This window comes from Lactuca serriola, chromosome 3 (genome assembly GCF_051521515.1).
Source record: "Lactuca serriola cultivar US96UC23 chromosome 3, Lser_US96UC23_V15, whole genome shotgun sequence".
Lineage (NCBI taxonomy): Eukaryota > Viridiplantae > Streptophyta > Magnoliopsida > Asterales > Asteraceae > Lactuca > Lactuca serriola.
This window is the reverse complement of record NC_136410.1, coordinates 251,795,073-251,867,161: the sequence shown is the minus strand read 5'-3', so window position 1 is coordinate 251,867,161 and position 72,089 is coordinate 251,795,073. Positions and strand designations below refer to the sequence as shown.

General features: G+C 35.9%; 3 protein-coding genes and 1 long non-coding RNA gene across 7 annotated transcripts; 2 read left to right on the top strand and 2 right to left on the bottom strand.

The window, feature by feature from the left end:
• Positions 1-19,618: 19,618 nt before the first annotated feature.
• LOC145096173 (uncharacterized) lies at positions 19,619-43,557 on the bottom strand. Its single transcript, XM_079033939.1, has 6 exons — positions 43,507-43,557; positions 43,290-43,396; positions 22,103-22,150; positions 21,593-21,760; positions 21,321-21,513; positions 19,619-20,347 (listed from the first exon to the last, which is right to left on the bottom strand). The coding sequence occupies exons 1-6, from the start codon at positions 43,555-43,557 to the stop codon at positions 19,619-19,621; spliced, it is 1,296 nt and encodes a 431-aa protein (XP_078890065.1).
• Positions 43,558-47,928: 4,371 nt separating this feature from the next.
• LOC145093875 (1-aminocyclopropane-1-carboxylate oxidase homolog 1-like) lies at positions 47,929-49,289 on the bottom strand. Its single transcript, XM_079032121.1, has 2 exons — positions 48,389-49,289; positions 47,929-48,307 (listed from the first exon to the last, which is right to left on the bottom strand). The coding sequence occupies exons 1-2, from the start codon at positions 49,268-49,270 to the stop codon at positions 48,056-48,058; spliced, it is 1,134 nt and encodes a 377-aa protein (XP_078888247.1). The 5' UTR covers positions 49,271-49,289; the 3' UTR covers positions 47,929-48,055.
• Positions 49,290-52,335: 3,046 nt separating this feature from the next.
• On the top strand, positions 52,336-58,168 carry LOC145093874 (uncharacterized). 4 transcript variants are annotated; one of them, XR_013703125.1, is made up of 5 exons: positions 52,336-53,293; positions 53,496-53,658; positions 54,579-54,724; positions 55,141-55,247; positions 56,581-58,168. It is a non-coding gene; the product is annotated as an uncharacterized LOC145093874 (long non-coding RNA). The 4 variants fall into 4 exon arrangements; XR_013703127.1 differs by having other exon boundaries at positions 52,336-53,658; positions 56,581-56,616; positions 56,761-58,168; XR_013703126.1 differs by having other exon boundaries at positions 52,336-53,658; positions 56,581-56,659; positions 56,761-58,168.
• Positions 58,169-60,593: 2,425 nt separating this feature from the next.
• On the top strand, positions 60,594-61,088 carry LOC145096172 (uncharacterized). Its single transcript, XM_079033938.1, has one exon. The coding sequence runs from the start codon at positions 60,594-60,596 to the stop codon at positions 61,086-61,088; it is 495 nt and encodes a 164-aa protein (XP_078890064.1).
• The last annotated feature ends 11,001 nt before the right edge of the window (positions 61,089-72,089 follow it).

Below are 72,089 nucleotides of genomic sequence, written 5' to 3'. Positions count from 1 at the left end.
TGTCAAAATAGTTCAAAAGAAATTTGCGCCTTAGCGTCTTGCCTTCAAAAATCTTGTGCTTACCTGTATTACTAATTACCTGAGAATACAAGTTGTTTTTGAAAGAGTATCAGCATTAAAGCTGGTGAGTTCATAAGCAATTTATGAATGAAAAATGAATGTTGTTCCTTAAAGTTTGTTACAAGTTTGTTTCCAGAAAATCCAATATTTTCTAAAAGGTTTATTGTAGTCTTAACTGAACCAAGACTTAGTATATGTAAGTAAATCATCATACTTATATGTGGTTTTATACTTAACTGAACCAAGACTTAGTCATAACACTTATGCTCCCACTACCTTTGACATGTATTCAGAAATTACTTGGACTTCTAGAAATCAATACTTATTGACTTTCTTACCAAAGTTCAAACTTCTAATACTAGATGCTTTGTTAAGACTTTATCTAGGCTTCTCAAAATCATACACCTTTCCTTAGATAGATCACATTTGTGTCTAAACAGTTTCAGAACTTACAAAAATAAGTCTCAAATGTTTAGAATTTTTCTTTATTCCTCACAATTCGAATTATGAAAAGGGATTTCGTAGTCATAATCGAATTTGAGAACGCAAATGTCACAATTGCTTTCTCCTTATTAATTAAAATCTACCTATTGAAAGCATTTCCGCACAATCATCTTCATGAATTGGATGAAACCTTATAACACTTAGATTTTATGGTGTATATGTTCATATCCATGTGAATTTGTCATAACCATAATCACAAGACAAGGTTAGTGTCAAATCTAAACTCATATGGACTGAACTTGTTCAATCTTAATTTCTTGCAACTTGGCAGCACAAGAGCCAACCATTGCTTCCAGGTTGGTATGAAAACAACTGAGAACTCATAGAACTCACTTGCATAACTGGAATGGGCACAAAAACCAGAATATGTCAACCCGATAGGTTACAAACCTCAACTCGTGTACTAGTCTTTGACAATAGGTTTATTCTTGATAAGTTGTTGAAACTTGTCAAGATCTTTAAGACTCCCACTGACCTCTTGACATATAAGATTCACTTTGTCAAGAAACATTCCCTGACAAACAACTATTCAAGAGTTAGTGTGGTTTCTTATTAATATAGACACTTCACACAATTGGTCTTAGTTGGTCTTTTTTCTATCCAAAACATCACAACTTACCAATTTCAAATGTACAAGAGTAAGAAACATTTTACTCTACATTTGATGACTGTTATAAACCATTCTTAAGATTATGTCACTCAAGTTACAATCTTAGAGTATGAATCTAAGGCTTGTCCTTGGAACGAAGTATGACTCATCTTCTTGCTTTAACCATTTCAACAATTCACGATTCCTCTACTTAGCTATACAAATGCACTAAGATATCCTTAGAGGATCAATTGTGATATTGAAAATGACCTTAGATCAATCGATTTATCAAAAAATTACTAATAATAAGAACAGAACAACAAAATATCACAAAGAGCTTTCACTAAGAATGATAATCTCACAAAGAGATTATTGCTCGCACAAAGCGGCTATTAGGGTTTTGTGAAAGATAAATCCTTCACAAACCCATACAAAAGATTACATAGAACTATTATAGACAATTCCTACAAATCAGGAATGTTCCAGCTAACTAATATATGATAACTATGGAAACAAGATAAATACTAAATCTATTACATATAAGACAATATATATACTGAACAACTTTTATGTTGATGCTGATGCTGACGCTGATGCTGATGCTGATGGATCAGTTTCAAACATCATCATATTATAAGGTTCGACCTTACAATCTCCCCCAATATGATGATGTTCAAAACAACAGCTATACGAGAACACCTCTGGACAAAAATTCTTCATACTCAGCTTCAGCTTCTATTTTCACAGGCCAGTAAGGACTATCCAACAGCTCCTGTCTTCTATTCAGCAGCTCCATAGCAATCAGTATGTGAAACTCTCCAGATAAATCTTGATGACTCATGCACATTTGTCTTAAGCCAACAAGATGTGCTGTTGCAGCTCTTGGAATTTCTGTGGTGCGCTGAAAGCACATTCTTCTGTTTTTATCGAGATAAAACATTCCATGTTCAGGAACAGAGATGAACTTATGTTGAACCGGCTCAACACCGATAGGAAGAGAGTTGTTTATTCCTTCAGCACCAAAATTTAGAACCAACACATCTTCACCGTCAACTTGAAATTTGGTCCTTCGGATTCTAGGAACTGATGAACTTTGGCCTTGCTGCTGACAGTGCTATATAGGAACAAGATCCAAACGCTGAACTTTCTTGATCAGTAGATGGAGAGCACAGGCCAGTTCTGAAGAGAGAGATGAAGTTTGCTTGGATGCTAATTCGAGTAATTCCATCCATTCAGAATATTCGTATCTGATCAGCTCATCCCTCTTGACAACTTCAGTGTATGGATGTTGAGGACCTTGATGAGTGATCAGCAATGTAAGAATTTTCTCATTACGAGGTTTAGAAGCTTTAGCTTTGATGAATTTATCACTACTCAATCGTCGTTTAAGGACATCTTGAAACCTCTTTCGATCAATCATGTCTAGAACATTTTCAGTCCTTGACTTGCTGTTACTGGGAGGAGGCTGGGAAGATTTGAATTTGGACTGATATTCTAAGAACTTCTGCATCTGAGCTTCAAAGGATCCTTTGACCTGAAGTTGATGTTGAATGACAAATTCATCAGCTTGAGCAATATTCTTTAGAATCTGATCTTGATTGGCTTCATCAAGAATTTGCTTAACTTGATCAGGAGACATGTTCCATTCAGTTGCCAAGTTGGATATGCTGACTATGGACTTAGGTTTCTTGCAAAGTAGAGAAGTATCAGTGTGTGAAGAAGCCAATTCAGTATCTGCTGCCTTGCACTTGCGAGATAGAGGTTGAGTATCCTCACTAGCTACATCTGAATCTTCTCCTTGGACTGGTATAATGGGATCAATGAATTTCATATCTAGTATTTGACATTCATCATCATGTTCATCATCATGCTCACTATCTTCAGCAAGCTTTTCAGTATCTGCTGGTCTATCAGGCTCCTCAGTATCAGACTCATGCATCGGCTGTGGTGACTCAGTCTGGAATAAAGTGTTGTCCGCAGATCCAAGCTCAACATATTCAATGTCTCCCTCTTTTGGATCATCATCAGTGTCTCCCTCTTTTGGATCATCATCAGTGTCTCCCCCTTTTTGAGCATCATCATTTTGTGGGCTGGGAAGGATTTGGATGAACTGAGTACTTGAAAGCTTTTGTGATTGATGCTGCTCCCCCTGAGAAGGGTACTCCTCCTGAGATGGTTGCTCCCCCTAAACAGATGGCTCCCCATGAGCAGATGGTTCCCCATGAACCGAGTGAAGTTTTTCAGTGATAGAGATGGTATGATGAGAAAGCTGAGGAGAGATTTGACCATCTCTTGGACTAGGATCATCTGGAATGTCAGCATTAGTGTCGTTTATATCATCAGCTCCTTCGTCAGTGTCAGCGTTCAATGATGGAACTGTATAAGGATGTGCAATCCACTCTCGCATTCGATCAGAAATGCCGATGTCATTGGCTAGAGGATCATCTTGGTACATTCGAACTGACATTCGTGGACATGGGATGGGGATTCCAGAGTGTGAGTAATAGGCCTCAGCGAAAAATTTGTCCAGAACAAGAGCAATCCAACGAGGAAATGGAACACGATCAGCTCTTACATTGGCACGAAGAAGTTGAACAAGCTGATCAAAGAAGAAGGCCCCATAATCAAGACGTTTGTTGAGAAGAAGAGAACATACCACTTGTTGCTCAAAAGCACTCAGTTGATCACCACAACGAGATTTGTGGCCCACGCACTTGCAAAGTGCTCCGGTGAAGAACTTCCATCCCGGAGTCATACACTGACGCAGAATAAGATTTGATCGAGTACCAGCTTTGGAGTGATCGTATCCCAATTGATCGAAAAGGCGTCGATAGCGTTCAATGGACGGGAGCTCAGAGAAAGGTTCAAAGATTGGCAACCTGAGAGCAGCACTGAGAAGATCAGCAGTGATGAATACTGAGTGACGGTCATGCCCAACGGTGCCGAAGATAGCGTTGTTGTCATTATTGACTGATGCAGAGTAGTAGAACTCGCATATTTGTTCTGGAAAGAACTCTGATGGAACCTCACTGATAGCGTATCGAAGTCTGCAAGAAACTAGAAAGTTAACAAATCTTCGAGTCCAAGACCTCGATGAACATCTGGTATATCAGGGTTGAAAACGACATTAGTGGCTTTGATGTATATGGGAAGAGGAGGAGAGTTTGGAGCAGGGATTACTCTTCGTGAAGTGGATGAGAAGGTAAATAGGGTTGCCGACATTGAAAAAGGTTTGGATTCTAGGGTTTTGAAAAGAAACGAAGGAAATTTGGATAATGGAAGGAAGGTTTGAAAGAGAAGGGAAAGAGGTTTAAATATGGGACAAAAAGGGTTTTAAAAGGTAATGATTATCTTCTTTAAAAATAAATGCGTATCGTAACAAACTGTCAAATTAGAAAAATAGTCGTTGGGTAAAAAGAGTCGTTGAACTGAAGATGAAACGACAATCAGTGTCTGCGGAAGCGCTGAGGTCAGTGTTACGAAAGTTTCATGCTGAAAGATGGTTTACCGTTAATTCAAGTTACAACTTGCTTGTTTAAGGTTAGCAAGGTGGTTGGTGCGTGTGATAGATACTAGTTTGATTTTCTAACCATCGGCACAGAGTGTTGTGTCTTTATCAGTGAGTGGTTCGTCTTATTGAATCATTAGACACTGAGTGAGAAGAAGGTGAAGAGAGGATTGTTGCGTGTGATAGACCTTGGTGTTTTGGTCTAACCATTGGCAAAGACTGTTAGACTCTCATCAGCGTGTGTTTTGTCACACTAAATCACAGAATCAGTGTAAGATTAGTAAGAAAGGATAGTTGCGTGTGATAGACCTTGGTGCTTTAGTCTAACCATCAAGAAAGATTGTTAGACTCTCATCAGCGTGTGTTTTGTCACACTGAATCACAGAATCAGTGTAAGATTGGTAAGAAAGGATAGTTGCGTGTGATAGACCTTGGTGCTTTAGTCTAACCATCGGCAAAGAGTTTCAAGTTGTTATCAGTGTATGGTTTAATACAGTGAATCATTCAACTTTAGTTTAGAAGATTTGTAGAAGAGAAATAGTTAAGAGATCATACAGTGTACTCAGCATGCTAAACATCATCAGCGCATAATCATTAGTACAAAAAACTATTAGTGTCTAAGACAATAACAAACATTAGTAAAACAATTTTTTTTAATCAAGAGTGATCATTCCAAGTTCGCCAATGATGTGAGCATTAGTTTGAGAATCCAGGGCCTTGGTGAAAATGTCAGCTAGTTGATCGGAAGTCTTTACATGCTGTAAAACAACCTTGCCCTTCTCAACATTGTCTCTGATGAAGTGATGTCTGATCTCTATATGCTTTGTCTTTGAGTGCTGAACCGGGTTCTATGTGATCTGAATGGCACTGGTGTTGTCACAGAATATAGGAGTTTTTGTGAATTTAATCCCATAGTCTAAAAGTTGATTTTGAATCCATAGGATTTGAGCACAACATCTCCCAGCTGCAACATAGTCAGCTTCTGCAGTGGAGATAGCTACTGATGTTTGTTTCTTGCTGGACCAGCTGATTAGTCGATTCCCAAGGAAGTGACATCCACCTGACGTGCTCTTCTTGTCTAAGCTGCAACCTACATAGTCAAAATCAGTGTATCCAAAGAGTTCAAACGTTGAGTCGTGAGGGTACCACAGTGCCAAGTTCTGAGTGGCCTTTAAGTGTCGAAAGATGTGTTTGACTGCAATGAGATGAGACTCCTTGGGATTAGCTTGGAATCTAGCACAGAGAATGGTTCCAAACATGATATCAGGACGACTTGCATTGAGGTAGAGAAGGGATCCAATCATTCCTCGATAAAGAGAGTGATTTACATCAGTGTCGGTTGGATCAGCATGTAGCTTATCAGTCTTGGACACCGGCGTAGAAGCCGGTTTGCAGTCGCTGAGAGAATACTTAACTAGCATGTTAGCAATGTATTTACTTTGACAAATTGAAATACCTGATTTTTGTTGCTGAACCTCAAGACCTAAGAAGAAAGTCATCTTCCCCATCATACTCATTTCGAACCTTTGACACATGATCTCAACGAATTCTTTGCTCAGTTGCTCATTTGGCGATCCAAAGATGATGTCATCGACATAGATTTGAACAAGAATCAGTTCTGAGCCTTTCTATTTGATGAAGAGAGTATTGTCAATTGCTCCTCTTTTGTAGCCATTTTCAAGAAGATATGATGTCAGTGTCTCATACCAGGCCCTAGGAGCTTACTTCAGTCCATATACAGCTTTATCTAGTCGGTACACATAGTCAGGGTGCTTTTTGTCTTCAAAGCCTGGGGGCTGTTTCAGAAATACCTCTTCTTGTAATTCACCATGAAGAAATGCCGTTTTGACATCCATTTGGTAGACAATGAAGTTCATGTATGAAGCGTATGCGAGAAACAGTCTGATTGCTTCAATGCGACAAAACTGGAGCAAAGGTCTCCCCATAGTCGATGGATTCAATTTGAGTGAACCCTTGAGCAACAAGCCTTGTTTTGTTGCGAGTAATGATGCCATCTTTATCAACCTTGTTGTGGTAGACCCAACGTGTTCCGGTGATGGTCTTTCCTGATGGTCTGGGAACAAGGGTCCAAACCTTGTGCCTTTCGAACTCGTTCAGCTCGTCTTGCATGGCTTTAATCCAGTCAGCGTCTTGAAGAGCTGTGTGTATCTTGTCAGGTAAAATCATTTAAATGAAATTAACATACATGCAAAAATTATTAGATACACGAGATCTGGTTCGGACACCATCATGAAGATTCCCAATAATTTGAACAACAGGGTGATCTCGATGTCCAGAAGCTAATTCCACTGAATTTGACGCTGAAGTGTTATTGTTGAAGGGAACATTAGTTGCAGGAGGGTCCTCATTCTCAAGAGTTTCATCAGTATCAGACAAATGAGTTTTTGAGCTAACTGTGGTATCTTGATTCAAGGAACTTGGAACTGGAACGATAGAATCAAGAATAGTAGCTTCTTCTTCAGCATGAGAAACTTCATCATATGGGCAAGAGAGAAGCTCTTGAAAAATAGAGGAAGAATGAGTTACTTTTTCATCAGTGTATGATTCCTCATCAAACTTCACATGAATGGATTCTTCAATGCACTGCTTGTTCACATGGAAAACACGAAAAGCTTTTGAAATAGATGAGTACTCAATAAAAATACCTTTGTCAGCCTTAGGCTCAAATTTTGATCTTGGATCAAGCTGATTAAGAATATAACAAATGCTTCCAAACACGTGAAAGAAGGATACGTCCGGCTTTCGACCTTTCAGCATCTCATATGGTGTCTTCTTGTGAATCCTGTGAATTAGAGATCAATTTTGAGTATAGCATGTTGTATTAACAACTTCAGCCCAAAACGACATAGGAAGACCAGCATGAATCATTAAGGTCCTTCCTGCCTCAATCAGTGTTCGATTTCTTCATTCAACAACTCCATTTTGTTGAGGAGTGCGAGGAGCTGAAAATTTTTGCCCAATGCCTTTATAATCACAAAATTCTTCAAGAGTTGAATTCCGGAACTCAGTGCCATGATCACTCCTTAGCTGCTTAACTTTGAGACCAGTCAGTGTCTCATTTTTACGAATCAACGAGATAATTTCCTGTGCAGCATGACTTTTCTTCTTCAAGAAAACCACCCATGTAAATCGAGTAAACTCATCCACAACCACTAGAGTATACTTGTTTCCTCCTTGGGAAAAACAGGAATAGGTCCAAACAAGTCCATGTGTAGTAAATGAAGAGGAACAGATATGCTAGAACATGACTTGGGTTTGAATGATGACTTGGTTTGTTTTCCTTGTTCACACGCTGAGCACATCTTGTCTTTGACAACGCTGAATTTTGGGAGACCTCTAACTAGATCTTGATTGGATATTTTGGATAGATTCTTAAAATTCAAATGAGAAAACCTTTTGTGCCAAATCCAGCTGAGATTGGTTTGAGACTTTGTAAAGAAACATTGCATCAGCGCCTTGTCACTTGAGAACATATCAAGAACATATATATCATCTTTTCTACATGCTGAAAGTACGATGTTCTTGTCAGAGTTGACAACTCTTCCTTCCTTCTTTGTAAAGTGAACTTCATAATCAGCATCACACAATTGGCTGATTGAGATAAGATTGTGTTTGAGACCCTTTACATATGAAACGTTTTGAAAAACCACGTTATTGCACTTGATATTTCCATATCCTTTAGTGAGCCCCTTTCCATTGTCTCCGTATGTTACTGCAGGACCAGTTTTCTTGACATAGTCTTCCAGGAGAGACTTGGATCCTGTCATATGTCTTGAGCAACCACTATCTAAGTACCAAAGATGCTCCTGACCCTGCAGTGCTGAGAAACTAGTTAGAACACACTGACCCATTGGAAGATGGGTCATTCACAAAGTTATTTGACAATATATTATAGCACTCTTTAGAAAGACAATTTAAAGAATTTGATTTAAGAGTCCATTTTTCATTTCTAACTTTGATGTTATCAGCTCTTAATGATGTTTTATCAAACTTGCAATCACTGATTTTGTGAGTCGAATCACCACACCTGTAGCAAATTCTAGTACCAAAGTTTTTCTTGGTGAACACCTTTTTAGATTTAACACATTTATATTTGAAAGATTCACCAAGTGAACTTTGAGTCCTTTTATTTAACATTGAATTACTAAAGAATTCAGTGTCAGAAGAACTACAATCAGTGATGGATGAGGAGCTGACATCAGTATCAGATTTAGACTTATGTACTGAAACACTGCAATCAGGATATTGTTCAAGTTGTTCATGAACAGCATGAAACACTCCGTTTGAGATAGGAAATGCGATAATATTTTCAGTGAGAGGAGTTGGTCTCACAAGATGTGTAGGATAAGAAGTAGGATCAATTCCAGTAATTTCAATATTACACTCAGTGACACCATTAGAGTCAGTAACACAGTGTTCATCAACGAGACTCTGATTAATAAAGGTGTTGCTGATAAATGTGTTTTTGAAACTATCTTTTAATTCATTTATGGAATAAAATTCAGATTCCTTTTCTTGAGATTTAAAAACCTTTTCTGCTTCAGCAAAATTTCCCCCAATGATTTTCTCACATGAGTGAGGTATTTGAGCAGAGATAACACAATTAGCATTTTTGTGAGATTTAGCCCAAAGTTTTAAAACAATTTGTTCTTTTTCAAGAGGTCATTAACTTTATCAATTTCAGCAGATAGAGAGGAATTTGATAAGCTAGTAACTCTTAGATTTTCCTGAGTAGTGTCAATAATGTTAATTTTTAAGGATAGTTCAGTTTTAAGAAGATCAATTTGATTTTGCATGTCTCTTATGGTTTGATTCTTCTTAGAATTAAGAACACCCAAATACTCAAACATTTGGATTTTTTCATTCATTGAATATGAAACAAAGTTTTGAACCTGGTACGTTGAAGGAGAATCAGTGTTGTGCTTCCTGGAGTTTTCCACTGCATCAGACATATCAGCATCAAATGAACTGTTGCTGACATTACATTCATCAGTGTCTTCTATCTTGACCATCAGACACTTAAATTCATCATCTGATGACTCCTCATCAGTCTTCCATTTTTCTTCTTCAGCGACAAGAACTTTATATTCCAAGTTCTCTGCTTTCAGTTTCTCAACTAGCTTGTTGTACTTCTGCTTCCAGTATTCATCCGAGCTTTGGGTTCTTTGTTTGCATTCTTTTGCAAAATGATCAGTGCTCCCACAGTTAAAGCACTGAGCTTTCCCTTTCCTATCAGTAACATGCTTTTTATCAGCGTCTGATCTTTTTGAAGATTTTCCACCCATCTTCTTCTGAAACTTTGAGAAATTTCGGCCTGATTTCTCAGAAGTCTTCACAATCAAAGCCGCACTGGCCACAACCTTTTCGAGATCATCAGTGTCACTTTTAGAAGAATCAGTGTCTGAATGGTTTTCAGTGTCTGACTCTGACACTTGCTTTTTGTTTGAGAATAAAGCTACTGATGACTCATGCTGAGAATCCTTCATCAGCTCCTTTCTCTGAAGCTTGGATTCCTCATAGTATCGTAGGTTTCCATAGAGACTTTGTAAGTCCATAGTATTGATCTTCTCACTATTTTTCAGCACATCAACATGGTTCTCCCAACCTGCACCCAGAGAATCCAAAAACTTCTGCACTAGAACAGTTCGATGCTTCAACTGATCTAGTCTTCGCAGATCATTAACAAGAGTATTAAACCTGTTAAAGGTTTGAGTCAGAGTTTCACCTTTCTTTGCAAAAAAATGTTCATACCTTCTCTTTAGGTCATTTATTTGAGTAGCCTTTACTTCTTCAGTGCCTTCAAAAGATACAGTCAGTGTATCCATCATCTCTTTTGTTGAGATGCAATTCTGAACCAGCCCAAAGATATTGTATGGCATAGCGTAGCTGATTGCAGCCCGAGCACGAACATCTAGGCCATTTTTTCTTTTCTCATCTGCCGTCCAGTTTTCTCTAGGTGTTTTCTTCATGGCACCATCAGGAACGTTGTTCTTCAGGGGCTGATACATTGGAACATATGGACCTTTTTCGATGATGTCCAACATGTCTTCATCTACCGACTCTAAAGCATATAGAGCCTTTATTTTCCACATAGCAAAATTTGTTTCATCAAACAGAGGAAAATTAGCAGAAGGATGATTTGATGAGTTTGAAGAAGAAGATGATGAAGCCATTTGTTTGATAAAAGAAACCTGCTCTGATACCAATTGAAAATGACCTTAGATCAATCGATTTATCAAACAATTACTAATAATAAGAACAGAACAACAAAATATCACAAAGAGCTTTCACTAAGAATGATAATCTCACAAAGAGATTATTGTTCGCACAAAGCGGCTATTAGGCTTTTGTGAAAGACAACTCCTTCACAAACCCGTACAAAAGATTATATAGAACTATTATAGACAATTCCTACAAATCAGGAATGTTCCAGCTAACTAATATATGATAACTATGGAAACAAGATAAATACTAAATCTATTACATATAAGACAATATATACTGAACAACTTTTATGCTGATGCTGATGCTGATGCTGATGGATCAGTTTCAAACATCATCATATTATAAGGTTCGACCTTACAGATATGGTTTTCCATAAACATTAAGATGATCATAAAATGCGATACTAAGGTACTCTCCCATCTTTTTCAGATTGGAGAAACTTTTATCTTTCTGACTAATTTTATTCTTCTCATTCGTTCTGTCAAACATTGAACCTTTTCCAATTCTTCAGAATTATACTTAAACTTGTAAGCATAAACCTTCTTACTAAACTTTCATAAATCATGACGAATAGTTTTATCAATCCTTCTGGTGTATCTTGACCAACGTAGACCGAGTGTACCCGATCCCCTAGTCTTTCACTTCACTCACGTATACATGTGAACAAGGAATCAATCTTAATTTACCAAAGATTAAAATTCTCATTCATCATACAATGCAACTTTCATGATTCCAAGTTTCTGTCCAATTGAAACTTGGGTGATGACAATCTTTCCTTATTTGGTAAATTTAGACACTACCACAAATTAAAGAATCAAACTCATATTTCCAATATTGCTAGAAACATACAAACATCAATTTTTCATAAATGCCATTGCAAGGAGATATAAAGAAAATAAAAAAAAAAAACTTATTTATTTATAAAATGCGGAAAAAACTTTTCCTTACAATGCAATTAAAATGAAAACTATGTTATTACAAATTTCCTAGCAACTTATCATAACTCCTAAGCAGCAGCTCAAAAATTCGATCATCGAACCATGCGATAGAAATCCATTTTCGCGATCAGATTCAACATATTCTTCCTTTAAGCTTCCTTCCTTTGCATGATTCTACAAAACAACAAAATGTATCCTTGTCACATCATGTATTAAGAATCAACAATTAGGAAATTAATAGAGTTAGACAGTAGACTTACCTAAAGCAGAGTCACACTTTTCGATTTTACCTTTTCTCAGATCTTTCAGATAGTCAGGGCAGCTTCGCAACCAATGCCCCTTTTCTTGGTAATAGAAACATATAGACTCTTTGGGAATAGTACACGGGACAACCTTAGACTTAGCCTTTCTCTTTCCCTTGGAAATAGAAATCTTTTCTGGACTTCCAATGTTTCCATTGTCAATGTCCATGGAAGTACGAGGAGTAGATCTTCCAATCAAATTTGCTTTGCCAGTGCGCCAAATCATTGCTAATTCAGCAGCCACAAGCAAATAGGTAAGATCAATAGGGGTCATGTCATGGTCTATCTAATAGTAGTCCATAATGAACTCACTATATGACTCAGGAAGTGATAGAAGAACCCAGTCAACCGCCAACTTCCTCGAGACAACGACACCTAATACACTCAGCCTGTCAATATGTGACTTCATCTCCAAGATGTGAGTACACACAGGCCTTCCATCTTGATGTTTCATTGCAAGTAGGTCTTGAGTGACCTTGAATTTTTCAAGTATTTGAACTTTTGGGTTAGGGAGAATTATTGGAGGAGGTGGAGGAAGTGAAGTTCCACCACAACACAAAGAAGGGATTAATCTTTCTCCTTGATTGTCTTGTGGAATATCATTTTCATGAGGAAAGCTTTTTCCAAAAGATTTTGGAAGACCATAGTTGTCTGAGCTAGACATCTACGAATCGGAGAAATTTAGTTGATTTTAGTCCTTAATATAACACCCAACATGAAATATTAAGGCTAGGACCCAGCACAATATTTTACAATTTGGAAGAGGGTTTCCGTAATCCAAACTACAAAATATTTGAAGGTAGGTAAATGACGATTTACCAATTTCCACAACGAAAAACAAAAAAGAATTTTAGATTTTAAGTGAATTGAAACTCCTAGATCCTTTGAGATTCATTGAACAATTCAAGTCATCACTCCCACCGAGGGTAAGCACCAAGTCCTCAGTCTTCCACAGGTACTTGAGAATGTTCTTTACACAGTCCAGTGAGCCTTGCCAGGGTTCCCCTGATATCTACTGACCATGCTCAATGCAAAGGACACATCATGACGAGTACAAGTCATAGCATACATGACCGAGCCTACAACAGAAGCATAAGGAACTCGACTCATCTCTGCTATCTCAGCCTCTGTACTCGGGTTCTGAGTCTTACTCAGTCTAGCGTTACTTTGGGTTGGTAACTCACATTTCTTGGAGTTCTGCATGTTGAACCTTTTCAACACTTTATGTACATAGATGCTTTGACTATGTCCAATTAATCTCTTACTCATGTCTCTCAAGATTCTTATCCCTATGATATAGGTAGCTTCTCCAAGGTCCTTCATAGCAAAACACTTCCCAAGCCAAGACTTCACTTCCTGCAGAGATTGGGATGTCATTTCCTATGAGTAGTATGTGATCCACATACAATACCAACAAGCTAACTATACTCCCACTAGCATTGACATGTACACAAGATTCATCTTCACTCCCCGAAAAGCCAAACTCTTGAACTTTCTCATCAAAACAAAGATTCCATCTGCGAGATGCTTGTTTCAATCCATAAATGGATTTCTCAAGCTTACACACTCTATTAGGGTACTCTGTACTGACAAAACCCTCTGGCTGACTCATGTAAACATCCTCAACCAGTTTTCCATTAAGGAAAGCGGTTTTGACATCCATTTTTCGTATTTCATAATCATGAAATGTAGTAATGGCTAACATAAGCCTGATAGACTTAATCTTCGCTACTGGTGAAAAGGTGTCATCATAATCAACTCCCGGAGTTTGAGAAAAACCCTTTTCAACCAGTCACGCCTTATAAGTGTGTACATTACCATCCATGTCGGTCTTCTTATTGAAGATCCATTTGCACCCGACTGTCTTGCGACCTAGTACATTGGCAACCAAGTTCCAAACATGATTGTCATACATGGATTGTATCTCGTTGTCAATAGCCTCTTTCCATTTAGCAGCCTTAGGGCCTGCCATGGCTTCTGTGTATCAGTTAGGCTCGTCCAGACTTACTAGTGTGCTATCACTGATAAGGGTATCACCTTCCGTAATAATATGAAAACTATAGTAATGCTTACGTGCATTCCTAACTCTTGTGGAACGCCTCAGAGGTACAGACTCGTCTGTCGGATCAACAAGAGTTTCCTCCTCAGGTTTATTGCTAGGGTTTGAGGTTCCTTCACCACCTGACTCTTGAATTTCATCAATGTAAATTTGCCACCCACGGTTTCCTTGGCTCATGAACTCTCTCTCGCGAAAAACTCCTCTCCTTGCTACAAAGACCACATTATCATTGGGTCTATAGAAGAGGTAACCAAAGGATCTATGTGGGTAGCCAATGAAAATACACCTCTCACTTCGAGGTTTGAGCTTATCGTGAGTCTCGCGTCTCATAAAAGCCTAACAACCCCAGATCTTAATGTGGTCTAGATTGGGAACTTTTCCAATTCACATCTCTTGTGGTGTTTTGGCAACCTTTTTGGTAGGGACTAGATTAAGGATATGGGCGGCAGACTCTTAGTCATACCCCCAAAATGAAATTGGTAGCGAAGCTCGACTCATCATGGAATTAACCATATCCAACAAGGTTCGATTACGCCTCTCAGCCACACCATTAAGTTGTGGTGTCCTGGGAGGTGTCAATTGTGAGATAATCCCACATTCCTTAAGATAGTCAAGGAACTCTATACTAAGATACTCTCCACCTCGATTGGATCGAAGCATCTTAATGTTCCTGCCCAACTGATTCTCCACTTCTTGTTTAAACTCCTAGAACTTTTCAAAGGTTTCTGACTTATGCTTGATTAAGTAGATATATCCATATATACTAAAATCATTAGTAAAACTCACATAGAAGCGGTTAGCATCCCTTGTGGCAGTTCTGAAGGGTCCACACACATCAGTATGTATGAGATCCAACAAACCCTCACCCCTAGCACAAGAACCAGTGAAGGGTGACTTTGTCATTTTCCCAAGCAAAAAAGATTCACAACTATCATCCGAATTTAGTTCAAATGACTCCAAGACTCCATCGTTTTGGAGTTGGCCTATGTATTTCTTGCTTACATGTCCAAGACGACAATGCCATAATGATTCTTTATCCAAGCTAGTGGAAGATTCAATACACAACACATTATTTCCAAGGTTATCTACAACTGACACAGTTTCATACACACCATCACAAGGTAATGCTTTAAAATAAAGAACATTATTAAAGGAAGAATTAATACCACCACAATCATTATCAATCGAAAAGGTAAAACCTTGTTTATACAAACCATGAAAGGATATAATATTTCTCGCCATTTCGGACGAGTAACAACACTTATTAAAATCTAATGTAAACCCACTACTTAGCAACAAAGAATAAACTCCAATCTTGGTCACAGATGAAGCTTTCCTATTCCCCATGATCAAGTTTATCTTCCCACGCTCCACATTCTCACTTCTTCTTGGTCCTTGCAAATCAGAACATATGTGAATGCCACAACCTGTATTAAGGACCCAAGAATTTGAATGGGTTGAGTTATTAGACAATATAGTGTAAATACCAACATGGTTGGGTTTCACTTTCCCATCCTTAACATCTTGCATGTACTTTGGGCAGTTTCGCTTCCAGTGCGACTTTTCATGGAAATAGAAGCATTCAGCCTCTTTAGGGTTGGCAAAAGGAGTGACAAAACCTTTCTTGGTTCCACTTGAAGAGGATCGATCAAAGGACTTTCCCTTGGTACCCTTCGAAGGGCTCTTCCTCTTCTATCCTTTGCCTTCCCCGATTGCCAAGATAGGGGTCGCGGTAGGAGTAGGAGTGGTAACAACCGATTTACTCTTAAGACCACTTTCGATGGTCTTCAAGAGTTCTTGAAGTTTGTTGAGTGTAACTTCCTCCATGTTCATGTGGTATGTCATTCAGAATTGATCATAACATGAAGGTAAGGAGTGCAAAATGATGTCAATTGCCAACTCCTCAAGGAAGTTCACATTGAGTTTCAGCAAACGGTCCATATACCATTGCATTTTCTACATGTGGCCCGTGATGGGTTCACCATCCTTCATTCAGGTTTTTATCATGGAGGAGATGATTTCATACCGCTCGTGACGAGCACTCTGATGGTAGCGGTCCATCATGTACTGTTGCATCTCAAAATGGTAGTAGTCCTCCTAGGACTTTTGGAGCTAGGCTGTCATTGATGCCAACATGATACATGATACTTTGGAAGCATCTCTCTCATGTGCCTGGTATTCAGTGATCTCCTTAGGAGTAGCAGGCGACTCAAGTTCCTTAAGCTCCTTATCGAGGACATATTCGTTGTCCTCATACCGAGTGACCATCCTGATGTTCCTGATCCAGTCCATAAAGTTGGATCCATCAAAGATGACTCTCCCACAAAGGTTCATGAGAGAGAAGCAGTCGGTAGGGTTTGAGCCGAAGCAGCATTGTTGGAAGATATCCGAAAAGAAAAAAGGACAAGTTTAGATTAGATATAAAGATAGTCATTAAAAAGACACCCAAATGTAATATTTAAGGCTAGGACCCAACACAATATTTTATAACTTAGAAGAGGGATGTCGTAATCCAAGCTATAAATTGAAGGTAGGTGAATGATGATTCACCAATTTCCACCATGAAAACGAAATAAATTTTTAGGTTTTAATTGGTTTTGAAACTCATAGATTCTTTGAGATTCATTGAACTTTTCAATGGCATGTTTCAATCTCGAGTGTGCCCTTCAGGTTTTGTGAGTGGGATGTCGTGGATCACAAAACAAGGTGTGAAGTAACAATGCAAATTACTTGGTACTCTTAATGTTTAACACTCAATCGATCTGTCGTTTAACCACACGGGCTCCACCGGCCTCTGATAAACCTTAAGCCACCCTTTGCCTACCTTGTTAAGTCTAGGTTAGTGTGTCGGTTAACTACACACATTCCACTAACGACTTAATCAAAGTGCAAAGTGTAATTTCATGGGTTAGCACCTTATTCACATTTTCCTAAAGTAACTAAGATTGTGAATTTATAAAAACATTTAGTTACTTTACATTCATCATACTTTTAATGAGCATTTAAAGTTACCATTTTATAGGCAACAACATTATACCCCCCTTATAGATCGGCTTCGTGAATGAGGCCTACTAATGGTAAAACAACTTGTTCTTATACATATATAATTATTATTAAACTTATAATATTATAAAGTATAAGGTTTGAATTTTAACTTTTAAAATTTTAGGGGTTGGAACTAAAATTTTTATCTTTCATAACTTATGAGTTAATGGTTTATTAAAATGTGAGACTTTTCATTTTATGTAACCTATGTGTTTCTTTAATGGACTTTAAAAGAGTGACTTTCGGTAATCCATAACTTCAGGAAATTATGGATTCAATTAAAACACATAATGATCAAGAATTTAACTAATAAGCAAGTTGCAAATAATTCCTATGATCTTCTAAACTCATAAGTGTATGAACATTCATATCAAAAATTTCAAGAATAAAAAAAACACATATAAGACTAGAAATTTTGATAATAGCTATTGAAAATGGATTAGCATAACGATTACACCATCTAAAACAAGTTTTATAAGACCAAAAGAGTTTAGGGTAATGTTTCTAGTCCATTTCCAGCAGCAAAACTCGAAAAATTGCACTCTGGGCATTCTACTCGTCGAGTGTATGAACCTACTCGACGAGTAGGATGATTTTAGGCATGGGCTCGTCGAGTCCCCCCATGGACTCGGCGAGTTCACCCAGCAGATTGCATACTTTTCGACATTTTTCAACAATTTGCATCAAGTATCAAGAAAACAAGTCAAGGCTCTGATACAACTATTGGACTTTGAGCATTCTAACACTCCTATGGTGTATATGCAACCCTAGAAACCTTGGATCTATGTTTTACTATGATACATGTAAATTTGCTTTTCCAAGGTTCTTAACCTAACTAGCATGGTGGATTACGGTTACATCCATGTAAACCCTAATAGCCATGATCTTTCATTTCCATGAGATCCATGGGTTAAAGCTCCATGGATTATCCATGGACTTACCATGCAAGCCTAGCCCATATTTAATTAGTCACACTTTTGATCATTGAATTAATTTAAGATCAATACTAATTAAATAATATGATTTACTATTAATATATTAGAACTTATAACATATTAATAAATCATAACTTATACTATTCTCAAAAGATTATCCATATAAATGGTTCGGGTGAAGTGCAACCCAAATGGACCATGTTAGGTTAGGTCAAGTACTTCTCAAATATAGTTATGGACTTAGAAACCTTATCCAATAGATGTTGTTGCTTGTTTTACTATTGTGCATTGTTATGATACTGAACATGATGTCCCCCGCCCCCGAACGTTTCCACCGTTCTCGGTTTGGAGGTGTGACACAAAAGTCTTTACTTGTGGTAAAAAGACCATTTTACCTCTACCCTAGCTTGGCCAAAGAATGGAGCCCATAAACTTAATCCAACAGGCCCAAAAGTTACATTATCCATCAAGGCCCAAAATAAGGCCCAACTTCCATTTTGGCCCAATTTCCTTTCCATGGGCCTTAGAACAAGGCCCAATAATATTCATGGCCCAAAAACTCCCAAAATCAGGTGGCCCAACTAAACCCTAACCTTCCAAGCCCACACCGAATGTCCAATATCAAAATGTTGTCAGACTGAGTATGTTGGATGTACTCAGCTGGTACACTAAGCATACTGCATCGAGGGCTTGTACGTTGCACGTACGTGTTTGTACGCCCAGCATACTCAACCAATTCGACTAACGTCGATATTATGCTCCTAACCCGTAAAGACTTTTCTCCAGGATGTAGATTGACCACTTTAAGTTGAAATACCACGTAAAGTTGCTAACTTTACGTCAATACATGACCATAAGAAGCTCTAAATCTCAAAAAGGACTTAACGAAGGACTTAATGAATGCATGAGGCCCTAAACTCCATAAATTTGGCACCCTTATGCCAAAAGTGCCCATGAAGACATTCGATCTGAAAGAATAAGCCTTTGGGACGTCCTAATCCGAACATCAATCCAAATTATGGCTAAAAACATAAATTTAAACCAAAAAAGAGATATAATCATCAACAAAGCAAGTTCTCCGCTTTATACCTCAAATGAGTGCCAAATGATGATGATAACCTGGATATTCAAGCTCAAGCTCCAAGAATCTTCTTCTTTCCAAGGCACCAAACTACTAAAAATACACTCAGGGCCGGTCCATTGTTTTTTACTACCTGGGCCGAGATAAAAAAATTATGCCCTTATATGTGTACCGTAAAATAACAAAAACATATAATCAAACAAATGTAGTAATTTCTAATATAAAAAATGTAGTAATTTTTATAATCAAACAAATAACACAAACAAAATATACAAAAAATCACCTAAAACGATGTCTTTATGCATTTTTTGAAGCGAAAACATCTCTTATTTTACAATAATCAATATTTTTTTAAAAATCACTTTCAATACTTAAAATTGCTAATCCATTCAATCTTTCTTGTGTCATGGTACTTCGGAGATACGATTTCAAAAGCTTCAATTTTGAAAAACTTCTTTTCGCGGAAGCAACCGTAACCGGCACCGTCAATAATATCCTATATGTAACCAACACATTAGGGAACATATCCATTCTTCTTGCATACTCCATTATTTGAATAGATGTCCAAGGACTTCGACTTTTGTATGCTTCATCCGGCAACATTTTCTGCAAAATTTTTAACTCAATGAATAAACTATCTCCATCAATATCATAATCTTCACCATTTTTCAAATTGGACTCAAGATTTAAACAACATTTCTTTAATACATCATCAACTAAAGAAACTAATTTGGAACCATCAAACAAAAAACCAAATATCGATTCAAAATATTGCATTCGTTCAAATCTACTTTTCAATTGAACAAAAGCCATATCAACAAGAATAAAAAAAAAATCCCTTTTAAATGCTTCTTGAGAAGATTGGTGTTCTCTTTCGCTATTTGGAATTTCATCAAAATGTTGTTTTCTTTTTTTATTGCGTTTTTGAGGAAATTCAGGTTTAACTTTAACACTATTTGCTATTTCTTTTGCTTCACTAATAGCAAAGTCAAACCCACTTTCCCTATATTCTTCAAAATAATTAATTAACCCCTCTAAATTTTTTACAGCAACATCAAGAAGCATTTCTTTGGATTGTAACTTTTTGCATACCAAATTAATTTTGTACAAAATATCATACCATATAACTAAACTTAAAATAAATTCAAAACTAGAAAATTCACCATTTACTAGTGAATTAGAATCTCTACACACTTGTCCATTATCACTTATTATAGATAGTTTTTTTAAAGCTTTTCTTATTTGATAAAATTGTGTTTTTATTGCTTTGACACATTCAATATGACTTTCCCAACGAGTAGCTGATAATGATTTAAGTGTTAGATCATCAACAAACTCAAGTAAAACACTCCATCTTTTGGTTGAATTGGAAAAAACATTATATATCGTTTGACATGTACCAAAAAAAGTTTTTTCCTTTTGGCAAGAATTTTCCATATCACACAAAACCAAATTTAAACTATGACATCCACAAGGCATATAAAAAGCTCTATTATTTATATCAAGCAATCGTTTTTTAATACCTTAGTGTTTACCTTTCATATTTCTCCATTATCATACCCTTGACCACGAACATAATTAATATCCAAATCAAGAGATTTTAGGGCATCTTGTAAAACATTAAAAAGACCTAGACCGGATGTATCTTCTACAATTAAAAACTCTAAAAAAACTCTTCAACTTTTAATGGAACACTTTCCAAATCTACACATCTTATAATCAAAGTCATTTGTTCTTGGTTACTAGCATCCGGAGTGCAATCAAGAATTATAGAAAAATATTTTGCCCTTTTGATTTTTTTTATAATTGCACATTTTACCTCGGATGCTAACATTTCAATTAATTCATTTTGAATTTTATGACTAAGATAATGATTATGTGTTTCTTTATCTTGAATCATTCAAAAATTTTCTTTCATTACCGGATCCCACTCCGCAATTGATTCGATTACACTTAAAAAATTGTCATTTGAGTTTTCATAAATTTTTTCATTTGTACCACGAAAAGCCAAGTTATTTTTTGCTAAACATTTTACAACAGAAATAATTCTAACCATAACTTCTTTCCAATGTTCGGTATCTTTTTTTATCATTTCTTGAATTTCTTTGTCAATTGTTTCGTTTTTATTTAACCTAATTCGCGTTTCATTCCAAGTTCTTAAATTATCCATATGATCGCAACTATTTCCATGTTGTTTTAATGTTTCACTAAGATGCTTCCAATCTTTAATTCCTTCGGTTGCCAAACTACTTTTAGTTCGAATGGTTTTAAACAACTTACAACAAAAACAAAAAAACTTTAACAAGTTCTTTTGAATACACTAACCATTTTCTATCAAAAGAATCACCATTTCTTAATTTCCGAATGAAAAAATCAAATGAAAAATGTCTACCAAGTGAATCTTTTGGAAAAATTGTGTCGGTATCAACTTCTCTATTTGGCCCTTTTTCTATTAGTAAATCTTTCATTTTTGAATCTAAATCATCCCATACTCTAGGATCAAAAATATTAAAATCACTTGGTTTATCTTTATCAAAAAAATCATTTTTTTCAAAATCATTGGAAATATCAATCGAATCATTGGAAGTACTAGGTGGAACATTAAAATTATTAACCGGATCATTAGAATTTTGATTTCTAACAAAATATTTATTCAAAGACCCTCTTAATTGATTAGCCTCTTCTTGTTCTTTTCTTTTTCGTTTCTATTTTGAGCACCCGATGGTTGTTTTCGGGGAAGCATATTTAAAAATCAGCAAATCTAGTTATAAAAGCTAAGCAAAGAAAAAAAATCAATAATTCTAGTTATAAAAGTTAAGCAAAGAAAGATACAACCTGGCCAAAGTTTTCGTTTTTATTTCCCACTTTGAAGATGCCGATAATCTGAAAATTAAAACATACAATCAGAAATACAAATCCATTTTCAACAACTACTGACTAATAACACTACAATGAAATAAATATATACCTTTCAAGATTTTAAAATAAACAAAAATCAGCCTCCCAAGTCCCAAGTCCTGATTCACATCACAGAATCAAAAACAAAACTTTAGAAAATTAATTCAGAAATTTGTATCATAAACAAACCATAGACTATAGTAATCAGAAACTATACCTAAAGTAAACCATAATTCCATAAATCCCATATACCAACAACAGAATTTGATGCCTTTATTTGTTTCACAAACAAAAAATTACCTTTTTTTTATTGTAATCAAGCAGATCCTGTTGGAATAGTGTCTAAGGCTGCAACTATATTAGGCAAGTATTTGACCCGGTTGTGCATGGTCCTTTTGGGTTGCCTTCACCATAGCAACTTGATAGGATGATTTATTAAGAGAGAGTAAATATTATTAGTATATTATGAGAATAATATAAAGAATAATATATATTGTTATTTGATTAATATAAGTCATAGAATTAACTGGAATTAATTTGGTGACTTAAAGATATTAATTAAATAAAGGGGTATAAACTGTCAATTGTTTGATAGTTAAGCTTTAGACTATAAATCCTTATAGATATATAGTGGACGGATTCTAGAAGCTAGGATAGCTCCAAAATCGTCCAATGACTTATCTATGGAAAGGATTTGGATAGCCTTAAGAGAAGATTATCTAATTAGGGTTTAGGTTGTAACCCTTAAGGAGTCTACAAGTATAAATAGACCCCATGGGCAAGGGAAATCGGCACTTCATCTAAAGCATAGAAACCTTGGCCGATTTCCTCCCCTCTCCTCTCTCCTAAATCATCTTTATTGCTATTGGTGTTTGTAAGCCATTAGAGGAGTGACAATTGTGACTCTAGAAGCTCCAAGACAATAAGATCAACAAGGAATTCAAAGGTATGATTCTAGATCTGGTTTATCATTGTTCTTATTCTTAAATAGTCATTAGAAGTCTTGGATTCAAATCATGTTTAATTAGAAAGCCTAGATCCAAGCATTAGGGTTTTGCATGCGCACATAGGAAAGTTCTTATGGCTAAAACCCATCAGTGGTATCAGAGCGTAGCTTGGTTTTCATTAAATTGTTGCTTGATTAACTGAAACAAACCTGCAAAATTCGATTTTTGGTTTTTGAGTCATGGACTCGGCGAGTTCCAAAGTGGACTCGGCGAGTAAGCCTGACTCGGCGAGTCCCTTTGTGCACTCGACAAGTCCAGGCGTCAGGAATGGCCAGATTCGGGATTTTTTCATAATTATCTTATGGAAACTTACCTTAATCATATTAGATCAACCCTAATCCGATTTTTTGATATATATGACTATAATCTTGATCTAATTAAAGATATTTATCAACTAATAAAATATTTAATTTCCTTATATGATAATTAATTAATTATTTTGATTATTTTGGTAATTATCTTACAAGAAATCTTGAATAAATCAAATATAGATAATTAGGAAATTAATTGTTAATTGGAATTATTTGTTGTTTGATCCTCCATGTTTTAAATCTTTAAAACTTGTCCTCAAGTTTTGAAATTTATATTTTGTGATTAAAAGTTTTAATTTAGACAATTTAAATTTCAAACCCTAGATTTTAAAAGGTTTAAAATACAACCCTATACTAATACGATATTACTAGAATAATATATATATATATATATATATATATATATATATATATGTATAACTAAATGCTAGTCTTACCGTTAGTAGGCCTCATTCACGAAGCCGATCTATAAGGTGGGTATAAGGTTGCGACCTATAAAATGGCACTTAATGGGTGTACACTCACACCCACCGCTTGCTTGATCGGTGGAGGGTCGTTAGCCGAACGGGTAGGATAGGGCAACCTCATCCTCTCATTAAAAGTATAATAAGTAATACAAAGTAACTACACATATTTTAAAATTTCCCAATCTTAGTTACTTTAGGAAAAGTGAATTGATGCAATCCCATGAAATTACACTTTGCACCCTTGCTAAGAAGTTAGTGGAGCGTGTGTGGTTTACCGACACACTAATTGGTTCTAAGAGAAGGTGGCAAAGGGTGATTCATTGTTTATCATAGTTCGATGGAGCGTGTGTGGTTTACCGGCACATCAAATAGGTGATCGTTACAATGAAGGCACCATGTGAATTTACATGGTAATGCACACCCGCTTTGTGATCCTCGGTATCCCAGTCACAAACAAGAGGGGCATATCGAGATTTAAACATGACATTGAATAGTTTCAATGAATCTCATCCGAACCTAGGAATTCTCAATACACTTAGGACTAATAGTTCAGGTTTTTGTGATGGAGAATTAGTGAATCGTCATTCACTTACCTTCAATTTATTTCCATGTTAGATTACGGCATCCCTTTTCTAGTATGTAAATGTTATTGTTGGATCCTAGCCCTAATTTTTCTTATTGGGTGATAATTAGGGATTCTTATTCTAATCTATCTTTGTCCTTTCTATTTGTAGATGTCGAACGCTAACAACGCTGCTGCTAGTTCTTTCACGTTGATGAGCCTTTGCCAAAAGGTCACCTTCGATGGAACGAACTTTAGCGAATGGATAAGATACATTCGCACCATTGCTCGCTATGAGGATAAGGAGTATGTCCTCAATGAGAAGCTCGAGAAGATCAACCCTGAAATTGCTACTCCGGCTGAAATCACCGCTTTTGAAACTCATGAGCGAGATGCAACGAAGGTACATTGCATCATTATTGCCACCATGAACTCCGAATTCCAAAAGTCCTACGAGGACATGTACCCGTACGAGATGCATCAAGACTTATTGGAGAGATACCACCAGAACGCTAGACAAGAGCATTATGAGATTTTCACCAACATGATTTCCGCTAAGATGGGTCATGGAGAATCTCTTACCGTGCACCTGCAAAAGATGCAAAGGTATGTCGACCGCCTTCGCAAGTTAAATGTTGACTTTGGGGAAGACTTGGCGATCGACATGGTGCTTCACTCTTTGCCTCCGATGTACAACCAATTTAGGATGACCTACCACATGAACAAAGAGGAGGTCACCCTAAGCAAACTCCAAGGTCTCTTGAGGGTTGCTGAGAGCAACTTCAAAGACAAGTCTGTTGCACCAACTCCCAATCCACCTGCCGCTCCTGTCTTGGCTATTGGTCAAGGGAAGGGAAAGAAGAGGAAAGCTTCATCGAAGAACTATCGCAAGGTTAAAGCACGAGATGGTGCCTCTTCTAGTGGGACCAAAGTTGATCCCACTAAGCCCTGTCCTAACCCGAAGGAGGCAGAGTGCCACCACTGCCACAAGATAGGACATTGGAAGAGAAGCTGCCCAGAGTACCTGCAAGCAATCAAAGAAGGAAAGATCAAGCCATCTTTCGCAGGTATATACACAATTAAATCTAACGATTCTAATCATACTATTTCTTGGGTTCTTGATACCGGTTGTGGTTACCACATTTGTTCTAATGTGCAAGGACTAAGAAGAAGTAGGGATGTGGAGCAAGGAAGAATCAATCTAATCATGGGGAACAGAAGATCGTCGCCTGTGACCAAGATTGGAGTGTATTCTTTAGTGCTTAGGAATAATTTGTGTTTAGATTTGAACAATTGTTGCTATTCGCCAGAAATGGCTAGAAACATCATTTCATTTCATGGTTTATATAGACAAGGACTTAGATTTTCTTTTAATAATGAGAATGGTTCTATTTTGGCTTATCTAAATGGTGTCTTTTACTTTGAAGCTATACCACGTAATGGAATATATGAAACTGTTATGATTGTTGATAACTTAGGAAATGATGTTTTGAATATAGATTCTTCCACTAGTATGGATAAAGCATCCTTGTGGCATGGTCGTCTTGGACATGTCAACAAGAAACGCATAGCTCAACTCCAAAAGGATGGAGTGTTGGATTCATTCGACCTTAGGGAAGATGACACATGTGAGTCTTGTTTACTTGGAAAGCTGACTAAGTCACCCTTCACGAGTACATGTGAAAGGGGTGAGGGTCTATTGGACCTAATACATACCAATGTATGTGGACCGTTTAGATCAACCACGAAGGATGGGAACCGCTTCTACGTGACTTTTACTGATGATTATAGTAGATATGGGTATATCTATTTAATCAAGCAAATGTCAGAAACTTTTGAAAAGTTCAAAGAGTTCAAGAATGAAGTGGAGAATCAATTGGGTAGGAAAATCAAGATGCTTCGATCCGATCGAGGGGGAGAGTACCTAAGTCTTGAATTCCACGATTATCTCAAGGAGTGTGGAATAGTTTCGCAATTAACTCCTCCTAGGACACCACAGTTGAATGGTGTGGCAGAAAGGCGTAATCGAACCTTATTGGATATGGTTCACTCTATGATGAGTCGTGCTTCACTACCTATCTCTTTCTGGGGGTATGCCTTAGAGGCTGCCACCCATATCCTTAACCGAGTCCCTACCAAGAAGGTTGCCAAAACACCTTACGAGATGTGGACAGGGAAAGCTCCCTCGTTGGCACATATCAAGGTTTGGGGTTGCGAGGCTTTCGTAAGACGAGATACTCACGACAAGCTCGAACCTCGAAGTGAGCGATGTATTTTCATCGGCTACCCGCAGACATCCTTTGGATATCTCTTCTATAGACCGAAGGACAATGTTGTCTTTGTTGCGAGGAGAGGAGTTTTCCGAGAGCGAGAACTCATAGGCCAAGGAGACAGTGGGAGGCAAATCGAGCTTGAAGAGATTCAAGAGTCGATAGATGAAGGAACCTCTACCGCTGGCACTCAACCCGAGGAGGAAACTCCGGTTGAACCGATTGACGAGTCCTTACCTCTTAGACGTTCCGATAGAGTTAGAGTTCTACCCCAGTTTTATGGTTTTCATATTACTACCGAAGGGGACACGTATATTAGTGATGGTACACTAATAAATCTTGATGAACCTAATAGCTATAAGGAAGCCATGGCAGGCCCGGAGTCTGCAAAGTGGAAAGAGGCAATGGATAGCGAGATCCAATCCATGTATGACAACCAAGTTTGGAATTTGGTTGATTATGTGCCCGGACGTAAGACCGTTGGGTGCAAATGGATCTTCAAGAAGAAGACTGACGTGGATGGAAACGTACACACATATAAAGCGCGATTGGTTGCGAAGGGCTTTACTCAAACTCCCGGAGTTGACTATGATGAGACCTTCTCACCAGTTGCGAAGATTAAATCTATTAGAGTGATGTTAGCAATTGCCGCATCTCATGATTATGATATTTGGCAAATGGATGTCAAGACCGCTTTCCTTAACGGGAAGTTGGCTGAGGATGTTTACATGGCTTAGCCAGAGGGGTTTGTGGATCCAAAGCATCCGAATAGAGTGTGTAAGCTTGAAAAGTCCATTTATGGACTTAAGCAAGCGTCTCGCAGATGGAATCTTTGCTTTGATGAGAAAGTCAAAGAGTTTGGATTTGTACGAAGCGAAGACGAATCATGTGTATACGTCAAAGCCAGTGGGAGTGTAGTAAGCTTCCTCGTTCTATATGTCGACGACATATTACTCATAGGAAATGACATCCCGACTTTGCAGGAGGTTAAGTCCTGGCTCAGGAAGTGCTTCGCTATGAAGGACCTCGGAGAGGCTTCTTACATTTTGGGAATAAGGATAGTAAGAGACTAATTGGACTTAGTCAAAATACTTACTTGGAGAAGGTACTAAAACTTTTTAGTATGGAAAACTCGAAGAAGGAAGAATTCCGATACAAAGTAATGCCAAGTTGAGTGAGACTCAAAGTCCGAGTACCGAAGCTGAGATAGCAGAAATAAGCCGAGTACCATACGCTTCCGCAGTTGGCTCAATCATGTACGCTATGACTTGTACTCGCCCTGATGTAGCCTTCGCTTTGAGCATGGTTAGTAGATATCAAGGGAACCCTGGCAGAGCACATTGGATTGCGGTAAAGAATATCCTTAAGTACCTTCGGAGGACGAAGGAATGGTTCTTAGTCCTCGGAGGGAATGATGACTTGAAGGTGCGAGGATATAGTGACGCCAGTTTTCAGACCGACAGGGACAACTACCATTCGCAGTCGGGCTGGGTCTTTACCCTAAATGGAGGAGCAGTGACATGGAAGAGTTCCAAACAGGAAACTGTAGCTGATTCAACGTGCGAATCAGAGTACATTGCAGCGAGCGAAGCGTCGAAGGAGGCAATATGGCTAAAGAACTTCATCGGTGATCTTGGAGTCGTACCTGCCATAAAGGAGCCCATGGAGATTTTCTGTGATAACGAAGGAGCGGTTGCCTTAACCAAGGAACCGAGGGATCATGGTAGATCAAGACATATCGACAGAAAATATCACTTCATTAGACATCGTGTAGAAGAAGGACAACTCGTAGTGAAGAGGATATCATCAGAAGATAACCCAGCAGATCCGCTTACGAAGGGACTGAGTAGGGTTAAGCACTTGCAGCATGCTAGGAGTATTGGGCTGAAGGATGATATTAGCATATATTAGATAGTATTAGAAACGTGTAATAGATAAATGTAATTAACATTTGATGATTAAATAAAGGAGTTTTATTTATGAGTAATGTTACTATCTTATGTTAATTGTTTAACTATTGTTTCACTTTGCATGTTTTGACTTCCAGAATAATTGAGTTTATTAAGAATAATCGAATTGTTCAAATTGTCCACAATCGTTCATATGTTGGAAGTAGATATGAATGAAGATTGTCATGAATTGGTTTGTAGATTGTCTAAATGATGTTAGACATAGCAAAGGGTTGCTGCAACGTTCATGAGTGCTTATGAACTAGTTTTGAGCATTGGAACAAACCCGCGCTTGCTGGAATCACCTTATGGAATATGATATAAAATGGTGATCGCAAGATGATAATATCATATAGTCTTAAAACCTAGATATATGGTTTGTTATTTGTTAATTGATTGTACATTGATAATGCGAAAACGCATCAGTAACTCGGTGTTATAAAACGCATTGTTGTGTATAGTTGGTTAATGAATAAGTAAATGCATATAAGTCGAAGTTTATCTGTAACTTTTATCTAAGAAGGTAAAAGCGATATCTCGGCCGCTCGATGATTTGATTTGACTTATGTGTCGGGCCCGGTCAGAATTGAATTGATGTGTTCGATTAAGTTCTATGTCGAATAAATCAGAGATCGAGAAACCTAAATGTTTGACTAACCATTCCATAGGATTGTCAGCATGATATCTAACAGAGGACTGTACGATCCCTTATCTAAAGGACAAGATTGATTAGATCAGAGTTTGACAGCGTCTTTGAGAGCTACGATTGCAAACCGAATTGTACTTGTGCATATAGTTACTAGACTTATCCAAGTGGGAAACTGTTGGAATAGTGTCTAAGGCTGCAACTATATTAGGCAAGTATTTGACCCGGTTGTGCATGGTCTTTTTGGGTTGCCTTCACCATAGCAACTTGATAGGATGATTTATTAAGAGAGAGTAAATATTATTAGTATATTATGAGAATAATATAAAGAATAATATATATTGTTATTTGATTAATATAAGTCATAGAATTAACTGGAATTAATTTGGTGACTTAAAGAGATTAATTAAATAAAGGGGTATAAACTGTCAATTGTTTTATAGTTAAGCTTTAGACTATAAATCCTTATAGATATATAGTGGACGGATTCTAGAAGCTAGGATAGCTCCAAAATCGTCCAATGACTTATCTATGGAAAGGATTTGGATAGCCTTAAGAGAAGATTATCTAATTAGGGTTTAGGTTGTAACCTTTAAGGAGTCTACAAGTATAAATAGACCCCATGGGCAAGGGATATCGGCACTTCATCTAAAGCATAGAAACCCTGGCCAATTTCCTCCCCTCTCCTCTCTCCTAAATCATCTTTATTGCTATTGGTGTTTGTAAGCCCTTAGAGGAGTGACAATTGTGACTCTAGAAGCTCCAAGACAATAAAATCAACAAGGAATTCAAAGGTATGATTCTAGATCTGGTTTATCATTGTTCTTATTCTTAAATAGTCATTAGAAATCTTGGATTCAAAGCATGTTTAATTAGAAAGCCTAGATCCAAGCATTAGGGTTTTGCATGCGCACATAGGAAAGTTCTTATGGCTAAAACCCATCAGATCCAACAGGTAAGAAAAAAAATTCCTAAGTCCTAAAACAAATGGTAAAAACCATATTTAGAGTTGACAGATTTATGCAGCACCCAACAAGTTTGATGTTCATACAGAAATAAAAAAAATCATTTGAAGAAAAAGAAAGAACTTACCCTAATAAGTTGAAGAGCACAAAATGAGAACTGAAAAGAGAATTCAGAAACTGTGGTTCACTTCGTTTTCTATTTGAAAACAATTGAAAATTCCAATTTCCAAATCTGCAACTCAAACAACAAATCACAATATTCAATTAATCATATTAAGAAAAAAGAAACAATGATTGAAGAAAACTCACAGACTCACAGTCAATTGAAGAAAACTCACCCAAAATTTGAGTTTATCAGAATGAAGAATAGAAATTGCCAAATTGCAATCAGATTGTATCTCCAGTCGGCAGTCACGGACTCACGGCCTCACGGGTTGTGTTTGATTTCTTGCCTTCTTGGTTCCCTACTTCCATTCTGCGGTTCCGCCCTTCGTTTGTTGTCGGTAATTAGAAATCATCAAATCAAAAATTAGATGTTGAAAGATCGATTGAATGTATAGGCTATAAGTTTTAGAGAAGATTGATTGATTGAATAAGAAATTGAGAAGAAGATTGAATAAGAAATTGAGAGGTCAAGATTTATTGATTGAATGTATCGGCTGAATCGGTGATACCCACACAACAAATACGTTGAATCCACTTGAACGTTGGTCGACCGTCTCCTCATCTCCCGACTGCTTCAAGTCTTCAACTGACGATTGCGCTAATCCACTTAGCGCTCAAGGTCAAGATCGTTGAATCGGTAATGCCCTAACGTTGATTATTATTGGATTGGACTATCGGAGTAATTGGGTTTAATTTTTGGGCCAAAATTACATAGATATATTATGACTTGCTGCATAAAAAATATGCCCCCATTTTTTTGATGCCATGGGCCTAAGCCCAACTTGCCCATGTAGTTGGGCCGGCCCTGAATACACTCCACAAGGGCAAGAACACACACAAGATGTCATAGTGTCAATATTAGGGTTTTTGGACAATAAAGGCTGATAAGTAGGCTAACACATGGGACTTAATGACATTATATAGGGATTGAACCCTAGAAATTAGGGATATGATTCTGAAGACGTATGGTGTGCGTACGTGAATGCCTCGGCGATACCTTTTGGTCCTTCTACGCCCCACGTACACCAGGCTTACGCCGAGCTTATGGCCTCATCAAAGCCCACTCATGAAGGCGCAATTCTCTAAGCCCAACAGTAACTTGCATGATTAAGACAACTAAATAAATGATTAAATAATTAATACCTTGGAACCATCGGGCGTTACACCATAGAGGGGTTGATAAATATGTTAGGATTAGTGAAGCATCCTCTAACGATAGTAAATTAGGATTAATGAAAAAAATCCTAAAAAATAATAAGATAGGATCGTTAGATATCCTAAAAAGATAGTAAGCTAGGGTTGATAAAATACTTTAGGAAATGTTTTTCGAAACGAAAAAGGATTCTTAAAATAATGCAACCAAAAGGCAAAAACTATAAACACATGTGCACTCATCAACATTATGTTTATGTTTTCCAAAATACATGTATTCTCAGGGAGATGAGTGTAGAGGATAGTTTTGTTAAGAAGGAGGAGGAGGAAATCTTCAAGGAAGCTTGCTGGAGTTTAGTTCTGTTTATTTATCGTTTTTAGTCATGTTTAGGGTGCGTGCTTGACTTTTAAAATAATGTAGTCGCAAAATAATTTATAATAAATAAAAGAAATGTTTTTGATATACCTTGTGTTATGTTCTATATATATATATATATATATATATATATATATATATATATATATATATATATATATATATATATATGAATGCCTCGGTCTAATTTTCCCATGTTTGTACCGTCCGACGTTTCCGCTGCCGGCCGGGGGTGTGACAGATTTATACATGGAAAATCAACAACTTTGTATTATGAATCTTCACTTTTTCCTTTTACAAACGTTTTATATAAAATTTTAGAAAGTATCTTCAAATAACACATCTTTAGAAATATTCAGAATTATAGTGATCATTTGGATTCATTACCAAAAGTCAACTTTTATGAGGAGGGGACACCTACACTTATAAATTACCAATCAAACATTGATTAATCCAATGTGGGATCATAACATTTTACTTCAATTCTAGACATGGATGGAGTTGTATTACCTTTTTTGAAGTATTTTTTGGAGGAAGTTCCAACAATTCTAAAACCCAAAATATTATTCTCTAGTCTCCTCGGAACACTATAAATGTAACTGAACATGTATTGTTTAATATATATTTAAAAGTTTAACTATTTATTTTTTATACATCAAAACGTTTAAAACTTTATTCCATATGAATATAAATAAAACATTTGATTTTTTTTCTGGCTACAAGATGATATGGTTCCTCATCTCACATGAAGGTGCTTTCCAAAAAGAAGCAGTATATAATAAAAGATGCATTTTTGTGGACTTCCCTAATGGCAAACATATAAATGCATGGATAGCTAGTGGTGATGAGTATTGGGAAGGTGTTTAAACATTTTTATAGGAAAATATGTTGGAGAATGGGAATGGTATAATTTAGAAAAGCATCTTATAATTTAAATCTTTAATTTGATGTGAATGTCAAAAATTTTGGCTTTTCGAGGAGTGAAGATGAGCCATGTGTATATGTCAGAGTTAGTGGGAGTGTTGTTACATTACTTGTGTTGTATGTCGATGACATACTACTTATAGGAAATGATGTCCCAACCTTACAAAGTGTGAAAACGTGGCATGAGATTTGTTTTTCTATTAAAGACTTGGGAGAAGCAACATACATACTATGTATAAAGATCTATAAAGACAGATCAAGAAGACTCACTAGATTGAGCCAGAGTACATACAAAGATAAAGTTTTCAGGAAATTCAAGATGCATGACTCTAAGAAAGGTTTCGTGCCTATGCATCTGATAGGTTATATATATATATATATATATATATATATATATATATATATATATATATATATATATATATATATATATCCGGTAAGAAACTTTTTTTTGTAGGAAGGTAAGAAGCTTTTTTCGGCATATTTTTTGGTGAACAAAACAAATGAATCACTAGATGAATAAAAAATAACATGATTCACAAAAAAAAAATTCCGAAAAAAACATCTCGATGATTAATTTTATGTTGATTGTTTTTATATTCACTTAAATTATCATAAAAGTGAATTTTTTTTCCTTAATTTACTTAAAAAAATCATGAAGGAGTTTTTTTGAATTTTTTGGTAGTGAATTATCTCACTTTTGAATCATCTAATGATTCATTTTTTTGTTTGCTAAAAAAATATGTATATAAAAGATTTCATACCTTCCTACCAAAATTTTACTTCTTATTTGATCTTGGTTATATATATATATATATATATATATATATATATATATATATATATATATATATATATATCAATTGGCAGTGGGAACATCGTTATTAATCTAAGGCAAGAAAACAACTAAAAACTACTAGGATCTTTAACCTAAATAATATGAACAACTAACATCTATAAGAGGTATCAATAAATATTAATCTTTAGTAAAACCAATTTGCTTGTAGAACCTTTGATGATGATTTCGAAATCTCCAAGCCAACAAAGAGTAACCAAACTAGATTACCTCTAATGGTTCACACCCAAAAATTCTAACTATTAGATGTAAGAATACTGACCCTTAGAACAATAGAGTGACTACAAAATTAATCAAATGAGAAGAGAAACTCTCAGTCTATCAAGTAGAGGAGAGTGGGACAAAAATAATGAGGTGCCAAGGAGAGGAAAGAAAGCTGATTTGAATTGGCAACTAGATAAAGATAATAATTAAATAATACATTATATCTAAAATTCAAATCTTCTTCCTTCTATCTAGTATGAGACGAAAATCCACAAGCCTTATCACTTGTGATTTTCTTCCATTGCCTCTAAGGGATCCAAAGCCTTTCATTATTCAACTATTGAATAATTAACATTTAGTCTCTGTACTTGGAATTGCTTCTCTACAAAAGGTTTAAGTTAGTGTTTTTACTTGAATCTATTGTGTAAAGAGTACACTTAAACCAAACATATGGGAATCAAAGTTACACTACTTTAAGAAGATTTTAACGATCCAAGGTTGTGAAGATTCTAATCTTATATAGATAAAATTTGAAAGGTTGAACCTTTTGTAAGGTTATGTGGATACTAGTCAATTATGATTGTTGGTTTAAAGCGGTCAGGACTTATGGTTGCTGATGTGATCTAACTTGCTTAGATTTTCTTTCGAGTTATTGTTATTATTCCCAATTTGGTCAGCTTTCAAGGATCATAATTTCATAATATTCGTTACATTCAAGTAATAAATATGCACTTTAATTGGTGTGTTTATTATAGCATCATACATTTGTTTGTATTCTTTCTACGTAAGTTAGACATTGTTTAGTTGATCTTACATCGAATTAAAGCGAATCATATCAAGACTTAAAAAAAAGTTCTAGACAAGGTACTTTACCTTTTACCCATTATAGCAATGCGCTTCACTTTCATATGATTTTTGTATGTGAGGACCAGACGGTTATCACATGAACATAATTCTCACAAGCTGGAACAATCAAGAACTCAAGAATTTAAGGTGGTTTGGTATGATGACCTACATCCACACACGGGTAACTAGGACTTTTATTTCTTTTGTGTTCACATTTTTACAAAACCAAAGTAATCTCATTTATAGAGATTGAAATGATACCTGGCCAAAGAAAAAGAAAGGGAACCATAAAGCTGATGGGTTTTGGCCATATGAACATTCCTATGTGCACATGCAAACCCTAATGCTTGGATCTAGGTTTCTATAATTAAACATGCTTTGAATACAATACTTCTAATGACTAATTAGGTATAAGAATAATACAAAATCAGATCTAGAAGTTTACCTTTGAATCTTTTGTTTTGATCTTGTTGTCTTGGAGCTCTAGAGTCACAATTGTCACTCCTCTAATGGCTTACAAACACCAACTAGCAAGGAGGATGATTTGAGAGAGAGGAGAGGGATTAGAAATCAGCCAGGGTTTCTTTGCTTTAGCAGAGGTGCCGATTTCTCTTGTCCTAGGGGTCTATTTATACTTGTAAGGCTCCTAGGGTTTCACCCTTAAACCCTAGTTGGATAATCTTTCCTAAAAGCAATCCTAATCCTTACCTAAGATAGCCTTGGACGAATTTGACGCTATCCCAATCCATAGAATCCGTCCATCCTCTATCTAAGAAGGATTTACAGCCCAAAGTGCAACTATCAAACAATTGACAGTTTATACCCTCTTATTTAATTAATCTCTTTAAGTCACCAAATTAATACTAATTAATCTATGACTTATATTAATCAAATAACAATATTATTATTCATTATATTATTCTCATAATATATTAATAATATTTAGTCTCTCATAATAAATCATCCTATCAAGTTGCTATGGTGAAGGCAACCCAAAAGGACCATGCACAATCGGGTCAAATACTTGCCTAATATAGTTGCAGCCTTACACACTATTCCAACAGTCTCCCACTTGGATAAGTCTAGTAACTATATGCACAAGTACAATTCGATTTGCAATCGTAGCTCTGAAAGATGCTGTCAAACTCTGATCTAATCAATCTTGTCCTTCAGATAAGGGATCGTACAGTCCTCTATTTAGATATCATGTTGACAATTCTATGGAACTAATTTGTCTAGCATTTGGTTTCTCGATCTCCGATTTATTCAACATAGAACTTAATCGAACACATCAATTCAGTTCTGACCGGGCCCGGCACATAAGTCAAATCAAATCATCGAGCGGCCGAGATATCGCTTTTACCCTCTTAGGATAAAAGTTACAGATAAACTTCGACTTATATGCACTTACTTATTCATTAATCAACTATACACAACAATGCGTTTTATAACATCGAGTTACTGATGCGTTTTCGCAGTATCAATGTACAACCAATTAACAAATAACAAACCATATATCTAGGTTTTAAGAGTATATGATATTATCGTCTTGCGATCACCCTTTTATATATCATATTCCATAAGGTGATTCCAGCAAGCGCGGGTTTGTTCCAATGCTCAAAACCAGTTCATAAGCACTCATGAACGTCGCAACAATCTTTTGCCATGTCTAATACCATTTAGACAATCTACGCACCAATTCACGACAATCTTCATTCATATCTACTTCCAACATATGAACGATTACGGACAATTTGAATAATTCGATTATTCTTAATAAATTCAATTATTTTGGAAGTCAAAACATGCAAAATGAAACAATAGTTAAACAATTAACATAAGACAGTAACATTACTCATAAATAAAACTCCTTTATTTAATCATCAAATGTTAATTACATTTATCTATTACACGTTTCTACTACTATCTAATCTATGCTAATATCATCCTTCAGCCCAATACTCCTAGCATGCTGCAAGTGCTTAACCCTACTCAGTCCCTTCGTAAGCGGATCTGCTGGGTTATCTTCTGATGATATCCTCTTCACTACGAGTTGTCCTTCTTCTACATGATGTCAAATAAAGTGATTTTTTCTGTCGATATGTCTAGATCTACCATGATCCCTCGGTTCCTTGGTCAAGGCAACCGCTCCTTCATTATCACAGAAAATCTCCATGGGCTCCTTTATGGCGGGTACAACTCCAAGATCACCGATGCAGTTCTTCAACCATATTGCCTCCTTCGACGCTTCGCTTGCTGCAATGTACTCTGATTCGCACGTTGAATCAGCTATGGTTTCCTGCTTGGAACTTTTCCAATTCACTGCTCCTCCATTCAGGGTAAAGACCCAGCCCGACTGCGAACGGTAGTTGTCCTGTCGGTCTGAAAGCTGGCGTCACTATACCCTCGCACCTTCAAGTCATCACTACCTCCAAGGACTAAGAACCATCCCTTCGTCCTCCGAAGGTACTTAAGGATATTCTTCACTGCAATCCAATGAGCTCTGCCAGGGTTCCCTTGATATCTGCTAACCATGCTCAAGGCAAAGGCTACATCAGGGCGAGTACAAGTCATAGCGTACATGGTTGAGCCAACTGCGGAAGCGTATGGTACTCAGCTCATTTCTGCTATTTCTGCTTCAGTACTCGGACTTTGAGTCTTACTCAACTTGGCATTACTTTGTATCGGTAATTCTCCTTTCTTCGAGTTTTCCATACTAAAACGTTTTAGTACCTTCTCTAAGTAAGTGCTCTGACTAAGTCCTATTAGTCTCTTACTTCTTTCTCTCACTATCCTTATTTCCAAAATGTAAGAAGCCTCTCTGAGGTCCTTCATAGTGAAGCACTTCCCGAGCCAGGACTATGAGCAATATGTCATCGACATATAAAACGAGGAAGCTTACTATACTCCCACTGGCTTTGACATATACACACGATTCATCTTCGCTTCGTACAAATCCAAACTCTTTGACTTTCTCATCGAAGCAAAGATTCCATCTGCGAGATGCTTGCTTAAGTCCATAAATGGACTTCTCAAGCTTACACACTTTATTCGGATGCTTCGGATCCACAAACCCCTCTGGCTGAGCCGTGTAAACATCCTCAGCCAACTTTCCGTTAAGGAAAGCGCTCTTGACATCCATTTGCCAAATCTCATAATCATGAAATGCGGCAATCGCTAGCATCACTCTAATAGATTTTATCTTCGCAACTGGTGAGAAGGTCTCGTCATAGTCAACTCCGAGAGTTTGAGTAAAGCCCTTCGCGACCAATCGCGCTTTATATGTGTGTACGTTTCCATCCACGTCGGTCTTCTTCTTGAAGATCCATTTGCACCCAACGGTCTTACGTCCGGGCACATTATCAACCAAATTCCAAAACTTGGTTATCATACATGGATTGGATCTTGCTATCCATTGCCTCTTTCCATTTCATAGACTCCGGGCCTGCCATGGCTTCCTATAGCTATTAGGTTCATCAAGGTTTATTAGTGTACCATCACTAATATACGTGTCCACTTTGGTAGTAATATGAAAACCATAAAACTGGGGTTGAACTCTAACTCTTTCAGAACGTCTAAGAGGTAAGGATTCGTCAATCGGTTCAACCGGAGTTTCCTCATCGGGTTGAGTTCCAGCGGTAGAGGTTCCTTCATCTATCGACTCTTGAATCTCTTCAAGCTCGATTTGCCTCCCACTTTCTCCTTGGCCTATGAGTTCTCGCTCTCGGAAAACTCCTCTCCTCGCAACAAAGACAACATTGTCCTTCAGTCTATAGAAGAGATATCCAAAGGATTTCAGCGGGTAGCCGATGAAAATACATCGCTCACTACGAGGTTCGATCTTGTCATGAGTATCTCGTCTTACGAAAGCCTCGCAACCCCAAACCTTGATATGTGCTAACAAGGGAGCTTTCCCTGTCCACATCTCGTGAGGTGTTTTGGCAACCTTCTTAGTAGGGCCTCGGTTTAGGATATGGGTGGCAGTCTCTAAGGCATACCCCCAAAAAGAGATTGGTAGTGAAGCACGACTCATCATAGAGCGAACCATATCCAATAAGGTTCGATTACGCCTTTCTGCCACACCATTCAATTGCGGTGTCCTAGGAAGCGTCAATTGTGAAACTATTCCACACTCCTTGAGATAATCGTGGAATTCAAGACTTAGGTACTCTCCTCCTCGATCGGATCGAAGCATCTTGATTTTCCTGCCCAATTGATTCTCCACTTCATTCTTCAACTCTTTGAACTTTTCAAAAGTTTCTGACTTTTGCTTGATTAAATAGATATACCCATATCTACTATAGTCATCGGTAAAAGTCACGTAGAAGCGGTTCCCATCCTTCGTGGTTGATCTAAACGGTCCACATACATCGGTATGTATTAGTTCCAATAGACCCTCGCCCCTTTCACACATACTTGTGAAGGGTCACTTGGTCATCTTTCCAAGTAAACAAGATTCGCATGTGTCATCTTCCCTAAGGTCGAATGACTCCAACACTCCATCCTTTTGGAGTTGGGCTATGTGTTTCTTGTTGACATGTCCAAGACGACAATTCCACAAGGATGCTCTATCCATACTATTGGAAGAATCTATGTTCAAAACATCATTTCCTAAGTTATCAACAATCATAACAGTTTCATAAATTCCATTACATGGTATAGCTTCAAAATAAAAGACACCATTTAGATAAGCCAAAATAGAACCATTCTCATTATTAAAAGAAAATCTAAAACCTTGTCTAAATAAACCATGAAATGAAATGATGTTTCTAGCCATTTCTGGCGAATAGCAACAATTGTTCAAATCTAAACGTAAACCATTCCTAAGTACTAAAGAATACACTCCAATCTTGGTCATAGACGTCGATCTTCTGTTCCCCATGATTAGATTTATTCTTCCAGCCTCCACATCCCTATTTCTTCTTAGTCCCTGCACATTAGAACAAATGTGGTAACCACAACCGGTATCAAGAACCCAAGAAAATAGCATGAGATGAATCGTTAGATTTGATTGTGTATATAACTGCGAAAGACGGCTTGATCTTTCCTTCCTTGATGGCTTGCAGGTACTCTGGGCAGCTTCTCTTCCAATGTCCTATCTTGTGGCAGTGGTGGCACTCTGCCTCCTTTGGGTTAGGGCAGGGCTTAGCAGGATCAACTTTGGTCCCACTAGAAGAGGCACCATCTCGGGCTTTAACCTTACGATAGTTCTTAGACGAAGCCTTCCTCTTCTTTCCCTTTCCTTGTCCAATAGCCAAGACAGGAGCAGCGGGTGGATTGGGAGTTGGTGCAACGGACTTGTCCTTGAAGTTGCTCTCAGCGACCCTCAAGAGACCTTGGAGTTTGCTTAGGGTGACCTCCTCTTTATTCATGTGGTAGGTCATCCTAAATTGATTGTAGCTAGGAGGCAAAGAGTGAAGCACCATGTCGATCACCAAGTCTTCCTCAAAGTCAACATTCAATTTGCGAAGACGGTCGACATACCTTTGCATCTTTTGCAGGTGCACGGTAAGAGACTCTCCATGACCCATCTTAGCGGAAATCATGTTAGTGAAAATCTCATAACGCTCTTGTCTCGCGTTTTGGTGGTATCTCTCCAATAAGTCTTGGTGCATCTCATACGGGTACATGTCCTCATAGGACTTTTGGAATTCGGAGTTCATAGTGGCTATCATGATGCAATGAACCTTCGTTGCATCACGCTCGTGAGTTTCAAAAGCGGTCATTTCAGCCGGAGTAGCGATTTTAGGGTTGATTTTCTCGAGCTTCTCATCGAGGACATACTCCTTATCCTCATAGCGAGCAATGGTGCGAATGTATCTTATCCATTCGCTAAAGTTCGTCCCATCGAAAGTGACCTTTTGACAAAGGCTCATCAATGTGAAAGAACTAGCAGCAGCGTTGTTCGCGTTTGACATCTACAAATAGAAAGGACAAAGATAGATTAGAATATGAATCCCTAATTATCACCCAATAAGAAAAATTAGGGCTAGGATCCAACAACAGTATTTACATATTAGAAAAGGGATGCCGTAATCTAACATGCAAACAATTTGAAGGTAAGTGAATGACGATTCACTAATTCTCCACCATGAAAACCTAACTTTAAGTTCTAAATGAATTTGAGAATTCCTAGGTTTAGATGAGATTCATTGAAACATTTCAATGGCATGTTTAAATTTCATATTATACTTTTAATGAGAGGATGAGGTTGCCCTATCCTACCCGTTCGGCTAACGACCCTCCACCGATCAAGCAAGCGGTGGGTGTGGGTGTACACCCATTAAGCGCCATTTTATAGGCCGCAACCTTATACCCACCTTATAGATCGGCTTCGTGAATGAGGCCTACTAACGGTAAGACTAGCATTTTAGTTATACATATATATATATATATATATATATATATATATATATATATTAATCTTGTAATATTATATTAGTATAGGGTTGTATTTTAAACTTGTAAAATTCTAGGGTTTAAAATTTAAATTTTCTAAATCAAACTTTTAATCACAAAACATAAATTTCAAAACTTGAGGACAAGTTTTAAATATTTAAAACATGGAGGATCAAATAACAAATAATCTTAATTAACAATTAATTCCATAATTATCCATATTTGATTTATTTAAGATTTCTTGCATAATAATTTACCAATTTAATCAAAATAATTAATTAATTATCACATAAGGAAATTAAATATTTTATTAATTGATAAATCTCTTTAATTAGATTAAGATTATAGTCATATATATCAAAAAATCGGATTAGGGTAGATCTAATATGATAAAGGCAAGTTTCCATAAGATAAATATCAAAAAATCCCGAATTTGGCCCTTCCTGACCCTTGGACTCGCCGAGTGCACCATGGGACTCGCAGAGTCAGGCCAACTCGCCGAGTCCACAATGAGACTCGCCGAGTCCATGACTCAGAAACACAAAATTCGAATTTTGCAGGTAAGATTCAAACAAACAAGCAACAATTTAATAGAAACCAATCTAGGCTCTGATACCACTGATGGGTTTTGGCCATATGAACATTCCTATGTGCACATGCAAACCCTACTGCTTGGATCTAGGTTTCTCTAATTAAACATGCTTTGAATCCAAGACTTCTAATGACTAATTAGGTATAAGAACAAAACAAAATCAGATCTAGAAATTTACCTTTGAATCTCTTGTTTTGATCTTGTTGTCTTGGAGCTCTAGAGTCACAATTGTCACTCCTCTAATGGCTTACAAACACCAACTAGCAAGGAGGATGATTTGAGAGAGAGGAGAGGGATTAGAAATCGGCTAGGGTTTCTTTGCTTTAGCAGAGGTGCCGATTTCCCTTGCCTTAGGGGTCTATTTATACTTGTAAGGCTCCTAGGGTTTCACCCTTAAACCCTAGTTGGATAATTTTTCCTTAAAGCAATCCTAATCCTTACATAAGATAGCCTTGGACGAATTTGAGGCTATCCCAAGCCCTAGAATCCCTCCATCCTCTATCCAAGAAGGATTTACAGCCCAAAGTGCAACTATCAAACAATTGACAGTTTATACCCTCTTATTTAATTAATCTCTTTAAGTCACCAAATTAATACTAATTAATCTATGACTTATATTAATCAAATAACAATATTATTATTCATTATATTATTCTCATAATATATTAATAATATTTATTCTCTCATAATAAATCATCCTATCAAGTTGCTATAGTGAAGGCAACCCAAAAGGACCATGCACAATCGGGTCAAATACTTGCCTAATATAGTTGCAGCCTTAGACACTATTCCAACAAAAGCATGCCATTAATACGGCTGTCCACCAAACACAAAAAATAGATATGGCCCTAAAAGTCTGGCTTCCTGTGTTCTGGCAGTACCTTTTATTTTTACCAACCCAATAAATGGCTTCACACACAACAATCTCCCACTTGAAACCACAGAACAATCTTCACCGGTGCTTCAATTGTGTATATGTATTTCTGTAAACATGTTTGATCTTAGCTCCCTCCTAGTTACTTGGCCTTCTCTTCAATTAACCTGAAGACCAGTTGAAGCTATGAAAAATTTCAACTTCTTTAAGGTAAAACCTTAGTCAACTTATCAGCTGGATTTTTAGTTCCTTTGATATTTTTCAATTTCAGAGTTCCATCATTAATTCTCTCTCTGATGAAGTGATATCTTAGTTGTATGTGCTTGGTCTTCAAATGGAAGACATGATTCTTTGCAAGGTTTATTGCACTTTGATTATTAGAAAATATGCCCAATTAAGTCGTTCCTTGCCAAGTTCTTCAAGAAAATTCTTCAACCATATAAGCTCTTCGCTTGCTTCAACAACTGCCATATATTCTACTTCTGTGGTTGAAAGAGAAAGAATTTTCTGGAGTTTAGACATTCAACTCACTTTAGTGCCTCCCACTGTAAAGACATACCTTGTGGTGCTTTTGTATAAATCTTTACAACCACCAAGGTCTGCATTTGCATAACCACTTAGAATGACATCTTTCCCCTTAAAATGCAATGTTATCTTTGAAGTCCCCTTCAAGTATCTTAATAGCCATTTAACTGCTTCCCACTTTCTCTTCCTAGATTTGACATAAAACGACTAACAACCCCCACAGCATGAGCTATGTCTGGTCTCATGCATACCATTGCATACATGAGGCTGCCAATTGCAGATGCATAAGGAACTTTATCCATTGCCTTCTTGTCTTCATCTGATTTGGGTGACTAAACTTTGGAAAGCTTAAAGTGACTTCCCAAAGGTGTGCTTCGGATCTTGGCATCTTGAAGGCTAAATTTCTTTAACACTTTAATTTCCCAATGTATTTGTCTTGAGATAGTGTCAAAGAACCATCTTTGTTTTAGAAAAAACTCATCCGGAGTATCTTGTTTGCATCTCCTAAGTCTTTCATTTCAAACTCTTAAGACATTTGGCTCTTTAACTTCTTGATCCCTGACATGTCTTAACCGACAATCAACATATCATCTACATAGAGTAGTAGAATGATATAAGAACCCTTAAACTTCTTGATGTAACAGCAATGGTCAATGTCACATCTCCTATAACCAATTCTGCACATAAAGTTATCAAACTTGAAGTACCATTGTCTGGATGCTTGTTTCAGTCCATACAAACTCTTTTTCAGTTTACACACCAACTTTTCTTTGCCTTTAGTCTGAAAACCCTCTGGTTGTGTCATGCAAATGTCTTCATCTAGGTCACCATGTAGAAAAGTTGTCTTGACATCTAACTGCTCTAGATGCAAGCCTTCTGTTGCTACAATACTGAAAACAAACCGGATGGTAGTCATCTTCATCACCGGGGAGAAATTTTCATTGAAATCAATTCCCTCTTTTTGTTGAAACCCCTTAACTACTAATCTAGCTTTGTACCGTTTAGTACCATTATGTTCATCCTTGATCTTGAAAACCCATTTGTTCTGAAGAGACTTATTTCTAGATGGACACTTTGTTAGAAACCATCTCTTGTTCTTCTCAAGTGACTTCATTTCATATTTCATTGCTAGCTCCCACTGCAATGAGTCTTTCAACCCCATAGCTTTAGAGTAACACTCGGGTTCACCATTTTCTGTCAAGAGAATGTAGTTGATAGATGGTGAGTATCTTTCTGGTGGTCTGGTGACTCTGGAAGATCTTCTTGGTTGATCTTGAGGTGTGACTGGGGATTCTAGACTTGGAGGACTGGTTTCTTCATCTTTAGAATCATTACTACAATTATCCCCTAAGCTCCTACTGTCAATTGAATTATCCCCAAAATTAGGAATTTCGACTGAAGACTCTTTCTTTTTTCATCACCTTCAAACTCAACATATCCCTTCTTAACTTCTATATTTTTGTTGCTTTTGTCTTTGTATAACTCAATTTCGTTAAAGGTGACGTTCTTGCTTCAGATTAATTTTTTGGTTTCATTATCCCAAAGCATGTAACCCATTTCGTGTGACCCGTAACCAATGAATGTGCACTTCTTGTTCTTTGAATCTAGTTTATCCCTATCACCATCTTTTAACAAATTGTAAGCACTATAACCAAAAACTTTTGAATGTTTGAAAATTACTTACTTCCCTTGCCACATTTCTTCTGGTAATTTAAAATCCAAGGGAACACACGATGAAAGGGTGATCAAGTAGGCTGCAGTGTTAACTGCATCGGCCCAGAATGTCTTGGGTATACCGGCATTCAACCTCATTCTTCTAGCCCTTTTATTTATAGTCTATTCATTCCCTCAGCTACACTGTTCCGTTGAGGGGTTCATGGGACCGTCTTGATCATCTTTATCCCTTGCTTGGCACAATAATCCACAAACTCCTTGCTTTTGTATTGACCACCATTATCCGACTTCAGACACTTCACCTTCAAATTAGTTTCATTTTCAACAGCAGATTTCTATATCTTAAAAATATCAAATACGTCAGATTTAGTTTTAAGAAAATAGACCCATACCTTGCATGTTGAATCATCGATAAATGATACATAGTAGTTTTGCCTCCTAAAGATGAAATCAGTGTTGGTCCAAATACATTCGAGTGAACAAGCCCCAACTTCTAAGCTTTTGGTGTTTTCCTCGTCTATACAAAGTAACCCTCTTTTGTTTCCCGTGAACACAAGATTCACAAAATTCAGTTTCAACTTTTTTCAAGTCTGGAAACTTCCCTTTCCGAGGCATCGTATTTAGTCCCTTATCGCTTATGTGTCCGACTCGTTGGTGCCATAAATTAGATGGACTTGGATTGGTGGTTACAGCTTGAACACCATCATCAGGTATCTCTATCATGTATAGAGTGCCTTTCTTCTTTCCTTTGGCAATCACCAAGTTGCCTTTGATCACTTTCCATTGTCCATCCCTAAAATAAACATTAATCCCTTCATCATCCATCTTACCAACTGAAATCAAAAATCAACTTTCTCCTCAAGTTTAGAATAACCCTGACATCTTTCAATGTCTCGGTGGTTCCTATGGAGGTCTTCAAATCTACGTCCCCAATACCCATAATATCAAGCACTTAATCATCGGCCAAACGAACTTTGACAAGATTGCCTGTTTGTAGGTTCTTTACCATATATGGGCATGAGACGGCATGGAAAGAAGCACTAGAATCCATAATCCAGGATTCCACTAAATTCTCAACACAACATATGAGAAAATCTCCTGATTCTTCAGAGGATACATTGCTTAATTCTTTCTTTATAGCTTGTGGTTTTGGGCATTAGCTTCTAAAGTAACCTTTTTTTTGCAGTTCCAACATTCAATATCCTTTCGGTTCTTGGACTACCCCCTTTTTCAAGACTTTGACCTGCCTTGATTTGTCCTCTATTCTATCTTCTTCCTCTACTTTCTGTGATTAACAGAGAACTAGAACTGGAATATTCTCCTTTACTTCTTCTTCTAATGTCTTCATTTAAAATCAAGTCATGAATGCTATCAAACGTTAGCTTAGTAGAGTACCGGATGCACTACTAACGGTTGTGATTGTGCCTGACCAACTGTCAGGCAAGAATGATAAAAGGAGAAGAGCTTGTACTTCATCTCCAAACTTTATTTCAACACAGGTTAAACGAGAGATAATCGAGTGGAACTCGTTTATGTGGGCGGTAACTAACATACCTACCTTTCATCCTTGTGTTAACCAATTGTCGGATAAGAAACACTTTGTTTAAAGAAGATGGTTTCTCATACATGTTGGACAAAGATTTCAATTCATTGTACGTAGTTGTTTCATTGACAATGTTATACGCAACACTCTTTGCCAAAGAAAGCCTAACCACACCCAAGGCTTGTCTGTCCAACAACTTCGATTCTTCATCGTACATATCATCCGGTTGTACACCCAACATAGGTAAATGCAAACTTTTCTGATACAACAAATCTTTAGTTTGAATTTTCCAAAACCCGTAATCACTACCATCAAATTTGTCAATCTTGATCTTACTATCCTCTGCCATTTTAACAAACAAATTACCAAATTGCTACTAACCAAACAGGTTCATACTTCTAAATGGCAATTATACTAGCGGAAGCAATGAAAATAGAAACACAAGACTTTTCTATTTCATGTGTTAAATGGCGATAAACTTGTAAGGAAAAAATTTGTGGTCACCCAAAAAGGAGATGATTCTTTTTATTAAAAAAAAAACGATCGGTCCACGCTTTTGTATCCGACGGGTTGCGATTCCGGTGAATCGGAGATAGCCCCAGAATGGTTGTGGAGGTTGTGCTGGTGGCTGGTTGAGAGAACCCTAGTGAGCGACGGTTAGCTCAGATGGAGCTAGCTGGTGGTGATGGCGACCAAACCCTAGTCTCGATTTCTTCCACCAGGTAAGCTCCTTCACCTTCTCTATTCGTATGTGTCAATCGAGAGCCAAACCTCTGATACCAGTTGTTAGGACCAGACAGTTATCACACGCACATAGTTCTCACAAGCTGTAATAATCAAGAATTCAAGAATTTAAGGTGGTTTGGTCTGATGACCTACATCCACACACGGGGTAACTAGGACTTTTATTTCTTCTGTGTTCACATTTTACAAATATAGAGTAATCTCATATACAGAGATTAAAATGATAACTGGTCAAAGAAAAAAAAAACCATAAAGCATGTCATCAATACGTCTGTCCACCAAACACAAAAAACAGATATGGCCCTTAAAGTCTGGCTTCGTGATTTCTGGCACTACCTTTTATTTTGACCAACCCAATAAATGGCTTCACACATAAGATTGTAGAATTTCCTAACGAAACCTCCTTGAACCTTGATTAGCACTGCTCATAAACTTCCCTACTATTGTAATAGTTAAAATATGCATGTATTGAAATGGTATTCTTAAGATTCGATACAGTTTTCACAACATAAAAGATGAATATAAAAAAATGGTAAACTGTACGATCTGAACGGCCCATGACAATCTACCCTAAGGTTTACGTGAGAAGTTAATTGCGGAACACTAGCAATATTTTTGGCATTCCAGAGTTTGAATAAACCTTGTATGAGGAATTACCAACCTCAATCAATATGCTCCCATGAGAAGCACAAAAAATGAATATTCATTAATATAATTAACAAACTAATGAAAATATATATTGATTTTTGTATCCCCTAAAATAACATAAAATTATTCAAAATTTTCACAATGATTTTGATAAGGAAATCTTAGTGGCATATATAAATTTCTAATATAATCTAAAGCTTCAAATGAAGCAAACGAGGAACACCATCGAGCGCCTTAGAAAATGAATATTGACTGTACTCATGAACGGTGGTTTCTCTGTACCTCGGTGGGTTGTCATCTGAAACAAGTTCCTTGATAGGTCCGTACACCTTCTGTGATGGTACTACGGAGGAGCCGAAGAAACATGCCACAGAAACTCTCGGCCCATTCTTATTTGCCACCACTCTATGCTCCACACTCCTCAGTTTGTCATTCGACATCACCTGAAAAACCTCAACACAATTAGACTCCAAAAGTGAATGTTCAGTGTAAAAATCACATGCTCAACTACACTTACTACTTGCCTGTAATAAATCTCCAATGTTGATCACAAGCGCACCAGGAATTGGAGGAACATCAATCCATTCGTTTTGATGGAGGATTTGAAGTCCTCCTATTTCATCTTGTAGAAGCACAGTTATGAATCCACCATCTGTGTGTTTGGCTGTACCCATGGTTAGCTCTGGTTGTGGACAAACTGGATAATAATGACCAGCGAATAAAAGCACCTTGTCACAGTCCATATCTCCCAGGTGACTTGCGTTCAACCCCAAGGCCTCGGAGATCATCATGAACAGTAAGCTGCCAAGTTTTAGCACACGATTCGAGTAATCTATTTGTATGTCTCTGCAAACCTCCGGCAATTCCTCAGGTGGCGGAGGTGATGGAGCCATAAATGAATAAAAGGTGTCTCCCCAGTTCGCTGCAGGGGAACTGAGCAGATCGAAATTGCAATTATACATCACTGGTCTCGAAAGATCCCTTGTGTAAAACATTTTCTTGACCTCCACATGTTGTTCGTGAAATCTACGAACTCCTTGAAGCATCTCGTCTATAACACTTACGGGGATCCCGTGATTCACTACTTGAAAAAACCCAAGATTCTCCGAGGCTGCACGGATCTTCTGCACCGTTGATGTTCTATCTGTGGATCCGAGGTCTACGACTGGAATCTCCAAAGCCATGGTTGTTTTGGTGGAGGTTTCCGGTGGGTGGATGAAGATGCGAGGGATCTGTGTGATTCCGGCATCGATGAGGCCTTTGACACCGGCTTTTGTTTGGTCGAAAGCTTTGAGTTCCACTTCTCGATCGTACGCTGAGGAAGCTGAAGAAGTTGTGGTTTCAGTTGCTGTGGTGGTAGCCATTTGTGAAGATAATTGTACGTGTATGCAGGGCCAATGAAGCATGACTGCAATAAATGATTAAAAATTAAACCGGGTAATTGCCTTTCAGGTAACAAGATCGGTCGGGTCGAATTTACCTTTTAGCGTTATATATTCTTTTATGGATAGTGCCCACAGATATACCTCGTTTTGGATTTTTACACATCAAGAATCTTTAAAAAAAAAACAAAAAAAAACAAAAAAAAAAAAAATACAAAAAGAAAAAAATATATTATAAAAAGAGTTGAAAAATGTAACATAAATAGTTTTATGAGAGTATACTGTGTGGGTCACAAAAAGAAATGAATTGGCTGAGTTGACACATGAAAACGGCGTCATGACACGGGGAACACTGTCCCCCAACTTGTTGAATCTCGTTATGGCACTTCTCGTGCTCGTTACCACATATTGAAACGGGAATAGTAACCAATCAAAATCATTTTCCTACCTCTTTCTCTCTTTTTCTCTCTATCTTTTTTACCTCTTAATAAGTTATAACATTAGAACACCATTTTCAAAATGATGTTATAGTGGTGTTAAGATTGATGTGACATTTAAGATGACGTTATAACACCGACCCATACCCAATGCTCTGAGAATTTTGAGGACAGGTTAATCCTTTCAAAAGGTTGACATAAATCCTTATGGTCAATATTATATTATTATTAAAAAGTATGGTTAACACTGTTTAATAACCAACTATTATGACTGTATTTAATTTGCAATAAAATGATTTTATTGCGTCAATTGAAAATAAATTATTTATTTATTATTATTATTATTTCTTTTTATTTTATTAGGTATAATATATCATTTTATATTTTTTTAGTGTTAGCCAAACTTTCAAATTTTGTTACAATTTTGGTACATACTTTCCAAAAATTAGTTTTTTTTTTTTTTTTTTTTTTTTTTTTTTTTTTTTTTTAATTCTTTATAAAAAGTTAGTTTTTATGTATGAATTATTTTGTTTAAGAAATTTTTAGTAAGCTTTTATGAAAAAATTATAACCGTTTGGTCAATATCTTTGAACTTTTTTATAGCATTTCTTTTTAACTTTCTTATAATATTTTAAACTTTTTTACAACGGCTATTAAACCTTTTTGAATGTTTATTAAAAAATTTACTACCAAGACAATAAATAGATGGAAACCTTTATAACTAAACACCATAAATAATAGATTGAAACACATAAAACCAAATTTGTTATTTGATGTGTTGATTCATCTAATACACAAAAAGAATTGATGTAAGTCGAATACAAAGTTGGTTTTATAGGTTTAATTTATGCTTTATGTTGGTTTGTTATGGGGTTTCAATCTATTTGAGTATTCGGTCCATTTTTTTACTGTGAAATGATCTTAATAATATTTTAAATTTTTTTAAAAGGTTCTAAAAACATCGTAAAACCTTTCAAATAAAAGTTTACAAAATGTAAAAAAATTGTAAAAGTTGAAAAAAAAAAGTTCAAATTGTTTAATAAAAAGGTTGTACAATTTTTTGTATATGGTTTTTGTAAAGAACTTTGAAATAAGTTGTTAAAAAGTTAATTTGTAAAGATTTACTAATTTTGGGACGAAATTGTAAAAGATTAAAAAAGCTGGATGGAGATCGTAACAAAATCCGAAGCTTGGGTCAAAATTCTTAAATGACTTACTATACCTATTACCACAAGTAAAACCAAAACAAAAATAATATATATATATATATATATATATATATATATATATATATATATATATATATATATATATATATATGGTTAGGTTATTTTGTTTTTACTATCTATTGTGTGTATGTATGACTGATTCTGAACCAATCATTTTAGTTATTTTAAGAAAGTAATTAATGCATATTACATATTGAAAATATAATAATTATTAATTATATCTTCAGCATTTAATATACATTAATTACTTTATTAAAATAACTAAAATGATTGGTTCAGAAATAGTCATACATGCACACAATAGATAGTGAAAACATTTGAACCTAACTCTCTCTCTCTCTCTCTCTCTCTATATATATATATATATATATATATATATATATATATATATATATATATATATATATATATATATATATATTTCCATTGTATGCAATAAAATAATTTTTTGTCAACAATATTTCGTTTCCCAAAAACATTGTTAACCGTAGAAAGTACTACTTAAGTATTTGAAAATGACCAATTTATCTTTTTCTTCGTTTCTCATTTTTGTAGAGTCTTATAGGTTATTTAATTATTTTAGTAAAATAAAACTCTATCTATTTCTTAAGGACTCTCTTTCTCTCTTTACCTATATTTCTTTTCAAAGATTAAGAACATATGAAATTATGAATAATTATATCGATGTTATTGCCTCATTATCAAACACCACCACAAGCACTATATGCTGCATTTCTCCATCGACCACAACCATAGCTAGTTGACAACTCCAAGTCAACTACATTTTCGCTCGCAGCACACCCATCCTCTCTTTTCGATCTCAACAAGAAAGCACACTCCTACATCTCTTTTATTTTTTTCTTGATTCAAGAAATCCTTTAGAGCTCCCCCTAGATCTTTCTCAGCTTAAGAACAACCTCCATACATCCTTCAAACTAGCTCTACCACTCATGCAAAATCATTTCCCTCCCTGTTTGACACCTCACAACTTATATCATATTTGGGATATTTCGAAGACATGGTAAAGCATATTTTTGGTTGCAACTAGGAACGATTATAGTTAAATAGGTATAAATATCTAAAAATTATAAAACTTCATCCTAAAATTCGGCATGAAATTTAGGAAAACTGGTTAAACCCATACCAACACAACTATATAAATATTTTCCCAAATTAAAATTCGGGACATATCAAAATATTACAATACAACCGCATGTGAAATGTAATACCCACTTTCTAGGCCTAGAACTTTTGGCCACTATTTGCGAAAATAAAAAATGGAAAATAAAATAAAGCTATAAATTAAGTTATTAAGATTAAATAAAAATTGAATTAATAAATTAAATATTTTAGTTAGTTATGACGATACGAATTAATTATAAATACTATTATTGACGACGGTGAGTCTAACCGTTCCCTTAAAACTCCACGTTCTTTCAATCTCGTCCGCATAAACTCGATTTTGGCGGTTTCTTGCAGTTCATCTTCCTGATTCTTCTCCCGCACGATTCCGTCTCTACCCACGATTCCGTCCATGCCTCTATTTCGGTAACTGTTGAATCAGTTCATCGTCATCCGCCTATATATTGATGGTTCGATGTTAGTTCGTTGTTTTTTGCTCAAGCAATGAGACTCCGGCGAGGGTGATGAGGCTCTCTGATAGCAACTCCTCTTGCCATTTGATCCTCTGATCAAGTATGAGCCGATGATTTCGACGCCGATTCACCACCAACTACTCTCTCTCTCTCTCTCTCTCTCTTTGAGGGCATTCACGCAATTTTGTTGTTGTTGATGTTGATTTGTACTTCAGATGGACGAGGCGATGATGATGAAATGTAGCCTGAGCAAAATTGGAGTTTGGAGAGCTGATCTGTATCTTGGCTGGGCAATCCGTCCGGAAGGCATTTTTTTGTCTTCAGAGTTTTCTCTCTCTAAATTGACATGCATTGCAACTGCGATTGCAGCCATGACGGATTTAGGCAAAACAAACTCCATTACAACATATCTGAGCCTCCGTTTTGGTTTTTTTTTTTTTTTTTTTTTTTTTTTTTTTTTTTTTTTTTTTTTTTAATTTTCATAAGTAAGCATGCCAACTGTTTGTATTAATGCCTTTATGTTTCTTTTGGTTAATCTAAAAAGTTAATGGTTTATTAATAATCTAAGAAGTCGTGTACACATGCACTGCTACAGATTTTGCCTTCAATCTTTTGTAATAACTCTAGAAGCACCATGAGATTTGTGTATAAATGGACAAGTATATCTTACATCAAGCTAAATATTTATACTGGGCAATTTAGGTTACATGTAATGGAGGCACTTTTGTATATGCTATAAAGGCCAGAAGCTCTCCCAATCAATGTCTAAGATCTTCTTGATTACAGGTTTGTCTGGATTTTAATGTCAAACGCAGACTTCTATAGAAGAAGAAATTGATGTGGTGGGGTTGTTTGTTTTAGAAAAAAACGATGTTGCAGATATGGCGCTCTGATTAAGAGAAATGTTTGATTGTGCTTTCAGTTTTCTATAATTTTTCCAGTTATTGTTTTTGATTTTAGGTTCTTTTATTGTTGGTTATTGATGCAGGTGATATGAATAACATTGCTAGAGTATGAAATCCAATTGTGGACCATTGGCAGACAATTTGAAGTTCTTCACATGTTTGTCAAGAGGTCTACCATCACAGGCAACTCCAGCAACCCTATTTAAGGTTTACGTGTTTGGCATGTCTTCCTCATCAGAGCTTCATGTAAGTCCCTCCAATTGTAGCATCATTATTGAGAAGTTACAATGAAATGAAACATGGAATCAGTTCTATATGTAAACCTCATAATGTCTCTGGATAGCTTCTTGTAATTTCTAATGAAAAAAGAACCCTTAGTAAAGATATAATGAAATTAAACTTAACAGAATAAGGATTTTCTTAAATTATGATCCCTCTTAGGCATTTTATCATGCACCTGTAAGACATAGTCAAACGTCCAACAACTTGAAAACATCATCAAAGCATCAAAAACCCCAAAGACTAAATTTATCTGAAGAAATTGAACCAAAATCAAACAATCGAGTAAGGAATTTAAAACAGATGCAAATTCAGATTCATTACCTTAACCAACAACTTGTAAAAAGAAAAATATATGTATTACTTTTTTACAATTATAACAAATTCCTAATTAATTTTTAATGATTTTGGACCATGTTACCCCTCCTGCATCATTTTTGATTTTGGACCATTGTACCCCCCACCCTCCATTTGTATTGAAATGTTTTAGTGTTGTTGTTGTATCTTTGTATCTTGTCTGATCCACACTTTCAATCATATTTTGAACCCATTAAAATGCTTAATAGCTTAAGCACTTAGTCATGAAAGTTGTTTTGTTGGAAATAATAGCATTGTACATATTTTCAGTAAAAATTATGTTACTTTTTCTTATTTAAGCATTGTACTTTCAAATAAAGTGTTTATTTGTCAGTTTATAAACTTCATTGCCTCTATTCAAGTTTAAATACAAAACTATTGTTGGTGCTATAATATGGCAAAATTTTCAAGTGTATATATATATATATATATATATATATATATATATATATATATATATATATATGTTTTAATATCAACATTAATTAAGTATGGTTTTGTTTTGTACTAACTTTTCATTTGTCTTTTAGATTTATAGCTTCTCACCAAAGAAATCCAAGGAGAAAAAATGTGAAGAGTAAGTGATAATCAAAAAGAGGGAATTTTTAATGAAGTTGAAAGAAAAAACTTCTTATTGGGAGACATGCATGATGTAATACAAAGTATAAAACTTAAGGTACATCCACTTAATACATACTAATCATATATTTTTGTTTTTTGTTTTTTTTTTTAATTTTTAAGTGATGTTTGGATAAAGTTACGTTAGAATAAATGATAGTTTAAAATATACTTAGAAAATGGCAGCACGTTATGGGAGAGATGGAAGGGAAAAATATGAGGGAAAATTTGTAAAAAGTTAGGGCTCAGTGATGAAAGATTATTTTCCTTAACTTTCCTTATTTTGTCTTTCTTTCGGTATTAAGTGAAAAAGAAACTTCCATTTCTTTGGCTATCTAAAAAACAAAAATCACTTAATTTCCTTAATTTTATTTATTACGTCTTTCTTTCCGTATTGTTCTTATTACTTATACGTTTTATGTTTTGTGAGTTTTTCTTTTTAAATACAAAATAATGATTATTATTATATTTCAGGTGGATGATGAAACAGATTGTCTTAGCTTTGACCTTAGTCCATCAGATGACATCAATATTGCTGTGAGGTGCAAGGAAAAACCCATCTGATGATCTTCCTGGACAATGTACGTATTTTTGAGCAATTAGCATAATCTCACACATTTATTTTTTTAATATAACATCCTAATTTCATCTCATAAACAAAGGAAGGCTGTTGTACGCATCAAACTGCTCTTGATGGACTGTTAGGAGATGGAAACTTGAGTTCTAATGTTCCTTGTATTATTAACTTGATAATAATCCACATAAACCCAAAATTTACAAAGATATTAACTAACTTTTATGACTTTGTGTTGTTGGCATTGAAACTCTACAAATTACAGAAGCTTTTGGGAAAGTTTAGGCATTTAATGCGATTTGTGAATTTCTTGAAGGTTTATTGAGATATTGAGGTTTATGAGGGAGCAATGAAAGAGAAATATTAATAGCTTGTATTGGAGAATTATTGGAAGAAAAATAAGTTGGGAAAACCTTTGATGTTTGTTTCAAGCAATTGAAATATACATTACGTGACCAAATATGACTATAGCTTTCGCACTATGTGACAAGCAACTGATATGTTGTAACAAAGTCAAAACACATGTTCTGATGCAATTTAATATATAATATAAATTTTCTTTGTAGATGGATGCTACTACTCTAGGATACCTAAAGGCTAGATATGATGAAATAAAGCGTCAGATACAACCATACAAAATCTAATGGGTTCCAATTTTAGGCATTAAGGGGGGACAACATGATTGAATGATTAAGAAATATTGATTGGTAAAAGGGTCCAAATTTACTTGGATAACTTGACCAGAGGAATAACCCATAGATACCAGTAAACAAGTTTACAAAATCAAAGGGTATCGCTTAGTTGGGTTGAATTCAGGGTCATGAATCCTGGTATGGCACTATCTAAGAATGATGTATAATGATAGTGTTAATTATGTTTCCATATCTTCCTTTGCTGAAAAATACAAACATTTCTTTACTTCCTTTTTTTATAGATAGATACAAGAAATAGCAACGTACTTTGATTTGCCCATGGAGATGGTGATTGCTATCTTTGCATACATCTACCGCCAATCATTATCGGTGCTAAAAGTGTATCAGTTGGGATGATTTTCGACCAGATATGCTGTTTAAATAAATTTTAAAAAAAAGTTGGAATAAAAAAATAAAAAAAATTGTATTAATTCTTGTATTAATGTTTTCAAATTATGATAGCAACATGATTATTTTTTTACCATTAATAGCAATGTACTTATCTTATTAACCAATAATAGCAACATATTTATCGTTTTTACCAATAATAGCAACATATCTATTCTTTTTTTAACAATAAAATGTAAGTGATACTTTAATATTTTGCTTTAACTAACATGTATTTATTTTGTTAAATTTGTTATTTAGGTACCCTCATCATGGCATGAACAAGTTTTTCCCCTGGTTTGTCATCTTATTTCTGATTCACTCTTCATTTTTCTTTTTGGTTGGTATGCTTAAACCTTTGTTAAAACTATGATTTCTTTCCTTCAATTTTTTATGATTGTGGAAGAATGGAACACTTATTTTATAATTTTCCTTGTGTAGGGACCTTCAAACCAATTAGAAAGAAGGAAAGTGAAAAAAAAACACAAGCCATGGCTAATTTGTAAGCTAATCATTGATTAATATTCTTATGAATTTATAAAAAAGAACTAAAAAAAATCCCGTGGGCCCAAACCGGGGCCAAGTACTTCATGAAATCTACCGAAAGTCCGAAACTATCTAACGAGTTTTTATTTTACTTAAAAACTAGAAATATATTGAAGAACATATCTTTGGTGCAAGATAAGATTTTTATCCTACTTTTTGTTTTTATTTTGGGTTTTTCTTTATGCTCCAAAGAATAAATCTACATTTGTCAAATTAGATTTTATTTTTGCTGGTTACAATACTATAAAAAGCTAAAAATCATTAAGTTCTTTTAGTTTTTTTTGTTATTTTTTTATAAATTAAAGATCTTTTTTATACCTACGTTTTAATCTGCAACAAAAGAATCTTTGATTTACCTAAGTAAAAGTTAATTGATGTTAATTTAATTTTAGCCAAAGGGTAGTTTGGGCATGATTTTTTTCTTGGTTGCATGTCTTTTAAAGAGTAGCAATTTTCTTCTATCTTATCGAATAAAATATTTGGGTTAAATGCAAGAAATAGTATTGTATTTTGATTGCCTGTTTGATTATAGCATCTTACTTTAGTTCTTAATACGACACTGTACTTTTATTTTGAAAAAATCTACTTATTTATAATAATGTCAATCTAAATATAAACAACTTTTTCACTGGTATATTAAGAAAAAAATTGAAAGTTAAATGTTATAACTGGGTAGATTTATCAAGATAAATTGCAAGTTTCTATTTTTCTTTTTTAAGTATGTATTCATAAAGTGGCTGAACGAGTAATGATATATGTCCGGAAAAGTATCGTATACATACATTTTTACTAGATAACTATCCAAATTAAGTAAATGACCATCTTACCCTTTTAGTTTGATGTCGGTTTTGAAATGGCTATCAAATTGAGAATGCAAAATGACAATATATGTAGTGCTTATAATCTCAAATAGAGAACCAGTTTGGTTCTACAAGTAAGGTTGTTTATGGTTTTAGACCGGGCCCAACAAACGAAGAACTAGGAATCAATTTAGTGGAAAATAGAGAACCAGACTGAATACCTCGGTTCGGTTTCCGTTTTATTTTTTGGTTCCACAGAGTCAAATGTTCATCCCTACTGCCAACCACCTGATGATTTCTTTTTGTAATCTAATTATGTTGTATCATTGAATTTAGGTAATGTGCGTTTAACATTAAAAGAGTGAAAATAAAGAAAGACACTTTAAAAGTGGTGTGTGGGGAATTTTTTTATCGCATTTGTTTACCGTAATTTACAATGTACACTACCAAAATTTCCAGAAATAACAATGTACTTTACCAAAGTTCTCGATTACAACAATGTATTTTGCAACAATAATAGCGTATACGATTTTACATCAACATTTCAACTCATTATTAGTGTACCATGTAATGCATCATCAATTATAATCACGGACAAGTAAGACAATTAAGTAAGTTATAACGCATTATGATATATACAAAGCATTATAAATCAATTGTTTTCTGATGAACTTTTGTTTCATTCTATTTTTTTCTTATATCATACAAGTGGTAACTGAATCACTGACACTTTGTGAGACCCGCTTGAATAGCAATATACTTTGTTAAGACATGTACAACAATGACCAATATAGAATAAAGTAAAATCAACATGTTTTTATTACACCGCTCAGTCTTCCACCGGACGGGTATGACACTAGTTTAAAACTTATTCGAATCAAATTAATGAAATATTAACTACTAGAAGAGCCTTAGGCGCGAAATTCACAAAACATGGACTTAACTGAAGGTTAAATTAAATCATCTCAAAGGACTTAAAATATTAGAAAAATGATTTCAAAATGTTAGAAAAATGGCTAAGAATAGAAAGTTTAAAGTATAAGTTGATGTTTGTGAAATTATATATATATTTTCATATATTTTTAATAATATCTTTGTTTTTAAATGAGGACAATAGATGCATAATTGCTATATATATTTATGATTTGCAAATAAAAATGAAAATTTGATAAAATAGAAGTTGTAAAGAGAAAATATAGAGCATAATTTTGTGGCTTAATGACCAAGGAAGATTAGGATTCTTCATTATTTGGATAAAATGGAAATATTCAATTAAATAATTTGGATTAGACTATTTGGTTAGGATAAAAATTTTGAATTGGTTTTCAACAAAACCAAATTATTATTTTGGATTTTAAATTGGTTTTGGCTTTTGAAATAAGAACCGATTAATACAAAAAAAACCAAATAAAATTTATTATTTCTAATATATATCTTTAATAGTTTATAAATTTAAAAAATTATCTTTCCAATATATTAGAAAGTTTCATTTAACATAATACATTAATATGTATTTCTTATCAAAAGTTTTTTTTATTTATAATAATATACGTTAATATATTTTCATGGTTGTTTGTAAATTTTAATTCATAACTAATTAAAAAATTTTCTTTAGTTTCTTCTATAGAGTGAGCTAATACTCAAGTATATATTTATTAAAATATCTTGCCTTTTAAAAACCGAATTGTAATACCAATCCAACTGAATTTTAATTTGGTTGGATTGAATTATTTTTTAATTTAGTTTGGACGATTTAGATCCATGTTTTGAAAAACAAAATAAATTTGGATTAATTTGATTGGATCGAATGGAACTAAACCATCCAAGCGAACACTCCTAAAGAAGTCAACTGGAAATTAGAATGAAGAATATTCTAAGGATTTTGAAGATTTTGTAGATAAATACCGTACCACACTACGAATATATCATCGCACCGTATTTTAGGTCGGTCTTGAAATACTATAAACAAAGACTTTGGTCATCCAAAATAGTGTATGTTGAAGAATATAGAAAAAAAACAAGCAAAATAAAGTTAAAAAATCACAGTAAAAGTATTAGAATGAAGTACATAAATTTAAGAATATTCATTTTGGTTCTCTTACGGTATTTTTAGCATTATTTTAGTTTTTGTTGTTTTGTTTGTTTGAATTATGGGTTAAGTCCCATTACTTTTTTGTTTAGATGTAGATGATATGACTTGATTTGTTTCACACAAATATTAGTAGTTGTTCATATTGTTAATGAACGCTTATTAAAAATATACGCTTATTCATAATGGTAGTTTTATGTCTGTATAATTGAATGCATGATTTAATATTCATGATTATACTTTTTTTTTTTTTTTTTTTTTTTTTTTTTTAAACCACAAATCTAATCTACTTCTGGACTACTCCTTAAATCCACCTATATCCGCAACGGGACTCGAACCCTCAACCTCAAGGAGGAAGGGCAACACCGGATACTACCGGGCTAGAAGCCCTTTGGTTCATGATTATTAGGCAATTTAAACGGTTATCCTATCAATTCATTCTTTCGGAATATGAATTTACAGTGGATCTACGAAAGTTAATTCCATTGCACTTCATATTATAAAGGATATTAAGTCTGAATTCATCAATATAGGAATTTATGGATATTTGCTGTTAGCGGTTATTATTATTATTATTATTGTATAATAGTTTTTCATAGATATATTTGTTCGGCCCATTGGCCTCCTCTGATGTATTCATATATATACTGTGAATTAATAATACATGGGTTTTTATGGGAAAATACAAACAATCTCATGGTATCAGAGCAATAACAATTTCCCTGTAAACCCTACTCGACGGCTATTCTTCTGTCGTTCAACCTATTTTCATCTTGTCAATTCTATCTTCTATTCTAATCTTCTGATTCTACTCTGTCTCTGCTATAGGTGTTCTCAAGATGTCAGGAAACAACTCGTCTAATAAACATACATCTACCATTAACATTAAACACGTTGTACCCCTTGTTCTTTACCTGGAGCAGATGAACTATGACATATGGAGAGAGCTTTTTGAGATTCATTGCATAGGATATGGGGTAGACGATCATCTCCGCCCTCCTGTTGAACCAATCAAAGCATCATCAGAAAAGGAAACACTAAAGTCAACATCGGCTAAGGATGCATGGCTTCGGATGGATTCAATCATCAAATCTTGGCTCTATGGTACTCTCTCCATCTCTTTCTTGAACATGATTTTTAAGAAACAAGCAACAACCCTTGAGATCTGGGAAAGCCTCGAGAAAGTTTTTCATGACAACAAGACTTCAAAGATCATCCAAATTGACAGGGAGCTACGTAACATCTCAATCCGAAACTCGACAATCACTAAATATTGTAACAAGATCAAGTCACTTGCTGATCGTCTTGAACACATGAGTTCTAAAGTTCCATAAATTAATCTAGTTGCCTATATGCTGAACGGGCTCACTTCAAAGTATCGACATGTGGTAATAAACATAAGACATCATGATCCAGCGTTGTCCTTTTGGGATGCTCGTTCTATCTTGGTTCTTGAAGAACAGGAGATGATACAAGAAGAAAAGAAAGAGGCCTCTCTCACTCATATGGATCATGCTTCATCTCAAATTGCCCTAAACATTGAGACCTCAAACCACACTTCTAATCACCGTGGTGGCTTCCGTGGTGGACGAGGGGGTCGTAATTATCGAGGTGGCCGGGGCGGTGGTCGCAATGGTGGTCGAAATAACTACAACAACTACCACAATAATGGTAGTAAATTTAATTGTGGCTCTAACTTTTCTAATGCAGGTGGTCAACAGAATCAAAATCGCAATGGAAGTGCATGGGCTTATGGGTGGTTTCAAGTACACCAGCCCACTCACGAGTCTTCTCAGCCGGGTCTTCTACCTAGTCCACTAGTTGCTCCATTTCAGTCCAACATTGGTACCAAACAGCCTCTGACCTAGCACACATCAGCCCACCAGCATTAGTTTTTTAGCCCACCTACAACCCCTGTTCAGCAGGCTTTCTACTCGACACATCAGGTTCACCAGCCACATAATGAACCTACTACATTGCCTCAAATGTTCAATACGATGACTCTAAATGACCCAGGGCAAAGTGATTGGTACATGGATACCGGGGCCACATCGCACCTTTACTCCAGTGCATGTATACTCAAGTACGTTTCTGATAAAAATAATAATTTTTCTTCATCTGTTATAGTAGGGGACGGATCATCTATGCCTGTAATTAAAATGGGACACACCACTCTTCCGCATCAAAATCCGTATCGCACTATTACACTTAAAAATGTTTTGATTACTCCATCTATTATTAAAAATCTTATTTCTGTTCGTCGTTTTGTTCGTGAAAATATGTGTACCATTGAGTTTGACCCGTTTGGATTTTCTGTGAAGGATTTCAGCACCAAACAAATTCTCATGCGATGTGATAGCACTGGGGATCTCTATCCTGTTACAACCCCGACTCCTCAAGCTTGTGTCTCCATTGCTCCGTCTCTTTGGCATCAACGTCTTGGACATCCGAGACATCACATTTTTCAACATTTGGTTAATAATGGTTTTATTTCAAGTTCGTATAATAAAGACTCTAGTCTATGTCATGCATGTCAAAAGGGCAAACACATTAGATTGCCTTTTAATTCTTCGAGTTCTGTTTCGTCTTTTCCTTTTGAATTGGTACATTCTGATGTTTGGACCTCTCCTATTGAGAGCACAAGTGGTCTTAAATATTATGTCTTGTTTCTAGATGATTTTTCTCAATATGTTTGGGTTTATCCATTGTGTAACAAATCTGACGTGTTTGATAAATTTGTGATTTTCCATGAGTTTGTTAAAAATCAGTTTCAAACAGATATTAAATCACTTCAATGTGATAACAGGGGTGAATACAACAACAAAAAATTTCATCAATTGTTCGATCAAAATGGCATCCTAATGCGTTTTTCATGTCCTTATACATCCCAACAGAACGGAAAATCTGAGCCTATGATTCACACTCTTAACAATGGTATACGTGCTCTTCTTTTTCATGCTCAACTTCCTCCCACATTTTGGGTCGAAGATTTACACATGTCATCACATCTTATAAACATTCTTCCTTCAACCACTCTTCATCATGACACCCCCTTTCATAAACTTTACAAAACTCAACCAAATTATGATCACTTACGGGTGTTCGGGTGTGTATGTTTTCCACATATTGTTACACCTCATAAATTAGCACCACGCTCCACTCCGTGTATTTTTATTGGTTACCCGACTAATCACAAGGGTTACTGGTGCCTTAACCTTGACACTAATGAAATCATTATCTCACGCCATGTGGTATTCGATGAAACAATATTTCCTTTTGGCTCCATGATGCCTAATATCGCACCCTCATACTTGTTTCTCGACAATGAAAACAACACCTCATATCTTCCTTATCATGTCTTGTTTCCATCATTCTCTCATGGTGACACACCTCCCTTGACTCCACCAGCATCTCCTTGTGGAGTCATTGATCAGCCAACTATCGAACTGCTTAGTGAGTCTGATTCCTCTACCGGTCCGCCAAGCCCAATTGTGCCTGACCCATCTGTTGTTGATTCATCAGTGCCAGGATTCTCTCCGCCCCACAACCCTTCTCAACCGGCCACCTCATATCCTCTGTCTGAGTCCCCTCCGAGTGTCACATCTACTCAATCTCAACATCCCATGCTTACCCGATCTAAATTGGGTATCTCTAAACCAATCCGTAAACTCAATTTACACATAGACTCTACATCTCCTGTTCCTAAAAATTATTTACTGGATTTTAATGATCCTAACTGGCTTAATGCGATGAAAGAAGAATATACTGCTCTTATCTCAAATAATACTTGGGTTCTACTTCCGTGACCACCCGATGCTAATGTTATTAATTGTATTTGGCTATTTAAGAAGAAATTAAATGCACATGGTTCATTGTCTAGATACAAAGCTCGTCTTGTTGCAAATGGAAGCAGCCAGAGACATGTTATTGATTGTGATGAGACGTTCAGTCCGGTCGTTAAACCTGTTACCATCCGTACTGTTTTGAGCATTGCTGTCATGCACCATTGGCCCATTTGTCAACTTGATGTGAAGAATGCTTTTCTTCACGATCACCTTCAGAAAACTGTATACATGCAACAGCCCCCAGGGTTTCGGGACCCTTTTAGATCGGATCATGTTTGCTTGTTGAAAAGATCGTTATATGGTCTTAAACAAGCACCGCGAGCTTGGTTTTAGCGTTTTGCGATGTTTCTCACACGTATTGGTTTTGTGCTTAGCAGGTGTGATTCTTCACTATTCATTTACAGACAGGGTTCTCATATGGCATATATCCTCCTCTATGTGGATGACATAGTTCTCACTGGATTCTCTTCTCAGCTCCTGACTCACATCATTTCTCTTTTGAGTGCTGAGTTTTCTATGTCTGATCTTGGTGACTTACATTATTTTTTGGGTATTTCTGCTACTCCCTCCACCACTGGTCTATTTTTTTCTCAACATAAATATGCCAATGAGATCCTTGATCGGGCTAAGATGCTTAACTGTAAATCAACTCGCACTCCAGTTGATATGTCATCTAAGCTTGATGGGTCGGGTCCGCCGGTTGATGATCCTACTTTGTATCGTAGTCTTGCTGGTGCTCTTCAATATCTCACATTTACGAGACCGGATATCACATATGCAGTACAACAGATATGTATTTATATGCATGACCCGCGGGAACCTCACTTTACAGCTCTGAAACGCATCCTGCGTTACATACGTGGTACTATCGGTCACGGGCTTCAACTATTTTCTTCTCCTGGTAACGATCTCATCGCGTATTCTGATGCCGACTGGGCTGGCTGTCCGGTTACTAGACGATCCACTTCGGGCTACTGTGTTTTTTCTTGGACACAATCTCCTCTCTTGGTCCTCTAAACGACAGAACACAACGTCGCGAATGTTGTAGCTGAGACATGTTGGCTTCGCAATCTTCTGTTAGAGCTTCACTCTTCTCCTCATCGAGGTACGATTGTATATTGTGATAACGTGAGTGCTATCTATATTTCGTCTAATCTGGTTAATCATCAAAGGACCAAACATATCGAGATTGATCTTCATTTTGTTCGGGACAAGGTTGCTACTGGTCATGTGCGTGTACTTCATTTTCCTTCTTCGTCTCAGTATGCTGACATCTTTACGAAGAGTCTTCCTACGTCCTTATTTCTTGATTTTAGAACCATTTTGAACGTGCGAGAGTCTCCTCCCGTTCTCACTGCGGGGGGATGTTAGCGGGTTATTATTATTATTATTATTATTATTATTATTATTATTATTATTATTATTATTGTGTTTTGTATAATAGCTTTTCATATATATATTTATTCGGCCCATTGGCCTCCTCTGATGTATTCATATATATACTGTGAATTAATAATAGATGGGTTTTTATGGGAAAATACAAACAATCTCATTGAGATTGTTTGTATTTTCCCATAAAAACCCATCTATTATTAATTCACAGCATATATATGAATACATCAGAGGAGGCCAATGGGCCGAACAAATATATCTATGAAAAGCTATTATACGAACAAAATAATAATAATAATAATAATAATAACCCACTAACATTTGCTAATTCCATTGCATTTCATATAAATTAATCATAATTAATTAGTGAATAGAAATATAAGGAAAAGTATTATTTGTTGTTGGGTCTAAAATATTGATTTATACTTTACTTTTCTAGGAAAATGTATTTTTCAGTCATGTAATATATTTGCGATTGTGTTTATGACCGTAAACTGGTTCACGGCCCATGTTCGCTATATATATATATATATATATATATATATATATATATATAGGTGTTAGGGGTGAGGAGGGGATGATGAGCATAAGGAGAGAGAGAGAGAGAGAGAGAGAGAGAGAGAGAAAGGAACATAAGTGTGTGAATCATGTTTAAGGGAACTTCACTCATATCAAATCATACAAGATTCATATTATTCTTCTTCTCCTTCTTTATTTTGATCTGGCATCATCCGTTCCGCACCATCAAACGGATATTATTGAGACACAAATAGATTTGGGACTTACAAGTGGTATCAGAGCTTGGATAGTATCCATCCTTTTGGCTAGATCTGGAGCGTATTTGATCTTATTTTTGAAGGATTCTTGCGTTTTTGATTAACATTTAGTAGATTTCAGGCTTATAGTCATGTCTAACCATTTGCCAATGCCATAGAATAGAAGTTATTCTCTTACGGAGACATGCTCTACATGGCCAGAGGCTACATACCAGTACCAGCGTGAATCTAAGTCCTTTCACTGATCACATGGTCAAAGGTATAAATTTGCTACCAATATAGCATGAAATAACAACACGAGATAATAACACAGAAAAACCCATAGCACATATAACACATAACATACAATTGTTCCTATATATTGAACTCACCTTAAAATAACTAGGGGTTAAAATAGTAATTTGTTGTGACAACCCGAAATTTCCATTCTGTACAAACCATTTGAAGCCAATAGAAGTAGAACATTTTCAGTGAAATTCCAGACTTCGGGTATAAGTTTGGCAGCTTTTCAGGATTTACACTTAAGGAGATATCAGGAGAGTGGATGCACTAGGGTTTTGTGCAACACTGTTATTCCAATACTCTAGAATAGTAGATTTCATTCCGGGAATAAAAATATTTTCTGCCAAAAATATCTCAGGACTATAAATAGAATTCTGAACCAAATTCATTCATTATTCGCATTTCTAACTAGAGAAAAGCCATTTTCTCTCTCACGGATCTTCGGGTTTTTATCCCGAATCGTGAGTACACTTCTCTAGTTGTCTTATAAATCTTATTATGTGCTTAATAACTTAGATTACATATCAAATCTGTGAGAATCGAGAGTTTACCGCCCAAGAACGTTCTTGGAGAGTAAACTCCAAAATGAGGCTTAAATGCTACCTAGTCTTTTCCCCATGATAAGTAACGAACTTAGGCTTATTTCTAAATGTATTTAGGACTAGAAAACAATCCAAAACCTCAAGATTTGGGAGTTTACCGCCCAAGAACACTTGGGGAGTAAACTCCATTTTAAGGGCCAAAAGTGTCCCAATGCTCCTCAAAGCCTCGGATCTCAAACTAGAAGCCTACATTACATGTTTAGACCACCAAAACAATTAAGATTCAAGGGAGAAAGAGAGTTCACGGCCCAAAAGGTTCTAGGGCCGTGAAATCCATAAAATGGTACCAAAAGGTGCCATAAACTCTTCCAAAGCCTTGTACAATAGCCTAGTTTAGTTCCTAGTTAATTTAGGGACTTGAAAACACCTTAAACACCCTCCCAAGGGAGATTACGGCCGTAATCTCCAAGGGAATATGGTCCCAGGGCCGTAAACTCCTAAAAGGAGTTATATTATGCCCTAAACTCTTCCATAGACCAAGCCATTAAGTAGAAATGCTTATTAGGGCCTTATAGAGCAACAAACATCAAATGGACACATAGGTATGAGTTCACGGCCGTAAACTCATGATTTTATGACAGTAAACTCATTTGGTAGTGTTAATAGGGCCGTGAACTTCATGGTGGAGTTTTCCTTGAGCCCTATACACAATAGCTTCCCCTACAAACACTTAGATGCAATCCTAGAGGCTAATAACACTTGATAAAGGTGTTTAGCATGTCCTAGGGTCTCTTGACTTGTTTATTAGTTGTTTATAAACTAATTTGTTACATATATGTGAAATTATATGCTAACTAGGATCATAGAGTGTGTTCAAGACTTCACTTGACACCTAGCGGTCCTACCTCTTCAGTTCATCCGTATCACCCACAACAGGTGAGTTCATACCCCCTTAATCAATGTTTTAAATATTTTTAAATGTTTTATGGGGGGGGATACAAGTAGAATCATGCTACTTATTATATCAATCACATGTGATTAATAAGCAACATTCAAATGATTTACTACTCATTAGCCGTTTTACCAAACAGTTTCCTTCAAATGATTTTCATAAACACTTTATATGTTTAAAACTCCTTATTACACTGTACATTTTACTCTGTATATTACATTTCAAACTTATTTACAATTGTGTTTCAAACAAATGTTCCTTTATACTAAACCGTTTTATCAAACCCATGCATTCAAAACCCTTTTATAGATCGACATCAAGTTGATCTTTTCTTAGAAAATATTTATGTTCAAAGGTTTTTACAAAACTTATTTATGCTTTTATTATAAATCACATGCCTCTATATGTATGGTTATATAAGAAATGTTTAAAAGACTTAGGAAGGCTATCCACCCTATTTCCTTTTTGCGCTTGAGATGTGGTCTGGTGGGATATCGGGTACCGTCCGAAGGTCGTTTAAATATTAGTTATATATCATGTGTACATATATAGTCATAAAAGGTCTTTCCAGTTCATCCATTTCCCTCAGATAGCAAGGGTATACATCCATGTTCATACGTACCAGTTATGTTACTAGTAAGCTACCATATGGGTAGTTTAGGAAGATATTAGAACTATTACTAGAACGCGATATCACACAATGAGTCAGTTCATTCATGAGTCAATACTTACTAGATAGAGAGAACATACATTACAGCTAGAACATTACAGTACATTACTATACAATTACATAATTACGTTTACATAGAGATTTTGTTATATGCATGCCTATATTTGTATAGTTATATAAGTAATGTTTAAAAGACTTAGGAAGGCTATCCACCCTATTTCCTTTTCGCGCTTGAGATGTGGTCTGGTGGGATATCGGGTACCGTCCAAAGGTCGTTTAAACATTAGTTATATATCATGTATACATATATGGACATAATAGTTCCTTCAGTCCGTTTAGTGCCTTTGGGTAGCAAAGGCATACGTTCATATACTTTTACATGATTACACTTACATAAGTACATATACATGAATACGTTAACAAAATTGTGATCCAATGTATCGGAGCATGCCTTAAATGTCATGACCCGAGTTGTAGCCAGAGTCTCTTGGAGGGAGAACGTGAGTTTGCTTATAGATCTATACTGGATTGACTATCCTACACCTTGCTGCTAGCTATAGCCGGACCTGCAGGTTTGCGGGTGCCAAACGTCATTCCGTTTTACGACCATTCGTATGTCGTTGTTACCAGTCGATACTATGGTGCAATTAATCACATAATACCTTAATATAAATCCAGTTTAAGGTAGTTAGTATAGCAGTAGTTCCTATAATACAACACTACAGTACTACATTTATTTTCCCTTTACATATATTTAGTGATCATTTCACTTAAACATTTAATGTAAAAACTATATTTTGATAATGATAGTTACACTTGGGAAAATTACATACTTTTACAAGAAATGAACATTTAGAACAGTTATGTCTTGGTAGAAGACTACATTGAGAACAGTTAAGTCTTGGTATACGACACCTTTATATAAAGTAGGAATCATAGGGATTTCTAGGGTTTTTCAAACATTTACAGTTGTTTTACAAACATTTTCATACTTACAGTTCATCTACATTTTTCCATACTTACATTTCATTTACAAACAATTTCTTACATACAAATTAAGACACTAAAATACTTATGATCTCACCAGCTTCAAAGCTGATACTCGCTTTCAAAATTACTTGTATCCTCAGGTCATCATAGACAGGTACCGATGCAAGGTTTAGAGAAGATGGAGCTCGTTCAAGACTCATCTCTCATTTTGATTTATGCTTTAGTGTTTATCAAAATTTGACAGAACACACTTGTATAATAATTATATTATTAATGCAATGGATGATGTTGTTGCTTGTTTACTACTTTACATTGTTGTGATACTGTACATGACGTCCTCCGCCCCAGAACGTTTCCGCCGTTCTTGGTTTTGGGGTGTGACATTTGTGCAACACTTCGTTATAATAATATAGCTTTCTTTGATAAAAACTGGGAGATTTATTGAAAACCGGGCTCTGTGAAGGTTGAGCTTTAAACCGAAAAGATAAATTTATGGCGCTTCTTGGGCGCTTTGGGGCGTGTTCCGGGTGTTAAAAATGATACCGAGGCTTGGGGGGGGGGGTGGGAGTGAAAGTAGTTAAAATATGAGTTTAAGGGTGAAAAGTGACAATTTTCCAACATTTACCCAGGAGGTCTCCCACCCTTATATAGGTGCAAGTCTCAGATCCGAAGCAAGAGGAAAGGAGGGCAGGTGGCGCGAGGCTGTGAGGCTCGGTACACGCGACAGAAGGGGCGAGGCTCAGATGCGAGATGGGCACGCGTCGGCTTCGAATTGGTCCAGCGTCTTGGATGATGCAGTTGCTTCGGACACAGGGGTGCACACACGCCGGATGGTCTTCAGCTGAGACATCGACATCGGACACGCAACGAGTTCTGGGCGAGGGTGATGTGGCCGAACACCAGCCATGCGAAATTCTTGGAAATTGAACCCAAAACTTCTAAAATCCATAATTTTCGCATACGAGCTCCGTTTTTGACGTTATTTATATGCACGTGTAGGTAAAATTATGCTCTACAACTTTCTTTTAGACTTCGTCTGCTAATTTTGAATTTATTTTTAATATTGTTATTTTTAACAGATCAGGACAGGAAAAATCCGTAAAAAATTCATAGCTTCTTCATCCGACATCCGTTTTTTTCAGACTTTTTACCGTTGTACTACTATTGACGAGACCTTCGATTCTCATTTACGTTGTGTCGGCTAAATATCGCTCGATATTTATTTCGAGTTTTCAGCTGTCTACTGCTATTCCGAAACTTAGAAAAATCATAACTTCCTCATACGAAGTAAGATTTTGGAGCTCTTTTTATCAAAATTTTCGGTTTAACAAATACTACGACTTTTATTTAGATCACCAAGGCTAAAAAGTAGTTTATCAAAAACTCACTTTTTACGTCATTCGGCGCCGTGCCGGTTTTGTCGCGGATCTTCGATTGGTCATAGCTTCTTCGTTATAACTCAGATTTTGATGAGGTTTTCGCCTAAATGTTTCTAAAGAATTTATCTACAACTTTGAATAATAAAATTTTACTTATTTCAAAATTTATATTCTCGTTAAATTTCAATATTTGACATTTGATTGGAATCTCATAAGACTTCCAATATTTTCCGAGTGATTCTAAACATAGTTTTACTTCAACCTTAGTAAAAACTATCCTATTAGAACTTAACTTTCAAAATTATATAATATATCATAATATTATTCACTACAAAACACGATTTCAAAACATGAATGTTACAGATACCTCCTCCTTTTGAGGATTTTGTCCTCGAAATTACATCGATTAAAACAAATGGGGATATTTCGCTTTTATCTCATTCTTATTTTCCCAAGTATAATTTGGGCCTCGATGGTGTTTCCATTTGACAAGCAGCAAATCTACTTCTTTATTACGTAGTTCAGTTGTTCTTTCATTTACGATTTCTTCAGGCTCTTCTACGTATCTTAATTTGTTATCAAATTTCACCTTCGATAACGGGACCGTTTCACCATATATGCTCAAGCATTTGCGCAGATAACTCACATGAAATACATCATGAATACCTGCCAAATCTTCAAGCAATTCCATGTGGTATGCTTGCTTACTAATCGTTCTTTCTTCCTAAATCGCATAAAACCTTTCGATGGAGATACCTTCAGTATGACAAAATCACTCACCCGGAATTTTACGGGTCGTCTCCTCTTTTCTGTATAGCACCTCTGTCAATCCTAGGCCGCTTTCATTCTTTCTTGGACAATCTGTATCTTGTCAGTGGTGTCTTGAATCATTTCAGGGCCACTGAGGACTTTCTGTCCTACATCACGCCAACATATTGGAGTATAACATTTACGCTCATACAATACTTCATATACCTTCAATATATTTTCTACTGTTTGGATTGTTCTTTTCTTTTGATCATCTATCTGGGGATGGTAAGTTGTACTAGGAGCAACTCGAGATCCTAATTCACGTTTCATCCAAGTATACTTGTACATATTTCTCCATTGGAGTTGTTTAACGCATGGCGAGAAATGTGCACTCTTAGTCAATCGATCGACTATTACCCAAATGCTATCATTCTATATAGCAGTCTTTGGCAATTGGAGTAGCACCAGACATAAGGTCAATTCAGAATTCTACTTGTCTATCTGAGGCTAGTCCTTGCAATTCTTCAGGGAAAACATCAGGATATTCATTATCAACTGGAATATCATTTATAGTTTTTCTTCCCCTCTTATGAGATATCAACTGTATAAGTCGGATAAGTAGAATATCCTTTAGATATAGATTTACGGGTTTTTAAGAAAGAAAATATTATTTTCACCGTAGACATAAATAGGATTTTCCCTTTCGATAGGGGTGCTTATCATCTTTTTGTAACACACGAGTTCTGTGTGGTTCTTT

What these genes read in the sequence shown, in the direction of transcription:
- LOC145096173 (XM_079033939.1), bottom strand. Translation starts at nt 43,557, where the DNA reads ATGGATAAAGTTCCTTATGCATCTGCAATTGGCAGCCTCATGTATGCA. An exon ending in TTATACAAAAGCACCACAAG is followed by an intron (nt 22,151 to 43,289) that starts GTATGTCTTTAC and finishes TTTAATTTTCAG; the next exon opens with ATTATCGGCATCTTCAAAGT. An exon ending in GATTCTTTTGATAGAAAATG is followed by an intron (nt 21,514 to 21,592) that starts GTTAGTGTATTC and finishes AACTAAAAGTAG; the next exon opens with TTTGGCAACCGAAGGAATTA.
- LOC145093875 (XM_079032121.1), bottom strand. Translation starts at nt 49,270, where the DNA reads ATGCTTCATTGGCCCTGCATACACGTACAATTATCTTCACAAATGGCT. An exon ending in ACATTGGAGATTTATTACAG is followed by an intron (nt 48,308 to 48,388) that starts GCAAGTAGTAAG and finishes GAGGTTTTTCAG; the next exon opens with GTGATGTCGAATGACAAACT.
- LOC145096172 (XM_079033938.1), top strand. Translation starts at nt 60,594, where the DNA reads ATGTCAGGAAACAACTCGTCTAATAAACATACATCTACCATTAACATT.